The sequence below is a fragment of the Patiria miniata genome, unplaced genomic scaffold (assembly GCF_015706575.1).
Source record: "Patiria miniata isolate m_02_andy unplaced genomic scaffold, ASM1570657v1 HiC_scaffold_13, whole genome shotgun sequence".
Classification (NCBI taxonomy): domain Eukaryota; kingdom Metazoa; phylum Echinodermata; class Asteroidea; order Valvatida; family Asterinidae; genus Patiria; species Patiria miniata.
This window is the reverse complement of record NW_024037051.1, coordinates 15,217,113-15,275,343: the sequence shown is the minus strand read 5'-3', so window position 1 is coordinate 15,275,343 and position 58,231 is coordinate 15,217,113. Positions and strand designations below refer to the sequence as shown.

Below are 58,231 nucleotides of genomic sequence, written 5' to 3'. Positions count from 1 at the left end.
GTATCCAGTCTGGTGTCAATCTATAGCTAGCATCCATTCACCCATTGCGAAGTCAGGGAGCCGCGCTGCAGTGCGCACGTGACAAAGAGCACGTCGTCACCAAATCTGCGACCGGTTCATTTTCGTGTCACCCAGAGAGAAACTAAATTTATCACTTTGAAAAACGGATCAGTGTTTTTTTTCTCTCTCAAATCCGCTGCTTATTATTTGGGCATGGTATATGAGGATGTCGAGTCGGTGGAATGTATAAACCATCGCCGCGGGTTCATGGAGAGGTTAACGTAAGCAATCTACTCGGCTTTCCTGGTTTTGCCTTGCTGGCTCTGCCGTAATGGCCAAATGGGTTACGTGACCAAGCCATGACAAACACATCTGCAGGGGAAAAAACCTGCATTGTTCGTGTATGTGGGCCGAACAGCTCAACCACAATAAAAACCTCATAAGTGTGTATAGAAGTTCAAATTTATGTTTCTGTTTTTTTTGTTCAAATAACCAAAGGCTCTTTCACTTTTCTTCTTTATTTTGTTCACCCACTGACCTACGGCACACTGATGGATTCTTGATAGGCCGAAACGTGGTCTCTGGTTTCTAAAGATAAACCGACTCAAAAAAAAAACAACCAATGTCTTCCGGGTTACAAAATAATTGTCGAGCACAGGGACATGATTTGATGAATTTATGACATTTCCCGTTGGGATGAAATTTCTATGAAACAGTGCACAGAATGTGTTAACGGAAACATGGCAATCGTTTGAACTAGTAAACAACTTTTTGGTTATCTTGCGGTTACATGAAGTGAGAGTTCTTTCCTGACGTACCCACATTCTAGGAATGCATATTTTTGTGTGTACATACATAAAATTTGGATTCGGTGTTTAATTAACCTTAAGTCTTTTGGAAGCGTCCTAGATAAGACACTTACTAGGAAACTTAGCGGTGTAATTGCAAGTCATTGTTGAAACGACATGTGTAATCCAATATTTTGGCTCTTTGTAGGATCTGCAATGTCAAAAGTGCTGCGCTATCAGAGAATCGCGTTACACTATCGGAGAATCGCCTTGCGCTATCGGTTGATATTGACTGAGATTTCCTGAAATTTCCTACTTGATCGACTGATCGTGCAAATTGCATTTCTGTGCAATCAAGCCACAGTTCAAATCCAGTGATCACGCCAAACACAAACACATGATCAGAAGTGAAATTTAGTTTGTGGTCAATGGGGAATGGGGGTTCACTACTGTGCCAAACTATTCAACAAAGGGTGAAAAGTGGACACAAAAAGTAGCACGATCAATTTTGAGTTGCGAAATATGCAAGTACGCGCAGCTATAATGCTTTCAATTAGAATGCAATTATGGTACAACACTTGACTAAGCATTCTTTAAGCTTAAGTTTAAGGGGTCCAACCCATCTGGTAAATGGTCACAATGTAAGGGAAGTCTGTCCATAATGTCATCCTCAAACCAAAACAAGATCAGAAATCGATTTGAAGATCAAAATCTCATTTGTTGGGGGGATTTTTTTTTCTTTTTTGCACAGACATCTTGGCAAAAACCATCTGTCGCTTTACTAAGAGGAAGCTGGGTATATATGTCAACTACCCCTGCTTGAAAACCCATCTCGTTGAAGATTTACCTTTTAATTCACGGTCTGAATCCCCTCTTGGCCATTATCGTCTTCTTCGAGACACGCAATCTACCGATTTGGCACCGTAGCTGTGTGACATTACACATACACGTGATCAGTGCACAAAGACAATGAGTTATACACAGCGGAAAGGCCAATGTACATGTACATGTGTAGCGTTAATTATTAAACCAGACTTTTCCGTTGGTCAGGCCCACAAAAAGAGTCAAATGTATGAAATGAGCCTTCTTCAGATTATGACAGATGACAGACACAATAGGAGGGAGCCATTTGGACTAATTGACAACTAGAAATCTAAGAGTTCAAGGGAATACACAACATTTGCAAAGATCAAAAAACAAAACTACCAAATTATTATGAAGTGCCTAATTACTGGATTGTTAGTAAAAGACAGTCTTAAAGCATCCTGTAAAATCATGGCACCAGGTGTGCTGACATTATGTTCAAGAAAAGTGGTATTTTTGTATCAATTTCCAACGCTGGTCGGCCGACCGTAGTTGGAAAAAACTGGCTTTTCTTCAAATACTGCCCCAATTTACCATATTGTGTTAGTCCGCATTTTGTCTGCAATCCATTACACACCTTTGAACGGGTACAAACCAGCTAGACTGGTTCCCTGACCTTACAATTCCCCGACGTCTATAAATTGCTCTGTTCTATCTTAAGTGGGGTCAGGGAACCAGACTACAGGAACATGATTGTTTTTTCTTGGTTTTTTGCCCAGCATCTACGAACAAAAAACTTTAAAAACGTCAGTGTAACAATATTTGCTATAAAATACCAACCGCCCAAATCCATCCATTTCTGAAAATCACAGAAAAGCAAATGTAAATTCCCTTAAACTTAAGTGACAATGAAATATGACCCAAGTCAACAAATTCAGCATTAAGTTGGCAAACTTTTTTTATATCTTTTATATTCGAGGAAAATCAGAGATTTAGGGCAAAGGTCACATATGTTTGAACAGGACGTCACACAATAATTAGGTTATCGAAACAGATGTATCATTCTCAAATTCCAAATTCTAAAAAACATGCGGTTGGAGCGCTAACGGTACCGAGGAAATCCAGCGAACGAGGTCTATTTATAGAAATCTCTCGTGGCCTACTTTTGGCAGGTATTAATAGCTCTCTACAGCCAAGCGCAACACCCATGGACTAGCAAAAGCCCTGCAAATCCCTCCCCTCCCCTAATAAAAAAACGACCAAATCTGACAAAACTTGGTACAAGTTGTGGCAGCTGATTTATACAGGCCTGCACTAATCCTGTTTTGAACTCAGTGAAAAAGGGGGGAAAAGAAAGAGAAAAAAATCAGGAACGAATCCTAAATTTTGGGAAATCAATCTTTAGTCCTTACTGTAAACGCAGTTTTACGAAATTTGATTTTGAAATTAAGACTTCATTTTCAAACATGTGAGAGCGTTGTCAAAATTACACATCATGGGAATGTTCAAGGACTAGAATTTTTTTTAAACAATTTAAATTTTTTTTGTTTTGTTTTGTTTAAAATAAAAACTGAATATGAACTGAAGGGGATATACGGCCTATTTTGGAATTGGCATACTATGTAAGCATGCTACTGTGCATGCATGTTGAAATCTACAACAAAGCAATTTCGATAAGGCAAAAAAAAAATAGTTCTGCTTCTGATTACATGGCATTTGAAAATAAGGTGGGTAGGTAGGGAATTTTTTTTTGGGGGGGGAAATTTTTTTTGTGTACGATCATATGAAGGTGTCTGCGTGTAGTCAAGGGTAAAGGGTAGTAATTGATGGTTTCGGGGGTTTTCTCTCAGTTTTTCCTAAATAACAATTAGGGTAGGGGCTGTCCAAATAGGGTAGGTAGGGTAACCGGAAGCAGAAGTATTTTTTTGGGGTCCTAACTTTATCATTCTCGCATTGAGCAGGCCTGCCAACTCCAACGCAATAAGCTTGAAAACTCACACATTTCAGGTTATTCTCATGCTCTCACGCCAACACCCACGATTTCTCATGCTAAAAAAAATAAATAATAATTGACTCCAAACTCTAATATGTTTAAATGATGATCTTTTTCTCAAAAACTCGGTTAAAAAGGTAAGAATTGCCTCAGATCGCACAAAAGAGCGTCTGGAACCCATTTTTTTTCGGAACCCTTAAGCGGGCCCCGAACCCCACGCCGATAAGGCTTCGCGCTTGCATTAGTTCTGATCAAGCTCCATCGCCAAATTCTCACTCTCAGCTCTTACTCAAAGTTGGCAACCCTGTTCCACATCTAAATTGTACACTTTTATTGCAATAAACCAACATACACTGTACATGTATTGAACATGTACAAGTACATTGTACGTTCAAAGGTTGAGCAAGGGAAAAAGCTTTTCAAATTCATGTACACATACAAGGATAATGCATTTTCTACAAGCAAGGATAACTTCATTTTTGAGATCTGGTTGGAGAAAGATCAACAGAGGGCAGCATACAACCTCAGCACTGACCACATTAAAATCGGGGACATGGTGATTTTGAAACCTTGGCCTCATCTCAGGCTTCAGCTTTAGATGAATTTACACACATACATGTATAGGTTCCTTACTGACAATGTTCATGTACATGTACATATATCTGGCCAAAATGATGTGGAGTATACCGTATTTTGGTGTACTTCTTTTCTATTGTGAATCAAGAGACAAAGTCAGCATGAAGCCCAGGTTTCGAAAACACCCACAAATACAGCAAGGCAGGATTTTCATAAACCTGATTGTGAGACCATATAATTATCACCAAGCCCACTGCTGGCTTTTTGCAGTGACAAAATCCTTCAAGAAGTAAAGGGAAGGATATGGAAGCGCAGGGGGAGGGTCAAAGAAGTACTAGGGGGTAATGTGCGGTTGCAGACAGGGGAAGTTCAATTTTGGGGAGAACTTTCACCTTGGGTTACGAACTCCGAAAGTCTGGCAGAGTTTGCCACCCATCAATTAGTTAGGTCTGGTTTGGTTCGATTAAAGTGAGATCTTGTCCGTTGATCTGATATTTTTTTTAGAAGAAGAGAGGAGATATATATCATGAATTAACCCTAACCCCTTGAGCACTTTTACCAGAAAGTATCCTGAATCTGCTCAAATCCATCAATTTTGTCATGCAAAGAAAATGTTGGTGTCCTGAGTCCATCAGAATCCGCCAATTGCAGTACATATACCTTATACACACCAAACATATTGCCAAGGAGTTAAACTGTTGAGATCCTGAATCCATCAATGTCCCCAAACTGCTCAATATGAAAGTACCCTGAATCCATCAAAATTCTGCAGCACCACTAAGCTTGCTGTCCCGAATCCATAAAAATCTCCCAACTATTTCAATTATGGAGGTATCCTGAATCTGCTGAAATACTCCAAAACAGTTTGGATTTTGATGGATTCAGGTACGTTAGGGTTAAAAAAAAAACAGTACTAGGGACAGACTGTGATCTATGAATGACATTAACGTTAACATTCTTCCACTGAAGTAACGCCTGTCTGGAACAACTTATACCACAGGCAAACACTTTCCTGCTGTGGTTGGAGGCAAAATCGATGATTCACCTGATATAACCATTAGCTTTTGTGTCTTGAAACTGGTTTAAGGGATAGAGGGCAGTTCTTGGAATCCGGGTGGGAGTGACTGACTGGCTGGCTGGGACCAAGGGTGAGAGTTGAAGACAGGGTTAGGGGGTCCTTGAACCAGAATTTGAGGCTCGGGTTCAAGTCAAGAAGATTCTTGGAGATGCAAATCCAGAGAAAGGCAAGAGGAGACATGAAGTCCAGATTTCAGATGCTTTGTGGGTTGGTAAGTTAGATAGTGTTGAGGGAACGGAATGTTGCAAATGGTTACTGGGCATGACTGCCGATGGAATTTTATAAACACACTATGTTTGGCCTCAGATTCTGTGCCCAACTGAGTCTGGTGTCCCATGTAGGAATGTAAAGCTGAGTTTTGGCGGAATTTTGGTTTGTACTGATATACAGAGAAGGCGAGAGGAGACATCAAGTCTAGAATTCAGATGCTTTATGGGCTAAGAAGTTAGATACCATAGTGTTAAGGGTACAGAATGTTGCAAATGCTTATTGCAGGCATGCAACTGGGAAATCCCCAAAAAAGAGGAAATTCAAATTTTTCCCAGACTTTGTACAGTGTTTTTCTATTTTCAATGGCACACATGGGAAGTAAAAAAAAAGAGGAAATAAGCTGATCCGAGGAAAAGTTGCATGCCTGTTATTGGGCAAGACTGCCGATGGGCACTTTATAAACACACTATGTTTGGCCTCAGATTCTGTGCCCAACTGAGTCTGGTGTCCCATGTAGGAATGTAAAGCTGAGTTTTGGTGACAATTGGGTTTGTACTTTAATCGGGTGCCAAATCCTGAGCTTAGAACGATTTTTCTGGTTTAGACAAATCTATTTATTGTGTATCAGTGATTTTTTTATTTATAAAAATCACCAAAAAAAGTTGTAGACTTGGCTTGAAAAAAATGGCAGGGGAGGGGATCACTTCAAGGATCTTGGAAAGGAGATGAAGGAGGAAGGAAGACAGTTTAACTGAGAATAATGGGGGAAGAACGCGGGTTTGTAGGGTACAAGGTTAAGGCAGGAGTGGGAGGGGGCAATGGAAACCACATTGCAAACCACAACCAGATCGGAACAAACAGATCAGTGTTAGGCAATCTGGGTGTGGTCAAGGGGAAATCAGTCATTATCAATTACATGTACATGCGCTACCAAAGCTTTCAGTGCACCGGTATCTCATGTACTTGTAAGGCTTGATAATGAACTCCCCGCACAAACCGTAGATAGTACTTTTGAGAGCCGAAGAAGGATAACACACTGTGTGCGCACCAACTCTTGTTTTACTATACTCTCGAGGACAATGCTTTGTGTTTCCCTTAGTCCCTGTGTGACACTGGAAAATGTGACACGACAAGGATGGTGTACATTTACTGTGACTGGTTCATTTAATGGTGAACTGCATCTTACACAAACAAAACAAACCCTGAAAAGATACAAAATAGAAATTCCATATAAATACAATGCTTTAGGAAATACCAATCCAGCAAAGTAAATTATAAAAAGAACAATAATAATCCTCAGAGAATCTAATGCAATCAAAAGAGATAAATCGAACTCGATAACACAATTTGCTTCTAACCGTAAAGTCAAGTTAAATTCCAAAATGAATTAATACAAGGCATGTGAATGCTTTAACTTGCAAAGACAAAATAGGAAATAACTAAAGCAAATGTGCAATGACCTCTAAATATATATGACTATGGACTCAGCAAACCATAGACTTAAATCAGTCCACTCATCATTATAACCTAAGGATCCATAAAGAAACTAACTTAGGAAAAATGAATTAATATCATAAAAAAAGGACTATGGAGAAATAACATAACTAAATAAATGCTAAACAAATATGCAGATGGCATGCTTAATTAAGTACAAAAAGAGAAATATGAGTAATATATGCTGCATCACATAAACGTAAGGACTAGTGTGCCAGTCTAATAAGACACTACTGGTATCTTAGGTCACACGCTCCAATAAACACTGGACAAAAGAAATCTCTGCAGGGTAATAAACATACTTGGCAGACTTCCTGCCTCCCTGTACTAAGGTATGGTGTCTTCCAAGAAACTGTGTGCACCTCATTATATATGCAGCAACTTAGGGGATTAAGGGTCTAAACAGTGGCTATACTACACTGCACTATGGGCATCTACACAGGACAAAGGAACTATGAATTTATACACTTAAGTATAAATCTAAGAATATGTTCATAAAAAAGTGGAAAATAGATGATGAGGAATATATAGTAAAATAAGGAAATCTATTCTTGAACTTTGTGTACTCAAGAAGTTAACTAAATGTGAACAAGAAATAAGGTGGATATACATGTACATGTAATCAAAGTTAGGGAAATCTAAATCCTTCAAATCCATGGAAATAGATTATATCTCTAAACACAGAAAGTCATCAAAAGGATGATCTTTCCTAAATATGCAATAATAAATACAACAACACAGTGCATCTGGGCTTCCTAAAGACCATCAATGAATGAATCCACTTTAAATTCAGTAATCAGAGTAAAGTTTAAGAATACTCCAGCTAACTTCAGAATTAATCAAAAAGTGTTCACAAAGTCTCAATAAAAAGAAACTTAGGAACTTCAGCAATAAGAACAACTATTAAAACAATATAAATGAATTCTTACCCCAGTCGAGTCATCCACAAAATCTTGAGGCATTAACTAAGAACATGTGTAGAAGGAAGCAGGACACTAGCTGTGTGGTGTTAACAGTGACAGAGCTAGTGGTGGAATGACTCACTCAAGACAATTGGCTAAGTGAGAGCTTTACCTTAAGGGTCAAGCGAGGGCGCTGTGCAGGAGAAATATGTAAATGAGCTGTCACATACTCCCCTGCTCTAAGGTTGGCGTCCCGACAACCTAAACAGATAAAAGATTAATACAAAAAAAGAAAGTACAATTAACTATTTACAAAAAAAAAATCATCTTGGCTGGACTCCGGCCAACATCTGTGCCAACAGCAGCTGCGTTCGGCTGATGTCTGCTAGTACACGTGGGTCTATCGCAGGTGCAGGGACAGGCATTGCTGGAGTCTCCGACTGGATGACAGACTTCGGGAGGTGATGGGGATTGGAGTGCTGTCCCGCTCCAGCACGGCTGGTGTGGCGCAACTGCTCCGCTTTGGCAAGTGGGACCTCCTCCTCTGTAGTGGGTTCCGGTGAAGAATCTTCCACTTCTGATGGGGGTTGCGGGGCTACATTGTCAGGGTGGTGCTCCCCTGTTTTGTGTAAAGCAGCGGGTGCTCTCTCCGGATCTTGCACATCTGAAGATTGAGGGGCTTGGTCCTCGGGCTGGTGCTCCCCCGCTTTGTGAAAAGCAGCAGGTGCACTCTCTGCTCCTTCTCCGCCTGAAGAGCTACCTTCATCGCCTCAAGCTCGGCCCGCAGTTGCTCCATTCCCTCCATTCTTGATAAATGTAGCAGCTCGTCTCGGGGTCAGTTGTCTGCCGTTAGTTTCGCCTCATCCTCGACTGGGGGTAGATGCAGTATTAGTACACCATCCTGTCTACGACGCCAAATGTGACACTGGAAAATGTGACACGACAAGGATGGTGTACATTTACTGTGACTGGTTCATTTAATGGTGAACTGCATCTTACACAAACAAAACAAACCCTGAAAAGATACAAAATAGAAATTCCATATAAATACAATGCTTTAGGAAATACCAATCCAGCAAAGTAAATTATAAAAAGAACAATAATAATCCTCAGAGAATCTAATGCAATCAAAAGAGATAAATCGAACTCGATAACACAATTTGCTTCTAACCGTAAAGTCAAGTTAAATTCCAAAATGAATTAATACAAGGCATGTGAATGCTTTAACTTGCAAAGACAAAATAGGAAATAACTAAAGCAAATGTGCAATGACCTCTAAATATATATGACTATGGACTCAGCAAACCATAGACTTAAATCAGTCCACTCATCATTATAACCTAAGGATCCATAAAGAAACTAACTTAGGAAAAATGAATTAATATCATAAAAAAAGGACTATGGAGAAATAACATAACTAAATAAATGCTAAACAAATATGCAGATGGCATGCTTAATTAAGTACAAAAAGAGAAATATGAGTAATATATGCTGCATCACATAAACGTAAGGACTAGTGTGCCAGTCTAATAAGACACTACTGGTATCTTAGGTCACACGCTCCAATAAACACTGGACAAAAGAAATCTCTGCAGGGTAATAAACATACTTGGCAGACTTCCTGCCTCCCTGTACTAAGGTATGGTGTCTTCCAAGAAACTGTGTGCACCTCATTATATATGCAGCAACTTAGGGGATTAAGGGTCTAAACAGTGGCTATACTACACTGCACTATGGGCATCTACACAGGACAAAGGAACTATGAATTTATACACTTAAGTATAAATCTAAGAATATGTTCATAAAAAAGTGGAAAATAGATGATGAGGAATATATAGTAAAATAAGGAAATCTATTCTTGAACTTTGTGTACTCAAGAAGTTAACTAAATGTGAACAAGAAATAAGGTGGATATACATGTACATGTAATCAAAGTTAGGGAAATCTAAATCCTTCAAATCCATGGAAATAGATTATATCTCTAAACACAGAAAGTCATCAAAAGGATGATCTTTCCTAAATATGCAATAATAAATACAACAACACAGTGCATCTGGGCTTCCTAAAGACCATCAATGAATGAATCCACTTTAAATTCAGTAATCAGAGTAAAGTTTAAGAATACTCCAGCTAACTTCAGAATTAATCAAAAAGTGTTCACAAAGTCTCAATAAAAAGAAACTTAGGAACTTCAGCAATAAGAACAACTATTAAAACAATATAAATGAATTCTTACCCCAGTCGAGTCATCCACAAAATCTTGAGGCATTAACTAAGAACATGTGTAGAAGGAAGCAGGACACTAGCTGTGTGGTGTTAACAGTGACAGAGCTAGTGGTGGAATGACTCACTCAAGACAATTGGCTAAGTGAGAGCTTTACCTTAAGGGTCAAGCGAGGGCGCTGTGCAGGAGAAATATGTAAATGAGCTGTCACACCTGTAATATAACACTCTACCATAGACTAAGCACACAAACTTACTACAGAGGACCGTTTCCAACAAAAGACCCAACTCCCGAGGACTGAAAGGATCTGTTGCTCTCCCTTTGTGTGTCGGTCCTTGAAGGTTATGTAGTACATGGTTCGTACGCATATGGGCTCCGTGTGCCAACAGGAGAGGGCACTTTTTTAACCACTTTTGAGAGCCCCAAGGACGGAGCACACTGCGTGTGCGTACTGGTTTGCTCGTGAGGTATGCACGACTTATGTGCACAAAGCTGAGCAATGGCGTCTTCGCATGAGCACCATGTGTCGTTGGTGATGTGTTCGAATGTCTCTATCATCAGCCATTAGGGCTTTGCACTTCACCCTCACATTAGTTTTGATGAAGGTATGCCCCCCCCCCTCACTTTTGAGAAGCGTTTGACGCCCTTGGTGTGGACCTAGGTCAGTTGCGTCCAAACAGCAAATTACGGTGGAGCTAGGTCGTAAAATGAAGCCCCGCTGACCTGAAACTGAACCTAGCCCCACAAATTTTCGGGGCTAGAATTGGCCCTGGCTAGCTCAGGAGATATGTTACGTCCAAACAACAACCATTTTGCGTGGAGCTAGCTAGCTCCAGAGCTATCTTCAAAGATAGCTCTATGGTCTGAACGACCCTGACAAGTTGGATGTATAACTACGTGTACCTCTCTTAAAAAAAAAAACCTGGAAAATATTAATGCCCAACAAACAGGGCCTGAAACAAGACTGGAGTTGAAATACAGGTCACAAAGGGTCTCTCCAAAACAGGGTCAGCGAAATAGGGGTCAATACATCCCGAGCTGGGCTGCGGATGAGATATTCAACTTGACAGACTAATAGGGCCGTGATCTTAGCAGAAAACTTGAAGGAGGGGAGGTGGGGGTTCAATTGTGGGGACAGAAAAGGGAAAACCTCGAATTAAAATTGACGAAGGAAAGGGGGGTCAAAGGCATTCATGGTGGCAAAAATCGAGCTGATGGAGCTACAGTTGGCATTCCTGCCACACACGGCTCTTTTCAAAGCACACGTGCTCTAGAAACTCAGTTGTGCCTTTAAGTCCGAAACTAGTGCGGGACATCATATCACATAGTGAATTGAATATGGATTTTATGCGGCGCCAAGTTTTATGTTGACAGTTAAGCTTAAAATTTGATGGTTTTATTCACTGCTGGGAATATGCAAAGGTATAGCAATAAAATCCCTGCCACATCAGATATGAACATTACACATCTATGGGTTATTCAATATTTTCTCTGAATATGTAGGACACTCAATGTGTGGATTTTCTGCGACCTACATGTAGCTCTTCGAAATACATACAGGGTGAGTCAAAAAAAGGAAACCCAAACGTCAGGACCATTATTTTCATTGAAGTTCTGCAATGTAGCACTTTTAAAATCTAATATATGAAAGCCCAATTAATAAGCTTTCTTTAAGTACAAGAATCATTCAAATCACTCATGTACTTCTCAAGTTAGGCAACTTCTGTCCACGGATCACAAAAAAGGTCTGTGTTCTTAAAGTTAAACAATTCACATACATCCCTGATTGTTTTCGCTTTGCTGAAAGAACGCTTATCTTTTTTGTGATCCGTGGACACAACTTTAAAATGGTGTTTGTTTTCAAAATTTCGTTACTTGAAAAGTACATTAGTGATTTGAATGATTCTTGTACTAAAAGAATGCTTATTAATTGGGCTTTCATATCCTAGATTTTGAAAGTACTACATGCAGAACTTCATAACATAATTGGTCCTGCCATTTGTTTTGTTTGTGTGTTTGTTTTTTTGGACTCAACCCATACACGTACAGTTAACAAACACAAACACTCAATTTTGGTGACATCTGGATGACAGTACATCTTTAAGGGAATGGGTTCAGGGGTGCATCTATATACCGTTAACTTTGGCTGGAGGGGGTTGGACACATAACCGTCAATGGGGGGGGGGGGCACTTGGCCGTCGAGGGGGAGGGGGTTAGCGGGCTAGCAGGCATGTGCTACTTTTTTCTTCATGATTTTCCTATTTGTGGCACAAGGGGGGGGGGGTGGTCCCCCTAACACCCCCCCCCCTTTTTTAGAACTGCCACTGGGGTTGGCGGTGAGCTAGGTTTAGAACCTTTAGATTTGATGGTTTCCAAGCTGCATCTTTGAAGCTCGACTAAACTAACAAATATTACTAGGTCCAGCTGTTATTGTGATTCACGGGTCACAATGGGTTCAGATAGGAAAGAGCTGCAGCTGCGATGGCCAGTCAAATTGGACAATTTCTGGGAAGTAATTAAGCCTTCATTTTCTTTGGTGCTTAGAAATCAAGATCTTTTATGACCTTGAGTTCACCACAGTGTGATCTTTCTAGAGGTGTGCATTTACGGGTAGTAAAGGAACGGGTACCCAATTGAAAAAAAAATAAAATATGGGTCCCCGTTAAAGAAACCCAAAGCCAAACATGCCAAATTCAAATCTCGGAAGTTTTTGTTGATATTGTTTACAAAGGTCCGGACGATGATACTTCTGCGTCGGGGCACCAATACAGCAAGATACAAGTGTGAACAGTGAGCTTTATAGCTTAACTATGTAAACTACATCTTTTGCAAGCCTTATACATGTAATGCAAAATATGTTTGGTTTTACCATGTGGTCTGGTTTTCATTTTGGAAATTCCCCGCAGTCGACTTCAAAACCTTACTCTTTCATTGTCCAAGAAGTAACTAAGTAATTTGTACATTGGTTACGGGTACCCGATCCCATAATCTAGAACCAGTTACAGACATCAACAGTCTCGTATTCGGGTACCCGGTTCCGATGCACAGCCCCTGATCTTTCCACTCACTAAATGACTGTACGAAAGCGATTCGGGGGAAAAATGGGCCTGTGAGCTGTGCCACAGATAGAGTTTGTGAATGGGCAAGTTTTAGAAGTGTGAACAGTCAAAATCTCAAGAGATTCACATGGGTACAACATTGAGTTTAGTTACATAAAGTGTGAAAACGCCATCCAATACAACATTCACATTGGAGTCCTTTTCTTTTCAAAAATAGTACAGGGTGAGTAAAAAAAGTACATTGTAACATCTGTTGCTTTACTCAATCATTTTTCTGTTACAGTTCATGAAATTGGATTCATTGTACAGGGCGAGTAAAAAAAAACGAAACCCAAATGTCGGGACCATTGTTTTAGTGAAGATCTGCATGTAACACTTTCAAAGTCTAGGATATGAAAGCCCAATTCATAAACTTTCTTTTTGTACAAGAATCATTCAAATCATTTATAGTACTTTTCAAGTTACAGAGTTTTAAACACAACCACCGTTTTAAAGTTCTGTCCAAGGACCACCAAAAAGGTGTGCGTTCTTTCAGCAAAACGAAAACAATTCACACACATCCTGTGATTTGTTTTCGTTTTGCTGAAAGAACCCTGAACTTTTTTGTGATCCGTGGACAGAACCTTAAAGCGGCGGTTGTGTTTAAAATTCCGTAACTTGAAAAGTACATGAGTGATTTGAATGATTCTTGTACTAAAAGAAAGCTTATGGATTGGGCTTTCATATCCTACATTTTGAAAGTGCTACACATGCAGAACTTCACTTAAACAATGGTCCCAATATTTGGGTTTCATTTTCTTTGACTCGCCCTGTACAATGAATCCAATTTCAAGAACAGTAACAGACAAAAGATTGAGTAAAGCAACAGATGTTACAATGTCTGAACAATGTCAGTGTTATCCCAACGCTGTAAACATCCTTGTCACATGAAACACGAGAATGTCGGATAAAACTAATGCACTTTATATAATTGTCTGAACTGATTACAATGACAAAGATCCAATGTTTGATCCCAAGGGGATGCCCAACGCATTCAGTCATATCATGGCTTATATTTTCGCCTCAGTGCACCAATGTGGGGAAAAACAGAAAAAAAATAATCTCCCCACTTATAGGCTAATTACTCATCTTTTTTGTCACATCCGGGATGAAATGAATAAATAAAAAAAATTATTGATATTTTTTTTTTCTGCTGGCACACTCCAGACTCTCTTCAGATCCTGGTTTGGCAGAGTCAATGCTGCTGGGCGTGGTTCCAGCCTATATTTACATCGAGTGGGTGAGTAGGGGCTGAAAATATTTTCCATTATGTTGTAAAAATTTACAACTGGCATTTTTACAGAATTGTGCAATTTGGGGGATTCTTTTTTTTTTTTTTTTTATTCATCAACCTTGGGGCACTTTATGTACACCAGGTTTTCTCAAACTACCAGTTTGTCAGTAATTGCTTTTGGAACTTAGAAATTGGAAAATACACGCATGATTGATTAGGCCAAGTACAAAAAAATAATTTAAATTCATAAATTTGATATATTTTGTAAATATATGGTCAGTATATTGTCATTTTATTTGTTTCTAACAAAATTGAACAAAAGGGCAAGGCTGCTTTGGGCCCAAAAAAATAAGTCTCCAGTTTCTGGTATGGAGCTTGCCCAAAAAGTGGTGCGGCGACGCGGCTTTTTTTTTTTTACAGTTTTTTTCTTCTTCAAATGTCGGCTGATGACTGCAAATGGTGCCCGACTAAACTAAGTGCAAATATATGGGAGTCCAGAGAGGCCACATAAAGCTTATTCTCGATCATAACCCCATCTAAAAACACTTTAAAATTGTGCAGCAGCAGGATTCCAGTCAAACCAGTGAGTTTGGCGGTTTGAGACATCATCTTTCATTGAAAAAAAACCTTTTTCATTTTGCCGACGCGCATGGCTACGGCGACGCGCGCGAGACTTTTTTTTTTGGCCTTGGACGCAATTTTGTATCAGCAAAAGAGTCAAGAAAATGGAAGAATCAATCTGCCATCTAGGAAAATCCGCCAATTTGGGGGGAAAAAAAAGTGCCGGCCTCTTTCGTTTATTAAAAAAGCTAGGACGAGAAACTACATTATTTTTTTACCCGGCCTTAAGTCCGCAAACAATTTAATATTTTAAGGACCTGTTGGTGTCTTTATGTTCTTGAAAACGACAGTACACCAGGTGCCATGATTTCACAGGATGCTTGAGTTGAGACTGTTATTCACTTACAGTCCAGTAAGGTATTTCATCATAATTTGGTAGTTTTGTTTTCTGATGTTTCGCAAATATTGCATATTACCTTTAACCCCCAAAATAATTTGCAATAAGGAGGATTTTGCAGGATTGAGGCTGTATGGCAAAATTGTGCGGCTGATTTTGGAGGATGCACTGTTTTGAGGTCTTAGGCCAGACCTTGTGTTGTTTATACTTAGCCGTGCATAAATTTAGGCCTTAAGATTACACTTATATTTCTCTAATAATATCCCTTTCCCGTGCCGCGATGCACCCAGAATAACTAAATACTAAAGTTACTTTTAAAAAAAAATACTTTGGATAATACTCGAAATCCTCCGCGCTGCTCCAGGATGTCACTGGCTCTGACAGTGATTGCTGGAGGATTTTGCAGGATTGAGGCAGTGGTCACCCCTCCAAGGACTACATTCAAGAAATAACAGCCGATTTTGGAGGTTTGCGGCTGTATGCCATTTTTACATGGAGGCAGTTGGAGGAGTTTGCAGCATTGAGGTTGCATCCTAGCAAAATGTCTAGGGAGTTTAGGGTTAAGCAAGTCTAAGGAACAAGTAACAATCAGTCAATCAGTCAGTAAGTCATTCAGTGAGGTTCAAAAAGGACCGTAGACCAGCAAATAAAAAAGAACAAGTTATGCTTCAATGAACTCGCCAGACACATCGTGTATGCAAATGTTGTATGCACAGCACACATGTTACAAGTATTGTTTACACGAATTATGCGCATCAGAAAAACGAATCACTTAAAACCTTGGAACATTACTAAGCCGGGATTCTGTTTCCCCGTCTGTACGAAACCTAAATCCGACAGGATTATAGCTAGGACGGGTAAATTGTGTAAATGATATGCGCAGCCAGATGTTTCGGGGCATTACAAGGAGATAATTTCCAACTATAATTATGACAAACCAATTTGGTTTTTCCACAAAAAAATATGTCTTTGGCCTTGAAATAGAACTGTAGAGCTATAAATTATTAAAAGGCTTTTGATGCATCCTTGACTTTTTACAAACTCGCATCTCTTTGTAAAATTTCTTTTAGGCAAAATAAAAAAAGTCTCTTGTTTCTGGCATGTTGCTTGCCCAAAAAGTGGTGCGGCGACACAGATTTTTTTTTTTTTACGGTTTTTTTTTTTCTTCAAATGTCGGCTGATGACTGCAAATGGTGCCCGACTAAACTAAGTGCAAATATATGGGAGTCCAGAGAGGCCACATAAAGCTTACTCTCGATCGTAACCCCATCTAAAAACACGTTAAAATTGTGCAGCAGCAGTATTCCAGTCAAACCAGTGAGTTTGGCGGTTCTGAGACACATCTTTCAGTGAAAAAAAACTTTTTAATTTTGCCGACGCGCATGGTTACCGCGACGTGCGCGCATACCAGAGAACGGAGACTTTTTTTTTGGCCTTATATAATTTTTTTTTAAAGATAACTGAATAAATATATGGAAATCAATATGCATTTTGATCAGAGAACAAGAACAGACAAATTCAAGGTGAAGCAAGATTTAAACGAGTATGGAATTTGTAAAAATGTTCAGACATAGGCTCGTTTCCGTTAACCTTAAGTGGAAGAATTCTGAAAAGAGCTCAATAATTCAATCTCGTTGCCCTGTTTGTAAGAAGTTTGAACTTTCTTCTTTGCCTTCTTGATTATATCTTCATTGTTTCTTCCTTTCTATTTTTTTTTCTTCATTTCTTTCAGTCCAGAAATATTTGATTTATTTTGATTTTTTTTGGTGAAAAAGATCACAAACTGTCCCTACGGAGGATAACAATGAGAAATTTAATTCAGTCGGATTTTCAAAAGGGCTTTTTCCTTTCTTTCTTTTTCTCAAAGGAACCTTGATGATTTTATTTTTTCTTAAAACGGCTCAATTTATTGGATGTTTTCGTCCAAGGTTAGCGGGAACAAGGGACCATGGACAGTCTCAAATACAGCGACAAGAATAGAGCAATCACGGTGATAGTTCTACAATTTCCTCAAGGAAATCACTATTGTAGAAAAGGCCATGCGAACACAGTGTTCCACAAAACCGGTGAAAATTACAACCTTTTATTAAACAGAAGAGCAATTCTGTATTAATTTGGAGATCTTTTCTTCTTCTTGTTTTGGTTCGAAGTCATTCTTGGGGAAAGTCAAGTCATTGTAAAACTTTGCTGGTCCAAATCTGTGAGTCTCTTAAGGGGAATATTGTACAACGTTTGCTTGATTTAGGGGTTAGATTTGAGAGTTTGATGGATTTTATAGTAACTGTTGTTACATTGCCCTGTTTAAAGTCTTTGTGTTCACGGATGCTGGAAAAAAATCTGGTTCCCTGACCCTACTTCAGACGAAACGGAGCAATTTATGGGAATTGTCAGGTCAGGGAACCAGACTAGATGGCTTGCATCCGTTCATGGATGTGTAACCGATTACGAACAAAACGTGGACTAATTCAATGTGGTAAATTGGGGGCAGTATTTGAAAACAGTATATTTTTTTCCAACGATGGTCGGCTGACCATCGTTGGAAATTGATACATTTTATGCCGAAGCAGTTGTGAAACTAAAGTTTCTGCCTTGAATGGCATCACAGTTTTGTTCACGAATACGGAAATTTGCATAAGCACACGAACCACAAGGGCACCAAAACGACCTTAAAGTGGCAATATGAGGATAAAAAAGTAGCGTTTAATGGAACAAAAAGGTACATTTCAAATATTGCATTAAAAAAACAAAAAATTCATTACATGGCCATTCAAGCAGCATCATAAAATTGGGCCCTGATGTGTATCTAAACACACTACATGCATGAACCGAATGTCATATTCCAATTATACACGAATCATTTCGCTCCACCATTGGCAGTCAAGTATATGTATGACAAAAGAAGTCTACGACGGGAAAAACAAAATTGCAAATTTTGTAATCATTACTGTTGCCATGGCATTCAAATAACCACCAAGATTGGTGAATTTCATAGCCTGAATTTCACAGACCGCAGCATTGAACTACATGTTTCACTCTAATAGGAGACATGAAAGCTACATGCATTTGGGGGGGGGGGAATGAAATCATACTAGCGATTGACGGCTGTGAAGGCCAACGATCAATTTTGTTCATTCCCCCGTTTTTTCTTTCTTCTCCTTTTGTAAAATGAGAAAGAAAATATGCCAGGGGGAATCAGACTCAATAATGAAACATGACTAGGAATGCGCCGGTGCTTTATCAAAAAATGACAGTTTCAAGGTCGAATGACTGGGAAGGAGGGATACATGGACAAAGGGAAAAGGGAACAAAACTGTATAAATTGGTTTTGATTGAACAGAAAGAATTGGATATTTGGGGGAGGGAAAGGTAAACTGTCAAAACACAAATTTGCTGGGATGGAAGGGAGAGTCCGTAGAATGAAAAATGACAAGTCTGACGGAGCCACGGATAATATTGGGCAAATGGCAGGAAAACAATATCTAGAAATTGTTTTGTTACTGTCAAAAATGATATTCTGGTTGATAATACTGTCGGTTATAGGAGTTGTGTGTGTTCAATTTCATGAATACAGGGGCTCTCCAGAATAAAAAATCTGGAGGGGATGAACATTACAAAGGCTCAGGGATTGAGGTTGCGTATTTTATGGACACTGTTATTGAAATAAAGGAAATTATCTACGTCAGGAAGAAAACGTGTCAATAATAAGATAAAGAAATAAATATTGATGGATTGGACACAAGGAATCACTGTAAAGTTATGGGGAGTTAACTGATGAGCGGTTTACTGTTTATCTATGGTCAATATCTCCATGTTCAACTTTTCAATTATTTCCATGTAAACCAACCAATCCTGTACATAAGATATCAAAAAAGTTTATTGAGGGCGCTGTTTCAATCTGCTGGTATGTTTTATGAATGGAACTTGTAATTTGTTGGGGAAAACAAATTACACAGTTATTATACAGTTATTATAAAAAATGTCAAAATGTAATAGCGTCTAAAATGCTGTTGAAAACAACTATTTATTTGCAAAACCTATACAAGAATAAATATCAACAAATTACACAGATGAGGGATATGGCCTCGTCAGAATCAGACATTTCGGTCTACGGTTATGATGAGTGACAATAATGGCCAAGTTCGGGCAAGGACCATTAGTCGACTAGTGGTTGATTTGTGACGTATCTTACGCCTGCGCACTAATAGCAACATGCGAACGTCTCTAGTCAAATGCTGGTCAAAATGTCATCGCAAAACTTCTGGATCCTGGCTCTCTGCTAGCATTATGAATGCGCGCGGCTATTGGTTACCAGCAAAGCAACCAACCCCAGTAGGCTGGTTCCAAATAGTCGACTAGCGTAGTCAACCACCGTCGACTAGACAGAGTTCGGGCAAACATTAGTTAACCATTGGTCAACTATGTCCTTGCGCGAACTTGACCAATGTATCAGTGACAGTAGCCACAGCCACACAGAAATGTGTGAGATGTGGCCACTGCCTGAATTTTGCTCCGTACTCCGTAGTACTTTATGTAGGGTGCGTTCGTTTTGATCGACTCGGGTGAGCCCCGTGCCGTTCCTTTAGCTCCGAGTCATTCTCAGGGCTCACCTGAGTCAGCCACCGCAGATCTTGCTCGTGGAACAGAGTCGATGGTGGAAATACGTCACAGGCATGCGTTGTTCATTCCAAGAATTGGCTAAACATGGCGGCCGGGCAGCGGAAATCTCAAGTGGACCCCCAAATCAACTTTATTTGAAGTCTAAAGAAGTTCATTGCGATTTTAAAGGCTATAATTCCAGCCCAACTATTTTTAGGCTTTGTAAAATTGACTGAAAAGCAGTTAATCTCAAACTAAGACCCAGAAACGGGTGTTGTCAGTGGCTACGGCCACGACTTGAGACATCACACAGGGATTGTGATGGTTCATGGCTGAGCGTTCGATTAGCCTGGCTGTCGTGGCTGCCTTTACCCGAACAGCTATTTGAACACACCAATAGTACGGCACAGCAACATCCAAAAATTGTATAGACTGACTTACCTGTCCCTGCTATGAAGCCGTTCTTGTGAGCTTGAATGCACAGGATGGGAGAGGACGTCTTTTGTACAACTTTGGCAGGTTGGCTGTTAAAATTTAAACAGACAAGAAAATTATGTACAACTTACAAAATACAAAACTTAGAAAATCATAGAGAAGGCGAATAGTTTTATTTTCAAGCAAACTTGAACTTGATCCTGATTGGTCGATCCATAGAAACGACGGTGTTGTATTATCCTGTATTGCATGGTTCATACTGGTTCATACTGGTTCATACTGGTTCATACTGGTTCATACTGGTTCATACTGGTTCATACTGGTTCATACTGGTTCATACTGGTTCATACTGGTTTATACTGCAAGGTGCTTATCGTATACAATCTTAAGACGAGCACATTTTTCTGATGCACGCACACCTAATCAGTTAGCAGCTTAAATGTGATCACAGCGTATGACCTTATCTTATACTATGTCCCATCTTTGACCTCGTGGCATATTTGACACAGACACACTTCATAATTATTTGTTCCACTCGCGCTCGTAGGATAACTAACACTGTACTTTGTTCAGGAGTTTTTCACAACAGGAAGGAGAAAGTTTATGCTTCATATCATTATCAGGATGTGGAGGAAATATCTTCAAGGGAAAACACTTTTAAAGTTGAACAAAGAGATTGACTAGAGCAGGGTTTGAACCTCCGTCCTCCGGATTGCCGTTCCGGTGCTCTACCAACTGAGCGATCCATCCCGATTCTGGCCCATGCCCATTTTGTCAATGTCTCTGTTCACGAGGTGCTAGCCAGAAGCCATAAACATGTATATGCCATGTAGCCAGGGATCGCGCCCAAAGTCACGATACTAGCAACATCAGCAATGCTGCAAACTGGAGAAATAGCAAACGGGTACCACTCAGAGAGGATACGGTTTTTCAAACAAAAAATAATGACAAAGGATTTTCAACAGCCCACCTGTGATTTCTAACATCTAAGATGTGAATAGATCCATCTTGGCTCCCGGCAACCACCGAGTCGTTGGACAGGAACGCGCAGCAGTTGAAGGCAGCCGAACCCTCGACTTGGAAAATCTGGGAAAAGTACAAAAAGGATTTCAAATGTAACCATCGACCGCTGTTGTTTTAAAGTTTTGTGTTCATAGATGCTAGAAAAACCAAGGAAACAAAATGCTGTTGTTGTTAAGTCTGGTTCCCTGACCCTACTTCAGACAAAACGCTGCAATTTATAGATGTTGGGAATTGTCAGGTCAGGGAACCAGACTAGCTGGCTTGCACCCGTTCACGGATGTGAAACCGATTGCAAACAACATGTAGACTAACCGAATTTGGTAAATTTGGGGCAGTGTTTGGAAAAAAAGGCACTTTTTCCAGCTGTTCATCATTGGAAATTGATACAAAAATTCCTCTTTTCTTGAAAATGACAGCACACCAGGTGCCATGATTTCACAGGATGCTCTAGACTATTACTCACTTGCAGTCAAGTGAGGTATTTCATAATCATTTGGTAGTTTTGTTGCTGTTGATGTTTACAAATGTTGTATATTACCTATAATTCCCGAGGATAATAGACAAAAACAAGTTGTAGTCCAATCTTGCTAAACACCAGACCCCTCTGAATGTTTTGCACTCGGCTTACGATTACCTCTTGATTGGTTTCACAGAGAGAGATAACTTCTGTTCCGGAACAATTTTTATATAGTTTTCGTCCCCATATTGCTGCCCACCTTTTTCCTGCTATGTAGCCCTACACCAATCAGCTCGCCTCCCTCGGTTGCTAATAGCAACATCTTCCCTGCTGTACCACACTCTTCCTCCGCTATGATTTAAAAAGAAAACGGTAATTGTTTCTATTCAGATATTAACAACATTTGAACATTTAAAGATCAAATTTCGTTGCCCATGACCATGCACAGTCAAAGCAAGCAGCCTCAGTCTGCATAAAGCCTAATAAAACCATTCTCTGTTTTATTTGCTGAAGTTGAGATTAGCTAAGAATGTAAAACTGCTACATTTTGAAGATGAAAAAAATGGGAAAATTTCTTATGACAACAATTTCCTCATTTGTCAATGGCCATTTTGCACTGCCTATTGTTGTACAATTACTCTCCAGGGCACACCCGGAGTACTGAACATATGAGGTTTCGGCAAGAAATAACGTACAAATACTGTTGAAATGACTCTTGCGAATCAGTTTTTTGTATTTGGCTGTATATCAGAAGTTGGCTGGACAATTTTGCCTTTTGCAAAAATCAAAATTTTTGGCAAAAATAATCCCAGTGCGAAGTGCTTAAGTGGGTATTTGTCAGAAGTCATACGTGCAGAGAGTATAAAGACAATTTTCTTATGAAACTCGCCAGTTCCAACCTCATAATGAGCAAAGAAAATCTGTCTGTATTATCTTTGCCTCACCTGGTGGTTTTCCTGGAGTTCCGAGGTCGACGGACTCATGGACCTCGCCGATGGCGCATGCGTTGATAAAACCCTTGATGCTGTGAACGGTCGCCAGGCACTTGGAGTTGCCGCAGTTCCATAGCCTGGCTGTGCCATCACGGGAACCAGTGACAATATTTCGGCCTTTATCCACAATGGCCATGCAGGATACGCCTACGGGTTGGATTCACAAATAATTTACAATGCTAAAATGAAAATTTAAATATCTTAGGAATTTTTGCCCTTCACTGATGTACATCTACTTCCATGACATTTTACCCTCAGTGCCAAGGGATAAAAACACTTTGGCAAAAGAATGGGGGCACTAGACTATAAACGAATGGTACATTTGGTTGTGTCCTTCGGCAGGACACATTACTGCAATTGCTTCGCTTCTTCTTAGTTATCTCCAAAATTGAAATGGGCACTGCGAGGGCTACACCGCTTATACATCAGGTTATTGTAGTTAATATTGAGTTTTACCCTTCATACCGGTAGATGTTATAATTTCTTAATGCTAACCTCTAGGGTATTCTGGCTAGAAACCCTGCCGAACCCAGCAACATGCAGCACTTGTCAAAACGATAAATCACAAGGCAAAACTACCTCAGAGTCTGTGGTCACCGAATGCAGCAGGATACAACTGTGGCATTGTTCAATGGGACTCAGCTCTCATTGTTTCAAAATTGGCCGTTCATGTACTGGTGTTGATGGCTCAGTGCAGCAAGGTCCAACTGACTTTAGGCTTTTTCACACTAGAGTCTCTCGACCCGGGTTGAACTCAAGCCTGGGCGAACAAAGTGCCGCACCCTGGGTTGAGTTTTTGATCTTTCAAACCCAGGTTCAAACCCGCATTGTTTCACACTTGTTTCATGCAAACCGAGGTTATTTCGCTCGGTCCCTACTGTTTTGAACCCTGGTGAGATTTTCAACCCGGGTTGAAAATCTCCACCCTGGTCTGGAGCAGGGTTCAGTTCCACCCAGAGCGAAATCAATCTCAGGGTTGACGTAGGGGTGGGAAAGTTTCAAGTGTGAAATGCTGCATGTTTTCAACCCTACGTCAACCCAGCGTCTACCCCGAGATTAGTCTAGTGTGAAAAGGTTTATTTTCTAATCCGATGTACTGTGTTGTGTCTTGCAGGGTAAGAGACAAAGCACTCTTTGATCAGTGATTTCTGAGAGATCACAAAAAAAAGTTTGCAGAGTGACTTGGGAGGGACTCGAAACTGGGACACCTGCTTACCACTTCAGATGTCTCACCAAGCAATCAAGGAACGGTTACTCACCTCCCGTGTGACCCTTCAGAGTGACCGGGCAGCTGCCGTCCTCTACTGACCACACCTTGACCTGTCTGTCCAGACCACCGGTCAGCACCACCACGCCGGAGGGGAAGAATCGACAGGTACTGACCTCGCTGAAATGACCCTTCAGCTCTCTCTGCAAGCAGAAACATTGTATACAACACAGAGTGCGTCAAAAGGAAAGTGACCTGAATCGATAATTATGTTAAATGATACACCAATGAAGCACCTACTTTTAAAGCTGTCCATGGAATGCCATTGAAAGCTATTGAGCTGAGTGACAACCAGAGATTACTTGGTTGGTACTTGGTTGGTTCTTCTCCTAAGGAATTCCACAAGGGAGTATAAGTAGGAGGCCAGAAACACCGGGGCAAACCCCTTCTCTTAGCGATAAGTGTTACTGGGTTATTTTACGTGCGTTGGGCTTGATACAATACACGGGACCTCTGGCTTAACGTCCCATCCGAAGGACGAAGCAATAATGGTTAAGTGCCTTGCTTAAGGACACAAGTGTCCGGGCCCGGGCTCGAACCCATGCCACTGTTGCCTTTGAAACACCAGAGCATGAGTCCGGTGCTCTTAACCGCTAGGCCATGGCACTCCACTTACCCAGGCATTCAAATAAAAATGAGATTTTAATCATTTGAGTCAAGACTCAAACATTCATTTTACTGTCAGATTTTGTGTTTTGAATATGAGGAACAATTAAGTCAACTGTTTTGGGGTTTTTTTTCTGAAATATTGATAGTGATTTGTGTCTGTTTTCCTCTGCGTGTTTTCGTTCATTCGTGGTGGGAAAACGTCAATTTTTCATTCATTGTATTTAATGGGTATTCATCAGTTCGTAGAACGCTAAATGATCAGTGGCGGACAGCTGAATTTTGTGATCTTTTTATTAAAATATTCATAACTTGGGAACAGAGTATGTAAATTACGTGAAATTTTCAGTTACTAGTCAATAACATGTACTTCACCCTATGTTATTTTTATGAAATGGAGCAAACCACAATTAAAAAAAAAAAAGTGTATGCTTTTGTTCTACAGGAATATACAGGAGTAGACATTTGCATTCATTTTTAGTAGATTGAAACAAAGAAAACTGAAGAAAGTCTGGTTGAGACAGAATGCATCATATGTCCATTACTCACTCGCACTGTTCCGTCCGACGTCTGCCATATTCTTAATGAATCGTTGGAATCTGAGGACACGCCCAGCGCACCACCGGACGAAATGTCCAGACTAATAATCTGCAAAATTAATCACAGAACAAAGAACCAAATTTAAATACACATTGTGTGCATATTAATGGAGCGTTGGACATTTGTGTTGGATGTCTCAAATTAAAGAGAAATGCTCAATTACTTACTCCCCTTGTGTGGACATTCCTGAATGCACCACTGCCAGCTTGGAATTTGGCCTTCAAATCTTTCTCTGGATAGGAAATAGTGATCGTCCTCTGAAACGACACAAACAAAACAGATCCATTTATGATTTTTTTAAAACTTATAAGATTGTTTTCAAGCCATAATCCTCAATTCTGAGACAAATCTTATCCATCATGTTGAACCCTCCATTTATTTGATCAGTCACAGACGGTCAAAAATTCAATCCTGTTCCCCTGTCATGCTTTTTACACAGGCTAGTCACCAACAGGCAGATCATATTTCAAGCAAGCACTGTGACTAGTCAAATTCCATCAACAGACAAAAGCAGGTGACTGGTAGGCACAGCTGGCTTATCAATCTCTTGGAGCGAAAGCATAGCTATATCAGGTTTCATAACAATCGCAGCCAGTCGTTGTTAAAAAATAGTCACTTGATTTATCTTGGCCTTGTTGAAATTGAGGTAAAAAGCAAATGCACTGACATAACATCTACCTTAACTGGAAAAATTATTTGTTATTCTGAAACTGTTTTTTGGGGGAGTGTGGTTATGTGGTAAGGGCCCTCTGACTTGTGATCAGGGGGTTGCAGCTACAAATTCTGCTGCTAGCCACATGTGTCCTTGGGCAAGCCACTTCACCCGCACTTGCCTCTCTCCACCTAGGAGTATAAATGGGTACCGGCATTAGCTGGGGAGTAACATGGGATGGACTGCTATCCCATCCAGAGGGAATAGAAATATTCTCATTTCTTTCATGCCAAGGAATCCGGAGACAAACAACGGCCTGATAGGCCATATTTAGTTGAGACATAGTTGACTTTCAAAGCCGCCTGTCTCATCCAAACCCCAATGCTGTGTTCAGATCCTATGGCACACTGCAAAATCCTTGGTATCAATTTTGATGATTTCTGGACACTTTGGCAAAAGAAAGTCATCACAACAATTACTACCCGTACACTAACTGCAGTCTCACCCTTGTGATGTCCAAAACTCTGAATCCCTCCGACGCAACAACTTGAGGGATTCCTTTGTTATCCAATCCCTGAGACTTCAACTCTCCTTGAATGCTGGTACTGCCTTCACCTGTTACAAATGTTATAAAAATATTCAAATCTAGGTGTTTTCAAACAGGTGAACTGACACGAAAAAAATGCCAACATTTTGCACAAATATACGTTTAAACTACTAGGGAATCATTAGTAATCACAGATGATAATAAGGAAAACATTAAACAGATTGTAAAAAGCAAATTCAGGTGAATAGAGAGCTGTACGATGTCTTGACAGCTCAACAGCAAGGCATGCAGTAGGATGCATACTAAGCGTGGACACTATATTTGTAAACAATGCGACGTCATAGATGCATGACCAATCAGATTGCATTATGCTAATTAGCGGACACTATTTGGTACCAGATAGTTTTTGGCACCAGTGTTATAGCAAAAACAATCAGGGACCAGTTCACTGAGACACAGTCAAATACACTTCTTTTGGTGAAATTATCAACAACAAAAACAAAACAAAAAACAATTTCAAACTCATTAGTCATGATTGTTAGCAATTCACTGCGATTAAAATGAAAAGGTGAAATTTTCAGTGAAACAAATGAGTACATTATTAGTGCAAATCTTATCCAACACTAACAATAATTGCACCGTGCATTTTGTTTTTAAATGACATGCAGAATTTAAAGGGACATTTTTTTTCACGAAAAAGATGCAATGACTTGTCAAATTTACCGAGTGTCTTGCAAAGCACCCACGCCTGGCCTTCGTTTTGCCTGGAAAAGAGCAAATCGAGACAGAATGTATATCACCACCAGTTTAAATATAATTCTTATTGAACATGCAATAATAAAATTCACTATGTTAGAAACAGTTTCGTGAAATTCGGCTTACCAAAGCGATTCGTTCCAGTCACTTTGCAAAATCAAGCGCGCTGCCATGTTTACATGAAAAAGGTCTGGCGAATGAGGGCGCTATGTCAACTTAACAGTGGCTAAACCATTGATCTCCATATATAGTCGTGTTCCCTAACGTGGCGCACTTCAAAGCTTATCCAACTTTCCTCGTGTAGTGTTGGCAAACCTCTTTGTTGATAAACCTCAAATTCATGCAGTGAAATGCTGGTACTTTTACCTTTTTAATGCTTGCTATTTAACCTCTGTGTACAATTTCGGTTTCATAAAATTTAATCCGAAATGCAAAAACGGTCGCGTCCGGAAATTGGGCACAAATTGGCGGAGTGTTCCCTAACGTGGCGCACTTGAATAAATCTCAGAAAATTCCAAATTAACATTTAAGAATTTCTGTAAACTTGATAAATTCTGATAAATCATTATTATCTTTACTTACAAACCCAGCCAAATGTTTGTCAGAAAATTATTTTCTTATTTTTCGGGGCATTTTCAAAGGGTTCACTTTGCACTTGAAAATAAAATCGGAAAATCACGCCAAAATAATTTTTTCTTTTAACTTTGTAACGGGTAAATAAACTCGCGATTTATGAACGGGAGTGTAAAGAACTTGATGAAATGTCACTTTCTGTTAAATTTCAGTTAAAACTTTTGCTCTAGCTAGGCGCTACAGGCGAAAAATAAAAGTGCGCCACGTTAGGGGCCGCGCCACGTTAGGGTACATCAACAATACACAGGCAGTCCAGTAAATAGGCCACATTTATGGGGCTACACACTCACAGGCCTATAGACCGCTTGCAGACGCGATCGATAATTGACGCGCGAAGGTGCGCGACGCCATGTTATGGGACAAAATGTGCATAGATAGATATACGCTTGTCCCACAACATGGCGTCGCGCGCCTTCGCGCGTCGATTATGGAACGCATCTGCAAGCGGTCTATTGCCATTGGAAATCCTGATGAGCATTGAATAGATTGACATGCCTAAGAATCATTTGTTTGAACGATAATCACACCTTTTCCTGCTCCTGTAACCAACGCTCTTTTGCCATCAAACTTGACATCCATGCTTGACTATTGGCTGAAAACGAACTTTCCTCAGCTCAGGTCGAGCCCCTTCTCTCGACTAGTAGTAAAGTATAGTATAAATGATACTAGGCCTAGGGCCCTAGATCCGTACGTACCAAAGAGTACGTACACACACGTTCACTGCACTACGCGGCGCGGTGCGGACCAGGGTGACCGTAAGGTCAGAGAGCCAAATTCTGCTAAATGCACATCAAAAATCGGTCAGATTTATCAAAAATCTGCCAAATTCCCATTACTGGAAATACGCTATGAACACTTAAAATCACATGCAGATTAATTTTATAGTCGCATAAAGATGTTATGAAATTATTAACATAGGTAAATTTCGGGCAAAACGTACGTGGATCCGGCCACGACAAAGTCTGTTTCCCAGTGATAGATCGATCTATTTAGAAGTAGAACCTCTCCCATTACGCAAGGGTTTGTTTGAAAGGATTGAAGCTTTTTAAACAAATGTACGATTTTTGGTTCAAATTAGCTGTTTATCTGTCAGAACCATTTTTTGCAGAATTCTGCCTGAAACCATTGTACCTCCATATGCTGAAACCTTCCAAAACAAAATCCATTCTGTCAAATTTTCTGTCAAACTCATTTTTTTAACAACAAAAATTCTGTCAAAGTTAGCCGAGAAACGGCAAAAACGATCGCCCTAGCGCTTGGTTCACAGACAAGTTCCCACGGGTCCTGGGAAGTCTGAAGCCTTGCCGATTTGTCAGCTTGTTGGCCTATTCATCCGCTATCCAACAAGCTATAGTTTGTCAAATTCCATCCAGGTACCTTTAGACCGCGACACATGAGAGCCATGTCGGCTGGCGCTGACAGCCCTTGCTATGGGACTTACTGCACAAAAACGAAACTAGGGTTATCATGTACCTACGTCTGGGGCTGACTCCACAAGTTTCAAGTCTGAAGCCTTGCCGATTAGTCAGGTTGTTGGCCTATTCATCCGCTATCCAACAAGCTATAGTTTGTCAAAATCAATCAATGTTTTTAATTCCCGTAAAGTGTACACGTAGTTATACCAGCGACTCTTTTGTGGCTGCCTACCTCGTGTTTTTATATGAATAAACCAGAATAATAATAATAATGTTAAGGTACCTTTAGACTGCGACACATGAGAGCCATGAGAGCCATGTCGGCTGGCGCTGACAGCCCTTGCTATGGGACTTACTGCACAATAACGAAACTAGGGTTATCATGTACCTACGTCTGGGGCTCACTCCAAAAGTTTCAAATCTGAAGCCTTGCCGATTTGTCAGCTTGTTGGCCTATTCATCCGCTACATAACAAGCTATAGTTTGTCAAAATCCATCCATGTTAAGTGAGGTACCTTAAGACCGCGAGACATGAGAGCCATGTCGGCTGGCGTTGATCACAGCCCTTGCTATGGGACTTACTGCACAAAAACGAAACTGGGGGCATCATGTACCTACGTGTGGGGCTCACTCCAAAATTTTCAAGTCTGAAGCCTTGCCGATTTGTCAGCTTGTTTGCCTTTTCATCCGCTATCCAACAAGCTATAGTTTGTCAAAATCCATCAATGTTAAGGTACCTTTAGACCGCGAGACATGAGAGCCATGTCAGCTGGCGCTGACAGCCCTTGCTATAGGACTTACTGCACAAAAACGAAACTGGGGGCATCATGTACCTTCGTCTGGAGCTCACTCCAAAAGTTTCAAGTCTGATGCCCTGCCGATTTGTCAGCTTGTTTCCCTATTCATCTGCTACATAACAAGCTATAGTTTGTCGAAATCCATCCATGTTAAGGTACCTTTAGACCGCGAGACATGAGAGCCATGTCAGCTGGCGCTGACAGCCCTTGCTTTTGGACTTACTGCACAAAAACGAAACTGGGGGATCATGTACCTACGTCTGGGGCTCACTCCAAAAGTGTCAAGTCTGAAGCCTTGCCGATTTGTCAGCTTGTTGGCCTATTTTTCAGCTACATAACAAGCTAAAGTTTGTCAAAATCCATCCATGTTAAGGTACCTTTAGACCGCGAGACATGAGAGCCATGTCGGCTGGCGCTGACAGCCCTTGCTATGGGACTTACTGCACAAAAACGAAACTGGGGGCATCATGTACCTACTTCTGGGGCTCACTCCAAAAGTTTCAAGTCTGAAGCCTTGCCGATTTGTCAGCTTGTTGGCCTATTCATCCGCTACATTACAAGTTATAGTTGGTCAAAATCCATCCATGTTAAGGTACCTTTAGACCGCAAAACATGAGAGCCATGTCGGCTGGCGCTGACAGCCCTTGCTATGGGACTTACTGCACAAAAACGAAACTGGGGGCATCATGTACCTACGTCTGGAGCTCACTCCAAAAGTTTCAAGTCTGATGCCCTGCCGATTTGTCAGCTTGTTGGCCTATTCATCCGCTACATAACAAGCTATAGTTTGTCAAAATCCATCCATGTTAAGGTACCTTTAGACCGCGAGACATGAGAGCCATGTCAGCAGGCGCTGACAGCTCTTGCTATGGGACTTACTGCACAAAAACGAAACTGGGGGCATCATGTACCTACGTCTGGGGCTCACTCCAAAAGTTTCAAGTCTGAAGCCTTGCCGATTTGTCAGCTTGTTGGCCTATTCATCCGCTACATAACAAGCTATAGTTTGTCAAAATCCATTCATGTTAAGGTACCTTTAGACTGCGAGACATGAGAGCCATGTCGGCTGGCGCTGACAGCCCTTGCTATGGGACTTACTGCACAAAAACGAAACTGGGGGCATCATGTACCTACGTCTGGAGCTCACTCCAAAAGTTTCAAGTCTGAAGCCTTGCCGATTTGTCAGCTTGTTGGTCTATTCATATGCTACATAACAAGCTAAAGTTTGTCAAAATCCATCCATGTTAAGGTACCTTTAGACCGCGAGACATGAGAGCCATGTCGGCTGGCGCTGACAGCCCTTGCTATGGGACTTACTGCACAAAAACGAAACTGGGGGCATCATGTACCTACGTGTGGGGCTCACTCCAAATGTTTCAAGTCTGAAGCCTTGCCGATTTGTCAGCTTGTTTGCCTATTCATCCGCTACGTAACAAGCTATAGTTTGTCAAAATCCATCCATGTAAAGGTACCTTTAGACCGCGAGACATGAGAGCCATGTCCGCTGGCGCTGACAGCCCTTGCTATAGGACTTACTGCACAAAAACGAAACTGGGGGCATCATGAACCTACGTCTGGGGCTCACTCCAAAAGTGTCAAGTCTGAAGCCTTGCCGATTTGTCAGCTTGTTTGCCTATTTTTCAGCTACATAACAAGCTATAGTTTGTCAAAATCCATCAATGTTAAGGTACCTTTAGACCGCAAGACATGAGAGCCATGTCAGCAGGCGCTGACAGCTCTTGCTATGGGACTTACTGCACAAAAACGAAACTGGGGGCATCATGTACCTACGTGTGGGGCTCACTCCAAAAGTTTCAAGTCTGAAGCCTTGCCGATTTGTCAGCTTGTTTGCCTATTCATCCGCTACGTAACAAGCTATAGTTTGTCAAAATCCATCCATGTAAAGGTACCTTTAGACCGCGAGACATGAGAGCCATGTCCGCTGGCGCTGACAGCCCTTGCTATAGGACTTACTGCACAAAAACGAAACTGGGGGCATCATGAACCTACGTCTGGGGCTCACTCCAAAAGTGTCAAGTCTGAAGCCTTGCCGATTTGTCAGCTTGTTTGCCTATTTTTCAGCTACATAACAAGCTATAGTTTGTCAAAATCCATCAATGTTAAGGTACCTTTAGACCGCAAGACATGAGAGCCATGTCAGCAGGCGCTGACAGCTCTTGCTATGGGACTTACTGCACAAAAACGAAACTGGGGGCATCTTGTACCTACGTCTGGGGCTCACTCCAAAAGTTTCAAGCCTGAAGCCTTGCCGATTTGTCAGCTTGTTGGCCTATTCATCCGCTACATAACAAGCTATAGTTTGTCAAAATCCATTCATGTTAAGGTACCTTTAGACTGCGAGACATGAAAGCCATGTCGGCTGGCGCTGACAGACCTTGCTATGGGACTTACTGCACAAAAACGAAACTGGGGGCATCATGTACCTACGTCTGGAGCTCACTCCAAAAGTTTCAAGTCTGAAGCCTTGCCGATTTGTCAGCTTGTTGGTCTATTCATATGCTACATAACAAGCTAAAGTTTGTCAAAATCCATCCATGTTAAGGTACCTTTAGACCGCGAGACATGAGAGCCATGGCGGCTGGCGCTGACAGCCCTTGCTATGGGACTTACTGCACAAAAACGAAACTGGGGGCATCATGTACCTACGTTTGGGGCTCACTCCAAAAGTTTCAAGTCTGAAGCCTTGCCGATTTGTCAGCTTGTTTGCCTATTCATCCGCTACGTAACAAGCTATAGTTTGTCAAAATCCATCCATGTAAAGGTACCTTTAGACCGCGAGACATGAGAGCCATGTCCGCTGGCGCTGACAGCCCTTGCTATAGGACTTACTGCACAAAAACGAAACTGGGGGCATCATGTACCTACGTCTGGGGCTCACTCCAAAAGTGTCAAGTCTGAAGCCTTGCCGATTTGTCAGCTTGTTGGCCTATTTTTCAGCTACATAACAAGCTAAAGTTTGTCAAAATCCATCCATGTTAAGGTACCTTTAGACCGCGAGACATGAGAGCCATGTCGGCTGGCGCTGACAGCCCTTGCTATGGGACTTACTGCACAAAAACGAAACTGGGGGCATCATGTACCTACTTCTGGGGCTCACTCCAAAAGTTTCAAGTCTGAAGCCTTGCCGATTTGTCAGCTTGTTGGCCTATTCATCCGCTACATTACAAGTTATAGTTTGTCAAAATCCATCCATGTTAAGGTACCTTTAGACCGCAAAACATGAGAGCCATGTCGGCTGGCGCTGACAGCCCTTGCTATGGGACTTACTGCACAAAAACGAAACTGGGGCCATCATGTACCTACGACTGGAGCTCACTCCAAAAGTTTCAAGTCTGATGCCTTGCCGATTTGTCAGCTTGTTGGCCTATTCATCCGCTACATAACAAGCTATAGTTTGTCAAAATCCATCCATGTTAAGGTACCTTTAGACCGCGAGACATGAGAGCCATGTCAGCAGGCGCTGACAGCTCTTGCTATGGGACTTACTGCACAAAAACGAAACTGGGGGCATCATGTACCTACGTCTGGGGCTCACTCCAAAAGTTTCAAGTCTGAAGCCTTGCCGATTTGTCAGCTTGTTGGCCTATTCATCCGCTACATAACAAGCTATAGTTTGTCAAAATCCATTCATGTTAAGGTACCTTTAGACTGCGAGACATGAGAGCCATGTCGGCTGGCGCTGACAGCCCTTGCTATGGGACTTACTGCACAAAAACGAAACTGGGGGCATCATGTACCTACGTCTGGAGCTCACTCCAAAAGTTTCAAGTCTGAAGCCTTGCCGATTTGTCAGCTTGTTGGTCTATTCATATGCTACATAACAAGCTAAAGTTTGTCAAAATCCATCCATGTTAAGGTACCTTTAGACCGCGAGACATGAGAGCCATGTCGGCTGGCGCTGACAGCCCTTGCTATGGGACTTACTGCACAAAAACGAAACTGGGGGCATCATGTACCTACGTGTGGGGCTCACTCCAAAAGTTTCAAGTCTGAAGCCTTGCCGATTTGTCAGCTTGTTTGCCTATTCATCCGCTACGTAACAAGCTATAGTTTGTCAAAATCCATCCATGTAAAGGTACCTTTAGACCGCGAGACATGAGAGCCATGTCCGCTGGCGCTGACAGCCCTTGCTATAGGACTTACTGCACAAAAACGAAACTGGGGGCATCATGAACCTACGTCTGGGGCTCACTCCAAAAGTGTCAGATCTGAAGCCTTGCCGATTTGTCAGCTTGTTTGCCTATTTTTCAGCTACATAACAAGCTATAGTTTGTCAAAATCCATCAATGTTAAGGTACCTTTAGACCGCAAGACATGAGAGCCATGTCAGCAGGCGCTGACAGCTCTTGCTATGGGACTTACTGCACAAAAACGAAACTGGGGGCATCATGTACCTACGTCTGGGGCTCACTCCAAAAGTTTCAAGCCTGAAGCCTTGCCGATTTGTCAGCTTGTTGGCCTATTCATCCGCTACATAACAAGCTATAGTTTGTCAAAATCCATTCATGTTAAGGTACCTTTAGACTGCGAGACATGAGAGCCATGTCGGCTGGCGCTGACAGACCTTGCTATGGGACTTACTGCACAAAAACGAAACTGGGGGCATCATGTACCTACGTCTGGAGCTCACTCCAAAAGTTTCAAGTCTGAAGCCTTGCCGATTTGTCAGCTTGTTGGTCTATTCATATGCTACATAACAAGCTAAAGTTTGTCAAAATCCATCCATGTTAAGGTACCTTTAGACCGCGAGACATGAGAGCCATGGCGGCTGGCGCTGACAGCCCTTGCTATGGGACTTACTGCACAAAAACGAAACTGGGGGCATCATGTACCTACGTTTGGGGCTCACTCCAAAAGTTTCAAGTCTGAAGCCTTGCCGATTTGTCAGCTTGTTTGCCTATTCATCCGCTACGTAACAAGCTATAGTTTGTCAAAATCCATCCATGTAAAGGTACCTTTAGACCGCGAGACATGAGAGCCATGTCCGCTGGCGCTGACAGCCCTTGCTATAGGACTTACTGCACAAAAACGAAACTGGGGGCATCATGTACCTACGTCTGGGGCTCACTCCAAAAGTGTCAAGTCTGAAGCCTAGCCGATTTGTCAGCTTGTTGGCCTATTTTTCAGCTACATTACAAGCTATAGTTTGTCAAAATCCATCCATGTTAAGGTACCTTTAGACCGCGAGACATGAGAGCCATGTCGGCTGGCGCTGACAGCCCTTGCTATGGGACTTACTGCACAAAAACGAAACTGGGGGCATCATGTACCTACTTCTGGAGCTCACTCCAAAAGTTTCAAGTCTGAAGCCTTGCCGATTTGTCAGCTTGTTGGCCTATTCATCCGCTACATTACAAGTTATAGTTTGTCAAAATCCATCCATGTTAAGGTACCTTTAGACCGCAAAACATGAGAGCCATGTCGGCTGGCGCTGACAGCCCTTGCTATGGGACTTACTGCACAAAAACGAAACTGGGGGCATCATGTACCTACGTCTGGAGCTCACTCCAAAAGTTTCAAGTCTGATGCCCTGCTGATTTGTCAGCTTGTTGGCCTATTCATCCGCTACATAACAAGCTATAGTTTGTCGAAATCCATCCATGTTAAGGTACCTTTAGACCGCGAGACATGAGAGCCATGTCGACTGGCGCTGACAGCCCTTGCTATGGGACTTACTGCACAAAAACGAAACAGGGGGCATCATGTACCTACGTCTGAGGCTCACTCCAAAGGTTTCAAGTTTGAAGCCTTGCCGATTTGTCAGCTTGTTGGCCTATTCATCCGCTATCCAACAAGCTATAGTTTGTCAAAATCCATCCATGTTCAGGTACCTTTAGACCGCGAGACATGAGAGCCAAGTCGGCTGGCGCCGACAGCCGTTGCTATGGGACTTAATGCACAAGAACGAAACTGGGGGCATCATGTACCTACGTCTGGGGCTCACTCCAAAAGTTTCAAGTCTGAAGCCTTGCCGATTTGTCATCTTGTTGGCCTATTCATCCGCTACATAACAAGCTATAGTTTGTCAAAATCCATCCATGTTAAGGTACCTTTAGACCGCGAGACATGAGAGCCATATCAGCTGGCGCTGACAGCCCCTGCTATAGGACTTACTGCACAAAAACGAAACTGGGGGCATCATGTACCTTCGTCTGGAGCTCACTGCAAAAATTTCAAGTCTGATGCCCTGCCGATTTGTCAGCTTGTTGGCCTATTCATCCGCTACATAACAAGCTATAGTTTGTTGAAATCCATTCATGTTAAGGTACCTTTAGACCGCGAGACATGGGAGCCATGTCGGCTGGCGCTGACAGCCCTTGCTATTGGACTTACTGCACAAAAACGAAACTGGGGGCATCATGTACCTACGTCTGAGGCTCACTCCAAAGGTTTCATATCTGAAGCCTTGCCGATTTGTCAGCTTGTTGGTCTATTCATATGCTACATAACAAGCTAAAGTTTGTCAAAATCCATCCATGTTAAGGTACCTTTAGACCGCGAGACATGAGAGCCATGTCGGCTGGCGCTGACAGCCCTTGCTATGGGACTTACTGCACAAAAACGAAACTGGGGGCATCATGTACCTACGTGTGGGGCTCACTCCAAATGTTTCAAGTCTGAAGCCTTGCCGATTTGTCAGCTTGTTGGCCTATTCATCCGCTACATAACAAGCTATAGTTTGTCAAAATCCATTCATGTTAAGGTACCTTTAGACCGCGAGACATGAGAGCCATGTCCGCTGGCGCTGACAGCCCTTGCTATAGGACTTACTGCACAAAAACGAAACTGGGGGCATCATGAACCTACGTCTGGGGCTCACTCCAAAAGTGTCAAGTCTGAAGCCTTGCCGATTTGTCAGCTTGTTTGCCTATTTTTCAGCTACATAACAAGCTATAGTTTGTCAAAATCCATCAATGTTAAGGTACCTTTAGACCGCAAGACATGAGAGCCATGTCAGCAGGCGCTGACAGCTCTTGCTATGGGACTTACTGCACAAAAACGAAACTGGGGGCATCATGTACCTACGTGTGGGGCTCACTCCAAAAGTTTCAAGTCTGAAGCCTTGCCGATTTGTCAGCTTGTTTGCCTATTCATCCGCTACGTAACAAGCTATAGTTTGTCAAAATCCATCCATGTAAAGGTACCTTTAGACCGCGAGACATGAGAGCCATGTCCGCTGGCGCTGACAGCCCTTGCTATAGGACTTACTGCACAAAAACGAAACTGGGGGCATCATGAACCTACGTCTGGGGCTCACTCCAAAAGTGTCAAGTCTGAAGCCTTGCCGATTTGTCAGCTTGTTTGCCTATTTTTCAGCTACATAACAAGCTATAGTTTGTCAAAATCCATCAATGTTAAGGTACCTTTAGACCGCAAGACATGAGAGCCATGTCAGCAGGCGCTGACAGCTCTTGCTATGGGACTTACTGCACAAAAACGAAACTGGGGGCATCTTGTACCTACGTCTGGGGCTCACTCCAAAAGTTTCAAGCCTGAAGCCTTGCCGATTTGTCAGCTTGTTGGCCTATTCATCCGCTACATAACAAGCTATAGTTTGTCAAAATCCATTCATGTTAAGGTACCTTTAGACTGCGAGACATGAGAGCCATGTCGGCTGGCGCTGACAGACCTTGCTATGGGACTTACTGCACAAAAACGAAACTGGGGGCATCATGTACCTACGTCTGGAGCTCACTCCAAAAGTTTCAAGTCTGAAGCCTTGCCGATTTGTCAGCTTGTTGGTCTATTCATATGCTACATAACAAGCTAAAGTTTGTCAAAATCCATCCATGTTAAGGTACCTTTAGACCGCGAGACATGAGAGCCATGGCGGCTGGCGCTGACAGCCCTTGCTATGGGACTTACTGCACAAAAACGAAACTGGGGGCATCATGTACCTACATTTGGGGCTCACTCCAAAAGTTTCAAGTCTGAAGCCTTGCCGATTTGTCAGCTTGTTTGCCTATTCATCCGCTACGTAACAAGCTATAGTTTGTCAAAATCCATCCATGTAAAGGTACCTTTAGACCGCGAGACATGAGAGCCATGTCCGCTGGCGCTGACAGCCCTTGCTATAGGACTTACTGCACAAAAACGAAACTGGGGGCATCATGTACCTACGTCTGGGGCTCACTCCAAAAGTGTCAAGTCTGAAGCCTTGCCGATTTGTCAGCTTGTTGGCCTATTTTTCAGCTACATAACAAGCTAAAGTTTGTCAAAATCCATCCATGTTAAGGTACCTTTAGACCGCGAGACATGAGAGCCATGTCGGCTGGCGCTGACAGCCCTTGCTATGGGACTTACTGCACAAAAACGAAACTGGGGGCATCATGTACCTACTTCTGGGGCTCACTCCAAAAGTTTCAAGTCTGAAGCCTTGCCGATTTGTCAGCTTGTTGGCCTATTCATCCGCTACATTACAAGTTATAGTTTGTCAAAATCCATCCATGTTAAGGTACCTTTAGACCGCAAAACATGAGAGCCATGTCGGCTGGCGCTGACAGCCCTTGCTATGGGACTTACTGCACAAAAACGAAACTGGGGCCATCATGTACCTACGACTGGAGCTCACTCCAAAAGTTTCAAGTCTGATGCCTTGCCGATTTGTCAGCTTGTTGGCCTATTCATCCGCTACATAACAAGCTAAAGTTTGTCAAAATCCATCCATGTTAAGGTACCTTTAGACCGCGAGACATGAGAGCCATGTCCGCTGGCGCTGACAGCCCTTGCTATAGGACTTACTGCACAAAAACGAAACTGGGGGCATCATGAACCTACGTCTGGGGCTCACTCCAAAAGTGTCAAGTCTGAAGCCTTGCCGATTTGTCAGCTTGTTTGCCTATTTTTCAGCTACATAACAAGCTATAGTTTGTCAAAATCCATCAATGTTAAGGTACCTTTAGACCGCAAGACATGAGAGCCATGTCAGCAGGCGCTGACAGCTCTTGCTATGGGACTTACTGCACAAAAACGAAACTGGGGGCATCATGTACCTACGTCTGGAGCTCACTCCAAACGTTTCAAGTCTGAAGCCTTGCCGATTTGTCAGCTTGTTGGTTTATTCATATGCTACATAACAAGCTAAAGTTTGTCAAAATCCATCCATGTTAAGGTACCTTTAGACCGCGAGACATGAGAGCCATGTCGGCTGGCGCTGACAGCCCTTGCTATGGGACTTACTGCACAAAAACGAAACTGGGGGCATCATGTACCTACGTGTGGGGCTCACTCCAAAAGTTTCAAGTCTGAAGCCTTGCCGATTTGTCAGCTTGTTTGCCTATTCATCCGCTACGTAACAAGCTATAGTTTGTCAAAATCCATCCATGTAAAGGTACCTTTAGACCGCGAGACATGAGAGCCATGTCCGCTGGCGCTGACAGCCCTTGCTATAGGACTTACTGCACAAAAACGAAACTGGGGGCATCATGAACCTACGTCTGGGGCTCACTCCAAAAGTGTCAGATCTGAAGCCTTGCCGATTTGTCAGCTTGTTTGCCTATTTTTCAGCTACATAACAAGCTATAGTTTGTCAAAATCCATCAATGTTAAGGTACCTTTAGACCGCAAGACATGAGAGCCATGTCAGCAGGCGCTGACAGCTCTTGCTATGGGACTTACTGCACAAAAACGAAACTGGGGGCATCTTGTACCTACGTCTGGGGCTCACTCCAAAAGTTTCAAGCCTGAAGCCTTGCCGATTTGTCAGCTTGTTGGCCTATTCATCCGCTACATAACAAGCTATAGTTTGTCAAAATCCATTCATGTTAAGGTACCTTTAGACTGCGAGACATGAGAGCCATGTCGGCTGGCGCTGACAGACCTTGCTATGGGACTTACTGCACAAAAACGAAACTGGGGGCATCATGTACCTACGTCTGGAGCTCACTCCAAAAGTTTCAAGTCTGAAGCCTTGCCGATTTGTCAGCTTGTTGGTCTATTCATATGCTACATAACAAGCTAAAGTTTGTCAAAATCCATCCATGTTAAGGTACCTTTAGACCGCGAGACATGAGAGCCATGGCGGCTGGCGCTGACAGCCCTTGCTATGGGACTTACTGCACAAAAACGAAACTGGGGGCATCATGTACCTACGTTTGGGGCTCACTCCAAAAGTTTCAAGTCTGAAGCCTTGCCGATTTGTCAGCTTGTTTGCCTATTCATCCGCTACGTAACAAGCTATAGTTTGTCAAAATCCATCCATGTAAAGGTACCTTTAGACCGCGAGACATGAGAGCCATGTCCGCTGGCGCTGACAGCCCTTGCTATAGGACTTACTGCACAAAAACGAAACTGGGGGCATCATGTACCTACGTCTGGGGCTCACTCCAAAAGTGTCAAGTCTGAAGCCTAGCCGATTTGTCAGCTTGTTGGCCTATTTTTCAGCTACATTACAAGCTATAGTTTGTCAAAATCCATCCATGTTAAGGTACCTTTAGACCGCGAGACATGAGAGCCATGTCGGCTGGCGCTGACAGCCCTTGCTATGGGACTTACTGCACAAAAACGAAACTGGGGGCATCATGTACCTACTTCTGGAGCTCACTCCAAAAGTTTCAAGTCTGAAGCCTTGCCGATTTGTCAGCTTGTTGGCCTATTCATCCGCTACATTACAAGTTATAGTTTGTCAAAATCCATCCATGTTAAGGTACCTTTAGACCGCAAAACATGAGAGCCATGTCGGCTGGCGCTGACAGCCCTTGCTATGGGACTTACTGCACAAAAACGAAACTGGGGGCATCATGTACCTACGTCTGGAGCTCACTCCAAAAGTTTCAAGTCTGATGCCCTGCTGATTTGTCAGCTTGTTGGCCTATTCATCCGCTACATAACAAGCTATAGTTTGTCGAAATCCATCCATGTTAAGGTACCTTTAGACCGCGAGACATGAGAGCCATGTCGACTGGCGCTGACAGCCCTTGCTATGGGACTTACTGCACAAAAACGAAACAGGGGGCATCATGTACCTACGTCTGAGGCTCACTCCAAAGGTTTCAAGTTTGAAGCCTTGCCGATTTGTCAGCTTGTTGGCCTATTCATCCGCTATCCAACAAGCTATAGTTTGTCAAAATCCATCCATGTTCAGGTACCTTTAGACCGCGAGACATGAGAGCCAAGTCGGCTGGCGCCGACAGCCGTTGCTATGGGACTTAATGCACAAGAACGAAACTGGGGGCATCATGTACCTACGTCTGGGGCTCACTCCAAAAGTTTCAAGTCTGAAGCCTTGCCGATTTGTCATCTTGTTGGCCTATTCATCCGCTACATAACAAGCTATAGTTTGTCAAAATCCATCCATGTTAAGGTACCTTTAGACCGCGAGACATGAGAGCCATATCAGCTGGCGCTGACAGCCCCTGCTATAGGACTTACTGCACAAAAACGAAACTGGGGGCATCATGTACCTTCGTCTGGAGCTCACTGCAAAAATTTCAAGTCTGATGCCCTGCCGATTTGTCAGCTTGTTGGCCTATTCATCCGCTACATAACAAGCTATAGTTTGTTGAAATCCATTCATGTTAAGGTACCTTTAGACCGCGAGACATGGGAGCCATGTCGGCTGGCGCTGACAGCCCTTGCTATTGGACTTACTGCACAAAAACGAAACAGGGGGCATCATGTACCTACGTCTGAGGCTCACTCCAAAGGTTTCATATCTGAAGCCTTGCCGATTTGTCAACTTGTTGGCCTAATCAACCGCTATCCAACAAGCTGACAAATCGGCAAGGCTTCAGATATGAAACGTCTGGGGCTCACTCCAAAAGTTTCAAGTTTGAAGCTTTGCCAATTTGTCAGATTGTTGGCCTTTTCATCCGCTACCCAACCAGCAATAGTTTGTCCAGATCCATTAAGGTTAAGGTACCTTCAGGCTGCGAGACATGGGAGCCAGGTGGGTTGGCGCTGACAGGCCTCCCTATGGGACTTACTGCACATAGGCGAAAGAAGGGGCATCCGCTACTACGTCTGGGCTTTTCTCCAACAGTTTCGGGTCTGTCGATTTGCATGCGGATTGGCCCATTCATCAGCTTCAAAATGGTACCAAGTTGGTCCAGATCCATCCATATGAAGGTACCTTCAGGCTGCGAGACATGGGAGCCAGGAGGGTTGGCGCTGACAGGCCTCCCTATGGGACTTACTGCACAAAAGCAAAAGAAGGGGCATCCGCTACTACGTCTGGGCTTTTCTCCAACAGTTTCGGGTCTATCGACCTGCCGATGTGCATGCAGGTTGGCCCATTTATCCGCTTCAAAATGGTGCCGAGTTTGTCCAGATCCATCCAGGTGAAGGTACCTTCAGGCTGTGAGACATGGGAGCCAGGATGGTCTGCGCTGACAGGCCTCCCTATGGGACTTACTGCACAAAAGCGAAAGAAGGGGCATCCGATACTACGTCTGAGCTTTTCTCCGACAGTTTCAGGACTATCGACCTGCCGATTTGCATGCGGGTTGGCCCATTCATCCGCTTCAAAATGGTACCGAGTTTGTCAAAATCCATCCATATGAAGGTACCTTCAGGCTGCAAGACATGGGAGCAAGGCGGGATGGCGTTGACAGGCCTCCTTAAGGGACTTACTGCACGAAAGCGAAAGAAGGGGCATCCGCTACTACGTCTGGGCTTTTCTCCAAAAGTTTCGAGTCTATTGACCTGCCGAATTGCATAAGGGTTGGCCCATTCATCCGCTTCAAAATGGTACCGAGTTTGTCCAGATCCATCCAGGTTAAGGTACCTTCAGGCTGCGAAATATGGGAGCCAGGCGCGTTTGCGCAGACAGGCCTCCCTATGGGACTTACTGCACAAAAGAGAAAGAAGGGGCATCCGCTGCTACTTCTGGGATTTTCTCCAAACGTTTGGGGTCTATCGACCTGCCGATTTGCATGCGGGTTGGCCCATTCATCCGCTTCAAAATGGTACCGAGTTTGTCCAGATCCATCCAGGTTAAGGTACCTTCAGGCTTGCCATACATGGGAGCCAGGCCGGTTGGCGCTGACAGGCCTCCCTATGGGACTTACTGCACAAAAACGAAAGAAGGGGCATCCCCTGCTACTTCTGAGATTTTCTCCAAAAGTTTCGGGTCTATCGACCTGCCGATTTGCATGCGGGTTGCAAAATGGTACCGAGTTTGTCCAGATCAATCCAGGTTAAGGTACCTTCAGGCTGCGATACATGGGAGCCAGGCGGGTTGGCGCTGACAGGCCTCCCTATGGGACTTACTGCACAAAAGCGAAAGAAGGGGCATCCGCTGCTACTTCTGGGATTTTCTCCAATAGTTTCGGGTCTATCGACCTGCCGATTTGCATGCAGGTTGGCCCATTCATCTGCTTCAAAATGGTACCGAGTTTGTCCAGATCCATCCAGGTTAAGGTACCTTCAGGCTGCGATACATGGGAGCCAGGCGGGTTGGCGCTGACAGGCCTCCCTAAGGGACTTACTGCACAAAAGCGAAAGAAGGGGCATCCGCTGCTACTTCTGGGATTTTCTCCAAAAGTTTCGGGTCTATCGACCTGCCAATTTGCTTGCAGGTTGGCCCATTCATCCGCTTCAAAATGGTACCGAGTTTGTCCAGATCCATCCAGGTTAAGGTACCTTCAGGCTGCGATACATGGGAGCCAGGCGGGTTGGCGCTGACAGGCCTCCCTATGGGACTTACTGCACAAAAGCGAAAGAAGGGGCATCCGCTGCTACTTCTGGGATTTTCTCCAAAAGTTTCGGGTCTATCGACCTGCCGATTTGCATGCAGGTTGGCCCATTCATCTGCTTCAAAATGATACCGAGTTTGTCCAGATCCATCCAGGTTAAGGTACCTTCAGGCTGCGATACATGGGAGCCAGGCGGGTTGGCGCTGACAGGCCTCCCTATGGGACTTACTGCACAAAAGCGAAAGAAGGGGCATCCGCTGCTACTTCTGGGATTTTCTCCAAAAGTTTCGGGTCTATCGACCTGCCGATTTGCATGCGGGTTGGCCCATTCATCCGTTTCAAAATGGTACCGAGTTTGTCCAGATCCATCCAGGTTAAGGTACCTTCAGGCTGCGATACATGGGAGCCAGGCGGGTTGGCGCTGACAGGCCTCCCTATGGGACTTACTGCACAAAAGCGAAAGAAGGGGCATCCGCTGCTACTTCTGGGATTTTCTCCAAAAGTTTCAGGTCTATCGACCTGCCGATTTGCATGCAGGTTGGCCCATTCGTCTGCTTCAAAATGGTACCAAGTTTGTCCAGATCCATCCAGGTTAAGGTACCTTCAGGCTGCGATACATGGGAGCCAGGCGGGTTGGCGCTGACAGGCCTCCCTATGGGACTTACTGCACAAAAGCGAAAGAAAGGGCATCCGCTGCTACTTCTGGGATTTTCTCAAAAAGTTTCGAGTCTATCGACCTGCCGATTTGCATGCGGGTTGGCCCATTCATCCGCTTCAAAATGGTACCGAGTTTGTCCAGATCCATCCAGGTTAAGGTACCTTCAGGCTGCCATACATGGGAGCCAGGCCGGTTGGCGTTGACAGGCCTCATTATGGGACTTACTGCACAAAAACGAAAGAAGGGGCATCCCCTGCTACTTCTGAGATTTTCTCCAAAAGTTTGGGGTCTATCGACCTGCCGATTTGCATGCGGGTTGGCCCATTCATCTGCTTCAAAATGGTATCGAGTTTGTCCAGATCCATCCAGGTTAAGGTACCTTCAGGCTGCGATACATGGGAGCCAGGCGGGTTGGCGCTGACAGGCCTCCCTATGGGACTTACTGCACAAAAGCGAAAGAAGGGGCATCCGCTGCTACTTCTAGGATTTTCTCCAAAAGTTTCGGGTCTATCGACCTGCCGATTTGCATTGAGGTTGGCCCATTCATCCGCTTCAAAATGGTACCGAGTTTGTCCAGATCCATCCAGGTTAAGGTACCTTCAGGCTGCGATACATGGGAGCCAGGCGGGTTGGCGCTGACAGGCCTCCCTATGGGACTTACTGCACAAAAGCGAAAGAAGGGGCATCCGCTGCTACTTCTGGGATTTTCTCCAAAAGTTTCGGGTCTATCGACCTGCCGATTTGCATGCAGGTTGGCCCATTCATCCGCTTCAAATGGTACCGAGTTTGTCCAGATCCATCAGGTTAAGGTACCTTCAGGCTGCGATACATGGGAGCCAGGCGGGTTGGCGCTGACAGGCCTCCCTATGGGACTTACTGCACAAAAGCGAAAGAAGGGGCATCCGCTGCTACTTCTGGGATTTTCTCCAAAAGTTTCGGGTCTATCGACCTGCCGATTTGCATGCAGGTTGGCCCATTCATCCGCTTCAAAATGGTACCGAGTTTGTCCAGATCCATCCAGGTTAAGGTACCTTCAGGCTGCGATACATGGGAGCCAGGCGGGTTGGCGCTGACAGGCCTCCCTATGGGACTTACTGCACAAAAGCGAAAGAAGGGGCATCCGCTGCTACTTCTGGGATTTTCTCCAAAAGTTTCGGGTCTATCGACCTGCCAATTTGCATGCGGTTGGCCCATTCATCCGCTTCAAATGGTACCGAGTTTGTCCAGATCCATCAAGGTTAAGGTACCTTCAGGCTGCGATACATGGGAGCCAGGCGGGTTGGCGCTGACAGGCCTCCCTATGGGACTTACTGCACAAAAGCGAAAGAAGGGGCATCCGCTGCTACTTCTGGGATTTTCTCCAAAAGTTTCGGGTCTATCGACCTGCCGATTTGCTTGCAGGTTGGCCCATTCATCCGCTTCAAAATGGTACCGAGTTTGTCCAGATCCATCCAGGTTAAGGTACCTTCAGACTGCGATACATGGGAGCCAGGCGGGTTGGCGCTGACAGGCCTCCCTATGGGACTTACTGCACAAAAGCGAAAGAAGGGGCATCCGCTGCTACTTCTGGGATTTTCTCCAAAAGTTTCGGGTCTATCGACCTGCCGATTTGCATGCGGGTTGGCCCATTCATCCGCTTCAAAATGGTACCGAGTTTGTCCAGATCCATCTAGGTTAAGGTACCTTCAGGCTGCGATACATGGGAGCCAGGCGGGTTGGCGCTGACAGGCCTCCCTATGGGACTTACTGCACAAAAGCGAAAGAAGGGGCATCCGCTGCTACTTCTGGGATTTTCTCCAAAAGTTTCGGGTCTATCGACCTGCCGATTTGCATGCGGGTTGGCCCATTCATCCGCTTCAAAATGGTATCGAGTTTGTCCAGATCCATCCAGGTTAAGGTACCTTCAGGCTGCGATACATGGGAGCCAGGCGGGTTGGCGCTGACAGGCCTCCCTATGGGACTTACTGCACAAAAGCGAAAGAAGGGGCATCCGCTGCTACTTCTGGGATTTTCTCCAAAAGTTTCGGGTCTATCGACCTGCCGATTTGCATGCGGGTTGGCCCATTCATCCGCTTCAAATGGTACCGAGTTTGTCCAGATCCATCAAGGTTAAGGTACCTTCAGGCTGCGATACATGGGAGCCAGGCGGGTTGGCGCTGACAGGCCTCCCTATGGGACTTACTGCACAAAAGCGAAAGAAGGGGCATCCGCTGCTACTTCTGGAATTTTCTCCAAAAGTTTCGGGTCTATCGACCTGCCGATTTGCATGCAGGTTGGCCCATTCATCCGCTTCAAAATGGTACCGAGTTTGTCCAGATCCATCCAGGTTAAGGTACCTTCAGGCTGCGATACATGGGAGCCAGGCGGGTTGGCGCTGACAGGCCTCCCTATGGGACTTACTGCACAAAAGCGAAAGAAGGGGCATCCGCTGCTACTTCTGGGATTTTCTCCAAAAGTTTCGGGTCTATCGACCTGCCGATTTGCATGCGGGTTGGCCCATTCATCCGCTTCAAAATGGTACCGAGTTTGTCCAGATCCATCAAGGTTAAGGTACCTTCAGGCTGCGATACATGGGAGCCAGGCGGGTTGGCGCTGACAGGCCTCCCTATGGGACTTACTGCACAAAAGCGAAAGAAGGGGCATCCGCTGCTACTTCTGGGATTTTCTCCAAAAGTTTCGGGTCTATCGACCTGCCGATTTGCATGCAGGTTGGCCCATTCATCCGCTTCAAAATGGTACCGAGTTTGTCCAGATCCATCCAGGTTAAGGTACCTTCAGGCTGCGATACATGGGAGCCAGGCGGGTTGGCGCTGACAGGCCTCCCTATGGGACTTACTGCACAAAAGCGAAAGAAGGGGCATCCGCTGCTACTTCTGGGATTTTCTCCAAAAGTTTCGGGTCTATCGACCTGCCAATTTGCATGCAGGTTGGCCCATTCATCCGCTTCAAAATGGTACCGAGTTTGTCCAGATCCATCCAGGTTAAGGTACCTTCAGGCTGCGATACATGGGAGCCAGACGGGTTGGCGCTGACAGGCCTCCCTATGGGACTTACTGCACAAAAGCGAAAGAAGGGGCATCCGCTGCTACTTCTGGGATTTTCTCCAAAAGTTTCGGGTCTATCGACCTGCCGATTTGCATGCGGTTGGCCCATTCATCCGCTTCAAAATGGTACCGAGTTTGTCCAGATCCATCTAGGTTAAGGTACCTTCAGGCTGCGATACATGGGAGCCAGGCGGGTTGGCGCTGACAGGCCTCCCTATGGGACTTACTGCACAAAAGCGAAAGAAGGGGCATCCGCTGCTACTTCTGGGATTTTCTCCAAAAGTTTCGGGTCTATCGACCTGCCGATTTGCATGCGGGTTGGCCCATTCATCCGCTTCAAAATGGTACCGAGTTTGTCCAGATCCATCCAGGTTAAGGTACCTTCAGGCTGCGATACATGGGAGCCAGGCGGGTTGGCGCTGACAGGCCTCCCTATGGGACTTACTGCACAAAAGCGAAAGAAGGGGCATCCGCTGCTACTTCTGGGATTTTCTCCAAAAGTTTCGGGTCTATCGACCTGCCGATTTGCATGCGGGTTGGCCCATTCATCCGCTTCAAAATGGTACCGAGTTTGTCCAGATCCATCCAGGTTAAGGTACCTTCAGGCTGCGATACATGGGAGCCAGGCGGGTTGGCGCTGACAGGCCTCCCTATGGGACTTACTGCACAAAAGCGAAAGAAGGGGCATCCGCTGCTACTTCTGGGATTTTCTCCAAAAGTTTCGGGTCTATCGACCTGCCGATTTGCATGCGGGTTGGCCCATTCATCCGCTTCAAAATGTACCGAGTTTGTCCAGATCCATCCAGGTTAAGGTACCTTCAGGCTGCGATACATGGGAGCCAGGCGGGTTGGCGCTGACAGGCCTCCCTATGGGACTTACTGCACAAAAGCGAAAGAAGGGGCATCCGCTGCTACTTCTGGGATTTTCTCCAAAGTTTCGGGTCTATCGACCTGCCGATTTGCATGCGGGTTGGCCCATTCATCCGCTTCAAAATGGTACCGAGTTTGTCCAGATCCATCCAGGTTAAGGTACCTTCAGGCTGCGATACATGGGAGCCAGGCGGGTTGGCGCTGACAGGCCTCCCTATGGGACTTACTGCACAAAAGCGAAAGAAGGGGCATCCGCTGCTACTTCTGGGATTTTCTCCAAAAGTTTCGGTCTATCGACCTGCCGATTTGCATGCGGGTTGGCCCATTCATCTGCTTCAAAATGGTACCGAGTTTGTCCAGATCCATCCAGGTTAAGGTACCTTCAGGCTGCGATACATGGGAGCCAGGCGGGTTGGCGCTGACAGGCCTCCCTATGGGACTTACTGCACAAAAGCGAAAGAAAGGGCATCCGCTGCTACTTCTGGGATTTTCTCCAAAAGTTTGCGGTCTATCGACCTGCCGATTTGCATGCGGGTTGGCCCATTCATCCGCTTCAAAATGGTACCGAGTTTGTCCAGATCCATCCAGGTTAAGGTACCTTCAGGCTGCGATACATGGGAGCCAGGCGGGTTGGCGCTGACAGGCCTCCCTATGGGACTTACTGCACAAAAGCGAAAGAAGGGGCATCCGCTGCTACTTCTGGGATTTTCTCCAAAAGTTTCGGGTCTATCGACCTGCCGATTTGCATGCGGGTTGGCCCATTCATCCGCTTCAAAATGGTACCGAGTTTGTCCAGATCCATCTAGGTTAAGGTACCTTCAGGCTGCGATACATGGGAGCCAGGCGGGTTGGCGCTGACAGGCCTCCCTATGGGACTTACTGCACAAAAGCGAAAGAAGGGGCATCCGCTGCTACTTCTGGGATTTTCTCCAAAAGTTTCGGGTCTATCGACCTGCCGATTTGCATGCGGGTTGGCCCATTCATCCGCTTCAAAATGGTACCGAGTTTGTCCAGATCCATCCAGGTTAAGGTACCTTCAGGCTGCGATACATGGGAGCCAGGCGGGTTGGCGCTGACAGGCCTCCCTATGGGACTTACTGCACAAAAGCGAAAGAAGGGGCATCCGCTGCTACTTCTGGGATTTTCTCCAAAAGTTTCGTGTCTATCGACCTGCCGATTTGCATGCGGGTTGGCCCATTCATCCGCTTCAAAATGGTACCGAGTTTGTCCAGATCCATCCAGGTTAAGGTACCTTCAGGCTGCGATACATGGGAGCCAGGCGGGTTGGCGCTGACAGGCCTCCCTATGGGACTTACTGCACAAAAGCGAAAGAAGGGGCATCCGCTGCTACTTCTGGGATTTTCTCCAAAAGTTTGGGGTCTATCGACCTGCCGATTTGCATGCGGGTTGGCCCATTCATCCGCTTCAAAATGGTACCGAGTTTGTCCAGATCCATCCAGGTTAAGGTACCTTCAGGCTGCGATACATGGGAGCCAGGCGGGTTGGCGCTGACAGGCCTCCCTATGGGACTTACTGCACAAAAGCGAAAGAAGGGGCATCCGCTGCTACTTCTGGGATTTTCTCCAAAAGTTTCGGGTCTATCGACCTGCCGATTTGCATGCGGGTTGGCCCATTCATCCGCTTCAAAATGGTACCGAGTTTGTCCAGATCCATCTAGGTTAAGGTACCTTCAGGCTGCGATACATGGGAGCCAGGCGGGTTGGCGCTGACAGGCCTCCCTATGGGACTTACTGCACAAAAGCGAAAGAAGGGGCATCCGCTGCTACTTCTGGGATTTTCTCCAAAAGTTTCGGGTCTATCGACCTGCCGATTTGCATGCAGGTTGGCCCATTCATCCGCTTCAAAATGGTACCAAGTTTGTCCAGATCCATCCAGGTTAAGGTACCTTCAGGCTGCGATACATGGGAGCCAGGCGGGTTGGCGCTGACAGGCCTCCCTATGGGACTTACTGCACAAAAGCGAAAGAAAGGGCATCCGCTGCTACTTCTGGAATTTTCTCCAAAAGTTTCGGTCTATCGACCTGCCGATTTGCATGCGGGTTGGCCCATTCATCCGCTTCAAAATGGTACCGAGTTTGTCCAGATCCATCCAGGTTAAGGTACCTTCAGGCTGCGATACATGGGAGCCAGGCGGGTTGGCGCTGACAGGCCTCCCTATGGGACTTACTGCACAAAAGCGAAAGAAGGGGCATCCGCTGCTACTTCTGGGATTTTCTCCAAAAGTTTCGGGTCTATCGACCTGCCGATTTGCATGCGGGTTGCAAAATGGTACCGAGTTTGTCCAGATCCATCCAGGTTAAGGTACCTTCAGGCTGCGATACATGGGAGCCAGGCGGGTTGGCGCTGACAGGCCTCCCTATGGGACTTACTGCACAAAAGCGAAAGAAGGGGCATCCGCTGCTACTTCTGGGATTTTCTCCAAAAGTTTCGGGTCTATCGACCTGCCGATTTGCATGCGGTTGGCCCATTCATCCGCTTCAAAATGGTACCGAGTTTGTCCAGATCCATCCAGGTTAAGGTACCTTCAGGCTGCGATACATGGGAGCCAGGCGGGTTGGCGCTGACAGGCCTCCCTATGGGACTTACTGCACAAAAGCGAAAGAAGGGGCATCCGCTGCTACTTCTGGGATTTTCTCCAAAAGTTTCGGGTCTATCGACCTGCCGATTTGCATGCGGGTTGGCCCATTCATCCGCTTCAAAATGGTACCAGTTTGTCCAGATCCATCCAGGTTAAGGTACCTTCAGGCTGCGATACATGGGAGCCAGGCGGGTTGGCGCTGACAGGCCTCCCTATGGGACTTACTGCACAAAAGCGAAAGAAGGGGCATCCGCTGCTACTTCTGGGATTTTCTCCAAAGTTTCGGGTCTATCGACCTGCCGATTTGCATGGTGGTTGGCCCATTCATCCGCTTCAAAATGGTACCGAGTTTGTCCAGATCCATCTAGGTTAAGGTACCTTCAGGCTGCGATACATGGGAGCCAGGCGGGTTGGCGCTGACAGGCCTCCCTATGGGACTTACTGCACAAAAGCGAAAGAAGGGGCATCCGCTGCTACTTCTGGATTTTCTCCAAAAGTTTCGGGTCTATCGACCTGCCGATTTGCATGCGGGTTGGCCCATTCATCCGCTTCAAAATGGTACCGAGTTTGTCCAGATCCATCCAGGTTAAGGTACCTTCAGGCTGCGATACATGGGAGCCAGGCGGGTTGGCGCTGACAGGCCTCCCTATGGGACTTACTGCACAAAAGCGAAAGAAGGGGCATCCGCTGCTACTTCTGGGATTTTCTCCAAAAGTTTCGGGTCTATCGACCTGCCGATTTGCATGCGGGTTGGCCCATTCATCCGCTTCAAAATGGTACCGAGTTTGTCCAGATCCATCCAGGTTAAGGTACCTTCAGGCTGCGATACATGGGAGCCAGGCGGGTTGGCGCTGACAGGCCTCCCTATGGGACTTACTGCACAAAAGCGAAAGAAGGGGCATCCGCTGCTACTTCTGGGATTTTCTCCAAAGTTTCGGGTCTATCGACCTGCCGATTTGCATGCGGGTTGCCCATTCATCCGCTTCAAAATGGTACCGAGTTTGTCCAGATCCATCCAGGTTAAGGTACCTTCAGGCTGCGATACATGGGAGCCAGGCGGGTTGGCGCTGACAGGCCTCCCTATGGGACTTACTGCACAAAAGCGAAAGAAGGGGCATCCGCTGCTACTTCTGGGATTTTCTCCAAAAGTTTCGGGTCTATCGACCTGCCGATTTGCATGCGGGTTGGCCCATTCATCCGCTTCAAAATGGTGTCGAGTTTGTCCAGATCCATCCAGGTTAAGGTACCTTCAGGCTGCGATACATGGGAGCCAGGCGGGTTGGCGCTGACAGGCCTCCCTATGGACTTACTGCACAAAAGCGAAAGAAGGGGCATCCGCTGCTACTTCTGGAATTTTCTCCAAAAGTTTCGGGTCTATCGACCTGCCGATTTGCATGCGGGTTGGCCCATTCATCCGCTTCAAAATGGTACCGAGTTTGTCCAGATCCATCCAGGTTAAGGTACCTTCAGGCTGCGATACATGGGAGCCAGGCGGGTTGGCGCTGACAGGCCTCCCTATGGGACTTACTGCACAAAAGCGAAAGAAGGGCCTTCCGCTGCTACTTCTGGGATTTTCTCCAAAAGTTTCAGGTCTATCGACCTGCCGATTTGCATGCAGGTTGGCCCATTCATCCGCTTCAAAATGGTACCGAGTTTGTCCAGATCCATCCAGGTTAAGGTACCTTCAGGCTGCGATACATGGGAGCCAGGCGGGTTGGCGCTGACAGGCCTCCCTATGGGACTTACTGCACAAAAGCGAAAGAAAGGGCATCCGCTGCTACTTCTGGGATTTTCTCCAAAGGTTTGCGTCTATCGACCTGCCGATTTGCATGCGGGTTGGCCATTCATCCGCTTCAAAATGGTACCGAGTTTGTCAGATCCATCCAGGTTAAGGTACCTTCAGGCTGCGATACATGGGAGCCAGGCGGGTTGGCGCTGACAGGCCTCCCTATGGGACTTACTGCACAAAAGCGAAAGAAGGGGCATCCGCTGCTACTTCTGGGATTATCTCCAAAAGTTTCGGGTCTATCGACCTGCCGATTTGCATGCGGGTTGGCCCATTCATCCGCTTCAAAATGGTACCGAGTTTGTCCAGATCCATCTAGGTTAAGGTACCTTCAGGCTGCGATACATGGGAGCCAGGCGGTTTGGCGCTGACAGGCCTCCCTATGGGACTTACTGCACAAAAGCGAAAGAAGGGGCATCCGCTGCTACTTCTGGGATTTTCTCCAAAAGTTTTCGGGTCTATCGACCTGCCGATTTGCATGCGGGTTTCCCATTCATCCGCTTCAAAATGGTACCGAGTTTGTCCAGATCCATCCAGGTTAAGGTACCTTCAGGCTGCGATACATGGGAGCCAGGCGGGTTGGCGCTGACAGCCTCCCTATGGGACTTACTGCACAAAAGCGAAAGAAGGGGCATCCGCTGCTACTTCTGGGATTTTCTCCAAAAGTTTCGTGTCTATCGACCTGCCGATTTGCATGCGGGTTGGCCCATTCATCCGCTTCAAAATGGTACCGAGTTTGTCCAGATCCATCCAGGTTAAGGTACCTTCAGGCTGCGATACATGGGAGCCAGGCGGGTTGGCGCTGACAGGCCTCCCTATGGGACTTACTGCACAAAGCGAAAGAAGGGGCATCCGCTGCTACTTCTGAGATTTTCTCAAAAGTTTCGGGTCTATCGACCTGCCGATTTGCATGCGGGTTGGCCCATTCATCCGCTTCAAAATGGTACCGAGTTTGTCCAGATCCATCCAGGTTAAGGTACCTTCAGGCTGCGATACATGGGAGCCAGGCGGGTTGGCGCTGACAGGCCTCCCTATGGGACTTACTGCACAAAAGCGAAAGAAGGGGCATCCGCTGCTACTTCTGGGATTTTCTCCAAAAGTTTCGGGTCTATCGACCTGCCGATTTGCGTGCGGGTTGGCCCATTCATCCGCTTCAAAATGGTGTCGAGTTTGTCCAGATCCATCCAGGTTAAGGTACCTTCAGGCTGCGATACATGGGAGCCAGGCGGGTTGGCGCTGACAGGCCTCCCTAAGGGACTTACTGCACAAAAGCGAAAGAAGGGGCATCCGCTGCTACTTCTGGGATTTTCTCCAAAAGTTTCGGGTCTATCGACCTGCCGATTTGCATGCGGGTTGGCCCATTCATCCGCTTCAAAATGGTACCGAGTTTGTCCAGATCCATCCAGTTAAGGTACCCTTCAGGCTGCGATACATGGGAGCCAGGCGGGTTGGCGCTGACAGGCCTCCCTATGGACTTACTGCACAAAGCGAAGAAGGGGCCTCCGCTGCTACTTCTGGGATTTTCTCCAAAAGTTTCGGGTCTATCGACCTGCCGATTTGCATGCAGGTTGGCCCATTCATCCGCTTCAAAATGGTACCAAGTTTGTCCAGATCCATCCAGGTTAAGGTACCTTCAGGCTGCGATACATGGAGCCAGGCGGGTTGGCGCTGACAGGCCTCCCTATGGGACTTACTGCACAAAGCGAAAGAAGGGGCATCCGCTGCTACTTCTGGGATTTTCTCCAAAGGTTTCGGTATATCGACCTGCCGATTTGCATGCGGGTTGGCCCATTCATCCGCTTCAAAATGGTACCGAGTTTGTCCAGATCCATCCAGGTTAAGGTACCTTCAGGCTGCGATACATGGGAGCCAGGCGGGTTGGCGCTGACAGGCCTCCCTATGGGACTTACTGCACAAAAGCGAAAGAAGGGGCATCCGCTGCTACTTCTGGGATTATCTCCAAAAGTTTCGGGTCTATCGACCTGCCGATTTGCATGCGGTTTGGCCCATTCATCCGCTTCAAAATGGTACCGAGTTTGTCAGATCCATCTAGGTTAAGGTACCTTCAGGCTGCGATACATGGGAGCCAGGCGGGTTTGCGCTGACAGGCCTCCCTATGGGACTTACTGCACAAAAAGCGAAAGAAGGGGCATCCGCTGCTACTTCTGGATTTTTCTCCAAAAGTTTCGGGTCTATCGACCTGCCGATTTGCATGCGGGTTGGCCATTCATCCGCTTCAAAATGGTATCGAGTTTTTGTCCAGATCCATCCAGGTTAAGGTACCTTCAGGCTGCGATACATGGGAGCCAGGCGGGTTGGCGCTGACAGGCCTCCCTATGGGACTTACTGCACAAAAGCGAAAGAAGGGGCATCCGCTGCTACTTCTGGGATTTTCTCCAAAAGTTTTCGTGTCTATCGACCTGCCGATTTGCATGCGGGTTGGCCCATTCATCCGCTTCAAAATGGTACCGAGTTTGTCCAGATCCACCAGGTTAAGGTACCTTCAGGCTGCGATACATGGGAGCCAGGCGGGTTGGCGCTGACAGGCCTCCCTATGGGACTTACTGCACAAAAGCGAAAGAAGGGGCATCCGCTGCTACTTCTGGGATTTTCTCCAAAAGTTTCGGGCTATCGACCTGCCGATTTGCATGCAGGTTGGCCCATTCATCCGCTTCAAAATGGTACGAGTTTGTCCAGATCCATCCAGGTTAAGGTACCTTCAGGCTGCGATACATGGGAGCCAGGCGGGTTGGCGCTGACAGGCCTCCCTATGGGACTTACTGCACAAAAGCGAAAGAAGGGGCATCCGCTGCTACTTCTGGGATTTTCTCCAAAAGTTTCGGTATATCGACCTGCCGATTTGCATGCGGGTTGGCCCATTCATCCGCTTCAAAATGGTATCGAGTTTGTCCAGATCCATCCAGGTTAAGGGACCTTCAGGCTGCGATACATGGGAGCCAGGCGGGTTGGCGCTGACAGGCCTCCCTATGGGACTTACTGCACAAAAGCGAAAGAAGGGGCATCCGCTGCTACTTCTGGGATTTTCTCCAAAAGTTTCGGGTCTATCGACCTGCCGATTTGCATGCGGGTTGGCCCATTCATCCGCTTCAAAATGGTATCGAGTTTGTCCAGATCCATCCAGGTTAAGGTACCTTCAGGCTGCGATACATGGGAGCCAGGCGGGTTGGCGCTGACAGGCCTCCCTATGGGACTTACTGCACAAAAGCGAAAGAAGGGGCATCCGCTGCTACTTCTGGATTTTCTCCAAAAGTTTCGTGTCTATCGACCTGCCGATTTGCATGCGGGTTGGCCCATTCATCCGCTTCAAAATGGTACCGAGTTTGTCCAGATCCATCCAGGTTAAGGTACCTTCAGGCTGCGATACATGGGAGCCAGGCGGGTTGGCGCTGACAGGCCTCCCTATGGGACTTACTGCACAAAAGCGAAAGAAGGGGGCATCCGCTGCTACTTCTGAGATTTTCTCCAAAAGTTTCGGTCTATCGACCTGCCGATTTGCATGCGGTTGGCCCATTCATCCGCTTCAAAATGGTACCGAGTTTGTCCAGATCGATCCAGGTTAAGGTACCTTCAGGCTGCGATACATGGGAGCCAGGCGGGTTGGCGCTGACAGGCCTCCCTATGGGACTTACTGCACAAAAGCGAAAGAAGGGGCATCCGCTGCTACTTCTGGATTTTCTCAAAAGTTTCGGGTCTATCGACCTGCCGATTTGCATGCGGTTGGCCCATTCATCCGCTTCAAAATGGTACCGAGTTTGTCCAGATCCATCCAGTTAAGGTACCTTCAGGCTGCGATACATGGGAGCCAGGCGGGTTTGCGCTGACAGGCCTCCCTAAGGGACTTACTGCACAAAAGCGAAAGAAGGGGCATCCGCTGCTACTTCTGGGATTTTCTCAAAAGTTTCGGGTCTATCGACCTACCGATTTGCATGCGGGTTGGCCCATTCATCCGCTTCAAAATGGATCGAGTTTGTCCAGATCCATCCAGGTTAAGGTACCTTCAGGCTGCGATACATGGGAGCCAGGCGGGTTGGCGCTGACAGGCCTCCCTATGGGACTTACTGCACAAAAGCGAAAGAAGGGGCATCCGCTGCTACTTCTGGGATTTTCTCCAAAAGTTTCAGGTCTATCGACCTGCCGATTTGCATGCAGGTTGCCCTTCATCCGCTTCAAAATGGTACCAAGTTTTGTCCAGATCCATCCAGGTTAAGTACCTTCAGGCTGCGATACATGGGAGCCAGGCGGGTTGGCGCTGACAGGCCTCCCTATGGGACTTACTGCACAAAAGCGAAAGAAAGGGCATCCGCTGCTACTTCTGGGATTTTCTCCAAAGGTTTGCGGTCTATCGACCTGCCGATTTGCATGCGGGTTGGCCCATTAATCCGCTTCAAATGGTATCGAGTTTGTCCAGATCCATCCAGGTTAAGGACCTTCAGGCTGCGATACATGGGAGCCAGACGGGTTGGCGCTGACAGGCCTCCCTATGGGACTTACTGCACAAAAGCGAAAGAAGGGGCATCCGCTGCTACTTCTGGGATTATCTCCAAAGTTTCGGGTCTATCGACCTGCCGATTTGCATGCTGGTTGGCCCATTCATCCGCTTCAAAATTACCGAGTTTGTCCAGATCCATCTAGGTTAAGGTACCTTCAGGCTGCGATACATGGGAGCCAGGCGGGTTGGCGCTGACAGGCCTCCCTATGGGACTTACTGCACGAAAGCGAAAGAAGGGGCATCCGCTGCTACTTCTGGGATTTTCTCCAAAGTTTCGGGTCTATCGACCTGCCGATTTGCATGCGGGTTGGCCCATTCATCCGCTTCAAAATGGTATCAGTTTGTCCAGATCCATCCAGGTTAAGGTACCTTCAGGCTGCGATACATGGGAGCCAGGCGGGTTGGCGCTGACAGGCCTCCCTATGGGACTTACTGCACAAAGCGAAGAAGGGGCATCCGCTGCTACTTCTGGATTTTCTCCAAAAGTTTCGTGTCTATCGACCTGCCGATTTGCATGCGGGTTGGCCCATTCATCCGCTCAAATGGTACCGAGTTTTGTCCAGATCCATCCAGGTTAAGGTACCTTCAGGCTGCGATACTGGAGCCAGTCGGGTTGGCGCTGACAGGCCTCCCATATGGACTTACTGCACAAAAGCGAAAGAAGGGCATCCGCTGCTACTTCTGTTTCTCCAAAAGTTCCGGTCTATCGACCTGCCGATTTGCATGCAGGTTGGCCCATTCATCCGCTTCAAAATGATACCGAGTTTGTCCAGATCCATCCAGGTTAAGGTACCTTCAGGCTGCGATACATGGGAGCCATGCGGGTTGGCGCTGACAGCCTCCCTATGGGACTTACTGCACAAAAGCGAAGAAGGGGCATCCGCTGCTACTTCTGGGATTTTCTCTCCAAGGTTTGGGGTCTATCGACCTGCCGATTTGCATGCGGTTGGGCCCATTCTCCGCTTCAAAATGGTA

General features: G+C 45.2%; 1 protein-coding gene and 1 long non-coding RNA gene across 3 annotated transcripts; both read right to left on the bottom strand.

The window, feature by feature from the left end:
- Positions 1–6,590: 6,590 nt before the first annotated feature.
- LOC119721378 lies at positions 6,591–10,276 on the bottom strand. Its single transcript, XR_005270180.1, has 3 exons — positions 10,082–10,276; positions 7,873–8,860; positions 6,591–6,651 (listed from the first exon to the last, which is right to left on the bottom strand). It is a non-coding gene; the product is annotated as an uncharacterized LOC119721378 (long non-coding RNA).
- Positions 10,277–20,217: 9,941 nt separating this feature from the next.
- On the bottom strand, positions 20,218–27,504 carry LOC119721376 (proteasomal ATPase-associated factor 1-like). Of its 2 annotated transcripts, XM_038191437.1 has the most exons (10): positions 27,417–27,504; positions 27,258–27,298; positions 26,493–26,602; positions 25,503–25,592; positions 25,285–25,383; positions 24,122–24,272; positions 22,815–23,009; positions 22,130–22,221; positions 21,361–21,476; positions 20,218–20,479 (listed from the first exon to the last, which is right to left on the bottom strand). In XM_038191437.1, the coding sequence occupies exons 1-10, from the start codon at positions 27,461–27,463 to the stop codon at positions 20,233–20,235; spliced, it is 1,188 nt and encodes a 395-aa protein (XP_038047365.1). In that variant the 5' UTR covers positions 27,464–27,504; the 3' UTR covers positions 20,218–20,232. The 2 variants fall into 2 exon arrangements, with proteins under 2 accessions (XP_038047365.1, XP_038047366.1); XM_038191438.1 differs by lacking the exon at positions 22,130–22,221 and having other exon boundaries at positions 20,397–20,479.
- Positions 27,505–58,231: the final 30,727 nt, after the last annotated feature.

Excerpts from the sequence above, each read along its gene's own strand:
- LOC119721376 (XM_038191437.1), bottom strand. The coding sequence starts at position 27,463 with ATGGCAGCGCGCTTGATTTTGCAAAGTGACTGGAACGAATCGCTTTG. Across the intron at positions 25,593-26,492 it reads GAGTTTTGGACATCACAAGG|AGGACGATCACTATTTCCTA; the intron begins GTGAGACTGCAG and ends GTGTCGTTTCAG. Across the intron at positions 24,273-25,284 it reads CGTCGGACGGAACAGTGCGA|AGAGAGCTGAAGGGTCATTT; the intron begins GTGAGTAATGGA and ends TTCTGCTTGCAG.